Below are 71,940 nucleotides of genomic sequence, written 5' to 3'. Positions count from 1 at the left end.
CCCTGAAACCCCTAAGGTGGCTTTCTTGGTAGTGATTGCTTCCATGAAGAGTGTGGGTGAGCTCCATGCTCTTTCGGTAAGTTCTGAGTGCTACTGGATGGACCCCGGTGGGAGGAGTATATCTCTCCGCCCCAACCCTTCATTCTTCCTGAAGGCCCTCCCTCTGTGGTTGGTTTGATGTAGAGAATGTGTGTCGCAGCCATGAGGTCTATATATAGGGGCGGACCCCAGCTGTGGACACGGGAGTAAATCTGCAAATCCTCATCTCGGATGTATCCCTCGGCTGCGGAGTGATACCAATATATTGGAGTGATCCATATAGCTCACACAACCATGGTTAACCATTTTGTTGTAGGGTTCTTGGATAAACACCGAAAATAAGGTATGTGGTTAGTAAACACAGGTTTAGAAGATCTATGTTTTGTTATATGATATAATCTTCATCAGCTAACATCACTTGTTGTGAATGTTAAAGCATTTATGTAATCAAAACAAGTACAAAGGCTTCATAATTCATAAAGGTCAGGTTAATGGACTGATATCATCTCATAGAACAAAACTTGTAAAATCTCCTAAACTGTGTAAACCTAAAACCTTATTTTCAGTGTTTATCCCAAACCCCATTCTTTCCCCCCCTAGGAACAGTCATGTCTAGATGGGATACAGCTTTTCAAATGGACTTGTTTTTATTTTTTTTGTTGTTGTGCATTTTAGCTAAGCCCAACCCTTTTCCTAACCTTAGCCTAATTATCCTAACCTGCCACGTTAATTCCCCTAACCTGCTACGAAAAGCCAATTTTGAAAAAAGCTGTACCCTTCTAGACAAAACCCATAGGAATGACTGAACGAACCATAGGTAAATAATTTTCGTTTTTTAGGACTACAAGCTGGGGAGCTCTGTTAGGGGTTTGTGAATGGTGATAAATGTTTAAAGAATGGCACTTAACTGTCCATCAATGCCTAGGCATTGAAAATATTCTCAAGCGCTGACAGAATGCTCCCGGTTTCCACTAGATAACACAGTCAAACTTTGACATAAGAACTCATTCATGCAATATATGACTCTGTGGCTGTGTTAACTAGACCTACATCATTCTGGCCAATATGAGGCGAGAATCAGGTGTGACGTTACTTCCTGTTACAAAGTTTATGTTCCTGTAGGTTTATACTAACATAGATGTATTTATAATGACGAGATACTCGTTTCCGCCCTAACAATGAGTCGTTGTCCCAAAAGCGGGAAGGCAGGCGACATGGTCCAAAATAAGCATATAGAAACGCTAAGGGAAACGCTTCTATTGAACAGATTTAGGCGAGAGTGAACCCTCTCGTTTCGCCTCTTCCTCTCTTTGCTGCGGCCACCCAATGGCCACGACCCAGAATCAGAGAAGACAAAAATGCCCAACAAGACATTTAGCTATATGAATAGCAAAACCGCAGAGAGCCTAAACTGCTCAACTATTTAGCGTTTTCTTAATTCTATGGAAACGTATTTTGAGAGCGGAATTGCTACGGAAATCAAAATGCCTTGTCAAAATCAGCAGCTGAACAACAATGACAGACAAGAACACGCGGCAATGAGCAGCACCAAGCAGGTTCGGTTTGCTAGCTGCGGAAACAGCGTTCTGACAGAGTCCAATAGAGATGCAGAAGTAGCCGAAACTTGTGAAAATGTATTCAACAGTGAACTACAGAGGCAGATCGGATCGCAATTAAAACTGCTTCCTTTGAATGACCAAATACGAGAATTACAGACCATCATTAGAGACAAGTGAGTCATCATATTTTGTCAAAGATAGCAACCACATTATCTGACAGATAATGGACCTGTATTATCATGCACCAGATAACTGTCTAATGATGTGGAATTGAATGATGCATTGTAAACCAAGTGAATGGCCAATCGACGCCATGTTACTATTTATAACTGTCATATTACACTGCACTTATATGGTTACGGTAGCGTTATCTGGGATCTTTGTTACCCAGAACTGTAAATACACCTGGTTATTTCTATGAAGACCTAGGCAAAATGTCATTATAGTCTGCCCCATTAGCGTAAACGTGGCCAGAACTTCTTTGTCTAGCATGAGGTTTAATTTCAAATCTTGTTAGACCTACTGACAACAATAGACGATAGTGATAACAGAACATTGAATGAGTACACTAATCACAATTTGAGTTTCTGTTGTAAGGTGATACCACGAATAGGCCTACATTTTTGGGGGGTGAAAGTGGATCATGCATTGATTTCCTCTTATGTAACCCTTACTGTAAGCATACATGTTATTCTTGTTCTTTTACAGGTCTACTAGCAGGGGAGATTTTGTATTTTGTGCTGATAGATTGGTAAGAAACGGTCTTGGTTCAATTGACACTGTTGTTTTTACTCTAGGTTAAATACTAATATATTATGTTTTTAATTGAATGACTCATTTGTATAATGCACACTGTATTGTTTTGACCCACTCGGTTTGTCCACAGATCAGACTAGTGGTTGAAGAGGGACTCAATCAGCTGCCATACAGCGAGTGTACAGTGACCACTCCTACAGGTTAGACCTATTAGATGAAATTCGTCAGAAATGATAAAAATTGGGCGAATACTATGTATTACAGGATTACTGTTACATTTCTCACCAAGAACAGAACTGTCTATTTCAATTGCTCTCCCCTTCCCCCTCTTCTTCAGGGCATAAATATGATGGTGTCAAGTTTGAAAAAGGCAACTGCGGTGTCAGCATTATGAGAAGTGGTAAGGCACTGATCATATAGGATATTAAAGGAAGATTCATCTGAATTGGTCTCTGAATAGAATCCCTGGCTGGTGGACTTGCCTATACCTGACATACCTAGTGCTATCCACTCAACTGTTTGACCTATCAGTTTGACTGTTTGACTTGCTCACCATTACTACATCTTGTATGAGGTTTCCCTTGAATGAATTGAGTTTAATGCAACATCTATTAATTGCTGTGTGTGTAGGCGAGGCCATGGAGCAGGGCCTCAGAGACTGCTGCCGGTCCATCCGTATCGGTAAGATCCTAATCCAGAGTGACGAGGACACCCAGAAGGCCAAAGTCTACTATGCAAAGTTCCCCCCAGACATCAGCAGGAGGAAAGTCCTCCTCATGTACCCCATTCTCAGTGAGTATGGATATATGGTACTTGTGTACCCCATATTCTCAGTAAGTATGGCGAGAGTAGTACTCACATTCCCCATCCTTAATCAAAGTCCAGGGGGATTACACGCATGTAAACAACTAATGTCTTACATGTCTTTAGGCCAAGTATGTTGTAAAACCCTGCCGTGGAAAAGCACTAATAGAAAATCTCAATACAGTACTAACTCCTCTTGAGGACAAAGAGTTCAGGTGAAGTGTTGCCCTGCCCTGTGCCTGAAGAACTGTCTCTTTTTAATGAACCAGAAATGAAGACTTAATTGCTCCCGTTAGCAAGACAATAGTGTAATCATAGGCATCCTCTAAGATAATTGTGGGAAGGTGTCTTTTATTCGGCTCTGATAATGACCTTAGTAGTTAGCATGCTGCATATTTTTCATCATAATTTACCCCAAGAAAATAATTACAAGTTTATCTGCTTGGGGTAAACCATAAAGAGCTCACTGCAAGGCCATGAAAATGATAAATAGGACAAATGAAGCCACCGAGAGAAGTAATGTTAATCTTTTTGGCCTCTAACTAACATCCCTCTCTGAAAGGATGAAAAACTGCCTTGAGAAATCAAAATTACATTTTGTTCTTTTATAGAAAGTAGCAGCAGATGAGTCATAGTAATGATCACAGGGCTAATAAGGGCAGACTTTTCTTCAATACTTCTATAATGTTGCCTGTTTTGTCAAGTCACTGATATCTGTCCTGTGTTTATGTTATCTATACATCTATTCTGCCTTCAGGTACAGGTAACACAGTGATTGAGGCTGTGAGAGTTCTGACTGAACATGGTCTTCAGCCCAAACATATTATCCTCCTGAGTCTCTTCTCCACCCCTCACGGTACGCCTCACCTACAGTCCCTTGCTTAATATTGAAGTAGATTCTGTAATGTTCATACTACTTCAGCCTGTTTTCCATTCAGTTTTATTGAAAGCACTGCAAGTCTAATGGTTGTGTCATCTCACCAGGTGCCAAATCCATCATTCAAGAGTTCCCAGAAATCACCATATTGACCACCGAGGTGCACCCTGTGGCTCCCACACACTTTGGCCAGAGGTACTTTGGGACAGACTAGTCAGCCCTCTAGGGCCATTCAATGGGACACCATACTATGAGAACCAACCATTGAATGGTCCCTCTGTCCGTTTGTCCACTTATTTCAAAAGGAGTTGTTATCCTGCTGAAGATTCTTGCTTTGCTGTGTATGCCGCCTTAACCTGTGCTCCTCAGTCTGACAAACAATGCAAAGATTTTCCTGGAAACAACAAAAAAGCACATTCCATGTAGGTCTTTTAGGAACTAGTCTAGCGAGCTTGCATGTACTGCTGCCATTTTATTTATTCAGTAATGGTAGTTCATTCTAGGTTGTTTTTCCTAATTTGAAAGTCTAAATAATTTAAATATATATTTTCTCAATATATTCTATTCAAAGTATGTGAGCGGAGTTGAGCAGACGTAAATCCTGCTCGTCGCTTATGGAGCGGTGCTCCACGTCCTTTCCAACCACTCCGCTAAAAACCTCTCCGCACTCACAGGGGGAAAAATGCCGCTCCAAATTCTCTCCAGTCATTAAAATCACCATCTATTTTTTTACTACCTGGTCCTAGCATTTGGTTTTGAAGTATTGAAACCAAACCATATGATTTGAATGAAAAGTATTATAATAAACATGAAAAGGTGAATGTAAGAAGCGCTCATCATTTCAAATAGGCTACATGTCATATTAAACAACATATAAACACTCAACAGGTCAGGAGCCTAAGAAGGAACAAAAACATGTTATTTAGGCTATATTTCAGTTATTTCAAGGCTATAGCCTACAAAGAAATGCATTGTGCAGCATTTGCGAGTGCAACACAATAGGCTGATAGGGACAAAGCGCTCAGCATTTAAACAACGTTTAGTTGCATTCAATCATTAGTCTATAAATTGTGCTTTTAGGCTGTGACTTAGAATTAAATGAAAACATTATTAGGCTCAGTCTACAGTGCCTTTGAATTTATTTTTAGAAACATCAGTTTGTGGCTTCATGCTCATGTGATGATGCGTGGAGAGCAGGCCAGCAGCTGAGAATATCCTCTCTGAACTTGCAGAGCCACTGGGGATGCTAAACACCCTTTTGGCCACTCTGGGTAGTGATGCAGAGTTGTATATTTATTTTTCTATTGGTAGGCCTAAAGGTTTTTAGGCAAAGTAACCCAATCAAAACAGAACGCTCCTTGAATGTTGGAATATGCCAGGCTTATTGGGCCAAAATCAATTATGGCCTAGTGTGTGTGTGTGTATAGAGCTAGATATATGTAACATAACTTTTAGTTTATAAATACTTTGCTACAATGACACACTTAGTTCCTTTCTTTTAGCATGTGCACTTAATAAGTACACCATCGTGCTTTCAGGATATGTTTTCAGTTTCCACAATGATTCTTTAGTTGTGGACACTACATCACCACAATCCCTCTCTTGCTCTTGGTCATCATCTTTGTAAGTCACCTTGATTTTGCACCTGTGTGTTCTATCAGTTTCTTTATGAAAATATTTAGTGAGCTATAGCAGCACACAAGTAAACTACAAATGCATGCTACGCCAGCCATGTCCTTGAAGTGAGCGCTACTTGAGCGAAATTGGAGCGGGCGAGAAGGCCGACGTTCCAGCCTTTGGGAATCTCGCTCCGCGCTCCAGTCAAAAGGGCATGCTCTGCTCACATACTCTGATTCTATTGTCGTCTTTTTTTTTTTTTTTTTTTTTTGTCATTATTATTGCCACAAACAGATTTAATGTATCATAACACCGAAAAGAAACAAACCAATCAAGAGAAACTCTGGCCAGATCTGAAGTGCAATTTGATGGAATATGCAATTTGGACATTTCAGAGTGGAAAAGGCTGGGAAAAAAAGCTCAGAAATACATTGCCCTTATGACATCTATGTGTAGTTAAGGAATCATCAATCCTCCATCGTTAACACAATGGAAAGGTCAAATGCTTTATCTAAATGTTGAAAGTGCGTGGGCGAAAGAAACAAAACGGTGCAGTTTGAGGCCGTGATATGGGGGTGTAAAGTCGAGGTTTCTGTGTGTCTGTATGCTGTTTGTACGTTTTATATCATTCAAGAAAAAAATAAAGAATACACAGAAAACCCATATACAAAAATAAATGGTTAACTACATTGTGATAAATGATTCAGTCTATTGGATGTATTGACAAAGCATACCCCTTTTCTTTCAGAGTGAGTTTGAGGTTGGAATGTATCATCTTTGTATGGGAAGAGTCATCTTCACATATGCCTGCCTGGCCCAAATGCTGTTGAGACAAACAAGTTACTACTAGCTAATAACCACAAAGAAGTAAAGGTTTGGAACATATTCCTCATATCATGCAAACACTTAGAATAAAACATTATTGACAACGACAGAGAAGTCCCTCACCAGATTCTACCAATCCCACTTCATAGAATGTCTTTCTCCCCATGACTCACTGGCTCTGTTATTGACATCAGGGAGGTCTCTCAGAGGTGCTGAAATCATACAATAGATCAAATGTCAATACTCCAAACACAGACAGAAACAACACAATACCTCTGCAAACACATTTCAGTCCCCCAGTTCCTTGTTTTCTGAGAAATGATTATGCACTTTGTCAAGCACTCACCATGACAAACCTTATGGCCACTAGGTAGCACTACACCTGCACATGTTCTGGTGGCCTGGCATGATTTTCATGCACATTACATTGTGTTGAATGTCATTCTTAGGTCTAAGTGGCAAGGATAGAGAGCATGATTGTTTTTAATCATCAGTCGCCAGTTCATCATGCATTGTGACAATTTGACTTCTAAGGAGTCTATCTGTCTGGGATAAAATGAGAGGAAAATAACCACTTAATCAAATCTAAGAGTGTACTTTCCAAGAGCTCAGAGAGAAGGAGCCATCTCATCCACAGACCATTTAGCAAGGCTGCCTGTCATCATACTAACCAACCTATCCTATTTCAGGACTGCTATTACATGTAGATTACCAATAGGTACACCAGTGAACGAACGTGTGGTGTGTCTTTACAATGAGTGAGTGTGGTTGTTACTGGACTGCTGGTAGTCATACACTTAGGTTGATGAATTAGACATTAACAACAGACATGATGATTTCCCAAAACAAGGGATCAGATTCAATCAAGACAAAGGCCCATTAGAATAGCTTTAAATATTCACCAATGAGAGACTGCTTTTATAGCAAGTCATTTTTTGGTTCCGTGACCACCACCAAGGTATGTCGTCATTGTCAGCGCAACTAGTCTCTTAGGTTTCTACCAAGTACTGCATTAGCCATTAAATCAGGGAGAAAAGTATAACTTCCAGTTGCCATAGACACCTAGAAACTGTTTACCATATTATCCTTCCTATTGCCCCAAGGGCTCACTAAACGTAGAAGCCATTCACCCAATCACAGGCAGATGAACAGTAGCTGGTTATGTAATCCTCAGAGGTGAGGCACCACAGAGCTCTTCTCTGCTGGAAAGTGTTCGGCACCTCCCCAAGATGTCCATCTACATGAATTGCCTTGGATTGGTTGCAGTAACTGTGAAGTGTTTTATTCTATTCTAATGACTGGGACGGTTTCCCAAAAGCATCTTAAGGTTAAGTTCATTGTTAGAGCTACATGGTTCTAATGATGAACTTAGCCTTAAGATGCTTTTGGGAAACCGGGCCCAGAGTAGCACCTTGGATTCCCCTGGCCTGCTGGGCTCGACTTACCCAAGCTCTCCTCTTCAGATCCTGCCTCCCTCTCCCTCCACCCCCCATTAGCTAACAATGGATTGTGGGATTCATTGTTGCTCCTAGTGGGAAAATTGTGTCCATCACCCTGGCTGGGAAACAAACACAGAGGCCAGATTCAAGATGGAGGAAGGAACACAGCCTGGAATGATACTTACTAAACTGTAGGTATCAGAGGTCCTATTTCCTGCCACAAAGAATATTCAAATAAAATTGTCTTTGTTACATGCTTCGTAAACATCAGGTGTAGACTAACAGTGAAATGTTTACTTAAGGATAGTTCCAAAAAATAAAGAGTTAAAGGTAATAATAAAACATGCAGAGTTAAAGGTAATAATAATAAATAGATAGTGACGAGGAATAAATACACAGTGAATAATGAATAGCAATAACATGGCTATATACAGTATCAGTGCCGAGTTGATGTGCAGGGGTACGAGGTAATAACATGGCTATATACAGTATCAGTACCGAGTTGATGTGCAGGGGTACGAGGTAATAACATGGCTATATACAGTATCAGTGCCGAGTTGATGTGCAGGGGTACGAGGTAATAACATGGCTATATACAGTATCAGTGCCGAGTTGATGTGCAGGGGTACGAGGTAATAACATGGCTATATACAGTATCAGTGCCGAGTTGATGTGCAGGGGTACGAGGTAATAACATGGCTATATACAGTATCAGTACCGAGTTGATGTGCAGGGGTACGAGGTAATAACATGGCTATATACAGTATCAGTGCCGAGTTGATGTGCAGGGGTACGAGGTAATAACATGGCTATATACAGTATCAGTGCTGAGTTGATGTACAGGGGTACGAGGTAATAACATGGCTATATACAGGGAGTATCAGTGCCGAGTTGATGTGCAGGGGTACGAGGTAATAACATGGCTATATACAGTATCAGTGCCGAGTTGATGTGCAGGGGTACGAGGTAATAACATGGCTATATACAATATCAGTGCCGAGTTGATGTGCAGGGGTACGAGGTAATAACATGGCTATATACAGTATCAGTGCCGAGTTGATGTGCAGGGGTACGAGGTAATAACATGGCTATATACAGTATCAGTGCCGAGTTGATGTGCAGGGGTACGAGGTAATAACATGGCTATATACAGTATCAGTGCCGAGTTGATGTGCAGGGGTACGAGGTAATAACATGGCTATATACAGTATCAGTGCCGAGTTGATGTGCAGGGGTACGAGGTAATAACATGGCTATATACAGTATCAGTGCTGAGTTGATGTACAGGGGTACGAGGTAATAACATGGCTATATACAGGGAGTATCAGTGCCGAGTTGATGTGCAGGGGTACGAGGTAATAACATGGCTATATACAATATCAGTGCCGAGTTGATGTGCAGGGGTATGAGGTAATAACATGGCTATATACAGGGAGTATCAGTGCCGAGTTGATGTGCAGGGGTACGAGGTAATAACATGGCTATATACAGGGAGTATCAGTGCCGAGTTGATGTGCAGGGGTACGAGGTAATAACATGGCTATATACAGGGAGTATCAGTGCCGAGTTGATGTGCAGGGGTACGAGGTAATTGATATAGCTACAGTACGTACTGTACATATACGGGGCTCCCGAGTGGTGCAGTGGTCTAAGGCACTGCATCTCAGTGCTAGAGGTGTCACTACAGACCCTGGTTCGATTTCAGGCTATATCACAACCAGCCGTGATTATGAGTCCCATAGGGCAGCGCACAATTGGCCCAGCGTCGTCCGGTTTAGGGTTTGGCCGGGGTAGGCCGTCATTGGAAATAAGAATTTGTTCTTAACTGACTTGCCTAGTTAAATAAAAAATATATAGGTAGAGGTAAAGTGACTATGCAACAGGATAGATAAGACAGTAGCAGCAGCGTATGAGGTGAGTGTGTGGCGTCAGTATGCATTTCTGTGTGTGTGTTATGTGTTCGGGGTGCTGGGGTGTCAGTGTAAGTATGTGTAAGTGTGTGGGTAGACTCCAGTGGGTGTGTCCATTTGATTAACTATTTAGCAGTCTTGTTTAGCAGTTTATAGGCGTAGGGGTTGAAGCTGTTCACGGTCCTGTTGGTTCCAAACTTGGTGCATTGGTACCGCTTGCCGTGCAGTAGCAGAGAGAACAGTCTATGGCTTGAGAGTCCTTGACAATTTTTGGGGCCTTCCTCTGACACTGCCTAGTATAGAGGTCCTGGATGGTAGGGAGCTCGGCCCCTCTCGCCACCCTCTGCAGTGCCTTGCAGTTGTCGTACCAAGCAGTGGTGCAGCCAGTCAAGACGCTCTCATTGGTGCAGCTACAGAACTTTTAGGATCTGAGGACCCATGCCAAATGTTTTCAGCCTCCTGGGGGGGAAGAGGTGTTAATTCCTTAGTGATGTGGACATCGAGGATCTTGAAGCACTCGACCCGCTCCACTACAGCCCCATCAATGTGGATGGGGGTGTGCTCGCCCCTCTGTTTCCTGTTGTTCATGATCAGCTCCTTGGTCTTGCTGACATTGAGGGAGAGGTTGTTGTCCTGGTACTACAATGCCAAGTCTCGGGACCTTCTCCCTCCCTCGTCGTCGTGATCAAGCCATCCACTGTTGTGTCTTCAGCAAACTTGATAATGGTGTAGGAGTCGTGCGCGGGCTCACAGCTGTGGTTGAACTGGGAGTTCAGGAGGACACTAGGCACACACCCCTGAGGGGTCCCAAGTTGATAGTCAGGTTGGTGGACGTGTTGTTGTCTATCCTCACCGTCTGGGGGCGGTCCATCAGGAAATCTAGGATCTAGTTGCAGAAGGTGGTGTTCAGTCCCAGGGTCCTGAGCGTGGAGGGGACTGTGGTGTTGAATGTAGTCATTGAACAGCATTCTTACATACAGTAGCTGTAAATAAAAATCAGTACGATGCAAGAAAACTAACTGCATATCATGACTTTTGGCCCTAATAGCCAAGCACACCTTGAAAAGGTAAGAATGAACCAGGGCATCTTACCTTCTCCAAACACCTGGAGGAAGTTCTCCAAGAGCCCAATATTGAAGCCATTCCTGTCAGGAAAGAAAGGAGCAGAGTGGCTCTGAGGGAGGGGAAGAGAGCGGAAAGAGGACGATGAAGACAAACACACCGTTCCATAAAACAACACCCAAACCTCTGCATGTTGTAAACTGATAAGAACATGTAAAAAATCTATAGCATGCTTAAAACATCTTTGATTCAGCTAAATGTTTATATCACATATCAAGCTGCAGTGTAGTGTAGCTACAGTGTAGCTGTAAAGGCAGAACACTCTGGGTATTTATACTTACCCAATGTAGATTTGTTCCTGGCCACCAGTCAGCAGTGGTACCCAAACAGGAACAGAGTCGCCAAGAACATCAGAGCTACCAGCATGAGGAAGAGAACATGTAACTTAGCAGGCCCATTAGGGAGCCCCCTCAGAGAGAGAAACACAGAGGGAGAAAGAGAAGAGAAAAAAGAAAGAGCCATTGAGACGACAACACAGAGCCGTAGATGGATATTAATGCAACGGTTGCTCTGCCTTCAGACAAACATCCTCAAATCACTTGCCACCCAGTACTTAAAAATAAAATAGAGTAACACTGTTGCAGGTGAGGAACAGCAGAAAGAACTTGGAGAATCCTACGCAGTTGTTCAACCTGGGGATAAAACAGGAGTGAGAGAGGTGACAAACAGTGACATTACAATGAATGACTTCCTCTGCAGTTTGAGTTTCTAATAGCATTTTGGAATTACACTATATATACAGAAGTATGTGGACACCCCTACAAAATAGTGGATCCTGCTATTTCAGCCACACCTGACAGGTATATAAAATCGAGCACACATACATGCAATCTCCATAGACAAACATTGGCAGTAGAATGGAGAGCTCAGTGACTTTCAACAATGCACCTTCATAGGATGCCACCTTTCTAACAAGTCAGTTCGTCAAATTTCTGCCCTGCTAGAGCTGACCCGGTCAACTGTAAGTGCTGTTATTGTGAAGTGGAAACGACTAGGAGCAACAATGGCTCAGCCACAAAGTTGTAGGCCACACAAGCTCACGGAACGGGACCCCCAAGTCCTGAAGCGCATAGCGCGTAAAAATTGTCTGTACTCGGTTACAACACTCTACCAAGTTCCAAACTGCCACTAGAAGCAACATCAGCACAAGAACTGTTCGTCGGGAGCGTCATGAAATGGGTTTCCATGGCCGAGCAGCTGCACACAAGCCTAAGATCATCATATGCAATGCCAAGCATCGGCTGGAATGGTATAAAGCTCGCCACCATTGAACTCTGGAGCAGTGAAAACACGTTCTCTGGAGTGATGACTCACGCTTCACCATCAGTCTGATGGACGAATCTGGGTTTGGCGGATGCCAGGAGAATGCTACCTGCCCAAATACATAGTGCCAACTGTAAAATTTGGTGGAGGTAGAATAATGGTCTGGGACTGTTTTTCATAGTTTGGGCTAGGCCCTTTCGTTCCAGTAAAGGGAAATCTTAACGCTACAGCATACAATGACATTCTAGATGAGTAAAGAAAGTGTGTCTATGTATACGGGTGACTCACAATACAAGTCAGCTAGTACAGCGACTGAAATGACTGCAACCCTTATAGGACTGCAGTTAGTTTCAGAATGGGACTATTTAGAACTATTTAAAAAAAAACTAAAAGCATTGTATTTAGGACAAAATCATTCACTAAACCTGAATTAAATCTTGTAATGAATAATGTGGAAATTGAGCAAGTTGAGGTGACTAAACTGCTTGGAGTAACACTAGACTGTCAAATCAAATGTATTTATATAGCCCTTCGTACATCAGCTGATATATCAAAGTGCTGTAAAGAAACCCAGCCTAAAACCCCAAACAGCAAGTAATGCAGGTGTAGAAGCATTGTAATCGGTCATGGTCAAAACATATTGATACAACAGTAGCTAAGATGGGGAGAAGTCTGTCCATAATAAAGCGCTGCTCTACCTTCTTAACAGCACGATCAACAAGGCAGGTTCTACAGATTATCCAAGTTCTTTCTGCTGTTCCTCACCTGCAACAGCGTTACTCTATTTTATTTTTAAGTACTGGGTGGCGAGTGATTGGAGGATGTTTGTCTGAAGGCAGAGCAACCGTTTCATTAATATCCATCTACGGCTCTGTGTTGTCGATTTCGAGTCTCATAGCAAAGGGTCTGAATACTTATGTAAATATGGGTATTATGTGTAGATTGATGAGGAAAAAAAAATATTTAATAAATTTTAGAATAAGACTAACATAAAATGTGGAAAAAGTCAAGGGTCTGAATACTTTCCTGAATGCACTGTGTGTACCGCCCCCTGGTGGTGAACAGAATTGGTATTATGACATACTGGAGCCAGTACAAAGTATAAACATTTCATATATACACTGAACAAAAATATAAAACACAATATGTAAAGTGTTATTCCCATGTTTCCTGAGCTGAAATAAAATATCCCAGAAATGTTCCATACGCACAAAAAGCTTATTTCTCTCAAATTATGTGCACACATTTGTTTACATCCCTGTTATTGAGCATTTCTCCTTTGAAGGCAAGCCATCCACCTGACCTATCCAGACAAGCCATCCACCTTATCCAGGTGTGATATATCAAGAAGCAGATTAAACAGCATGATCCTTAATTACACAGATGCACCTTGTCCTGGGGACAATAAAAGGGCACTAAGATGTGCAGGTGTCACACAACAGAATGCCACAGATATTTCAAGTTTTGAGGGAGTCTGCAATTGGCATGATGACTGCAGGAATGTCCACCAGAGCTGTTGCCAGAGAATTTAATATTAATTTCTCTACCATATGCTGTTTTAGAGAATTTGGCAGTATGTCCAACCGGCCTCACAACCGCAGACCATGTGTAAAAATGCCAGCGCAGGACCTCCACATCCGGCTTCTGCACTTGCAGGATCGTTGAGAGACCAGCCATCCAGACAGCTGATGAAACTAAGGAGTATTTCTGTCTGTAATAAAGCCCTTTTGTGGCAAAAAACTAATTCTAATTGGCTGGGCCTGGCTCCCCAGTGTGTGGACCTGGCTCCCAAGGGGGTGGGCCTATGCCCTCCCAGGCCCACCCATGGCTGCACCCCTGCACAGTCATGTGAAATCCATAGACTAGGGCCTAATTCATTTATTTCAACTGTATGATTTCCTTATATGAACTGTAACTCCGTAAAATCGTTGAAATTGTTGCATGTTGCGTTTATATTTTTGTTCAGTATAAATACCTAGGTAGTAAATGTTACTGGGTTTGCTACTATAAAGAACTCAACTGACAATTCATATTTACCCAAAATGTTATTTATTGGTGTCTTTGGGATAACTTCCAACATAACATTTGAGTAAATACCTGGTCTTTTCTGTAAAATAAAGTGCTACCGAGTCCCTTTGCACTGTAAAGAATGTCCTTAATACAAAAACCAAACATTCCTATGTAGCCATTCAACAGTCAATGTGAAGAGATATGAATACAAGTTTATGGATTTGATCTAATGAAAAGGTATTGTTGCTAATGATACTATAACAAGACTGTCACATCTTTAATGCTCCCGAAAGCAAATTAAGTTCCAGGTTATACAGTCACATCACAAGATTTAAAACATGTCAGATGTCAATGAAGGTAAGGTGTGTTGATTGTTTCTGTAAAAAAACATTACGCAGGTCTGCCTGTTCAGAATCCTTGAGGTTATTTCAAGTCAGGTTCCTACTTCAAAATAGACCAGGAAGAGATATGTAATACATATTGCATCAACCACCCTGACTTTATGAAACTCCAGAAGACCAAGTCAAAACAACAATTTCTTATAACATACCTTTAAAACTAGTGTCCCTCTATAAAACATGGTAATACTCACTTGATCTTTTTTAAATGTATTTTTTTAAACACTCCGTTAAAGAATCCACACTAAACAACAAAGAGAAACAAGACTCCTCTGTATTCACAAATTACTCTCAAAAGAGTATCGCTTAAATATAAAACAGGCCAAACTAAAATATAAAAAAACAAAAGCGCAGGAAAAAAATGTATTCCTTTTTTCAAGGGATGGTTGGGGGTCTAGCATGTCAGGGGTAGGGAGTAGTCTCTGGCACCTGTACACTCAAACAGTGCTGGACAGTAAGTCCTTCAGTGAAATTCAAGGCTTGTCCTTTTCGGACTCTGCATCATCCTTCATTTTCTGTTCCTGCATACGGGTCCGAGTGGAGCCTGAAAAACAGAGACAACCTTGAGTTTCATGGCATACATACAGAACAACAGACAGTTAACAGAAAGACAGACTACAACACTTGAGGTAGATAAAAGCAAAGTCTATTGGATTACAATGTTTGAGGGATGGTAAAAGAAACGTAGAACTGATAATATACAAAACGAAGGATGATGAAAGCAGAATTCAGGTAAAGCCAGAAACAAACGTACCTATCTCTGCAAGTTTCTGTATCAGTCTCGACTCTTCACCAGGTTTGCTGTGAGGAGAGCAAGATGAGATCAGCAACTTATTTCAACCGTGCCTCACCTCTGCATGAACACAACATTCTGCAGCCTAGTATAACCAAAATGAAAGATGGCTATCTCCTACCTCTCATCAGATTCATCCTGTCCTTCTACATCAAAGCGCAACCTCTTCAGGGGCTTGGGGGCGGAGCTCATATCCAAACTCCTCTTCAAGGACCTATCACTGCTGTTCACCATCGCATTGATCTTCTGGAACTTATCAGAGGTCTGCAGAGGAAACAAGACAGAACATCATTTTAGTGCACTGGACACAATGCCCATTTCAGGAAAGAATATTTTCCACTATGTTGATGAAAATGATCACTTACTCCAAACGATTCACCGATCGATACCAGGATTCTGTGGAGAACAAAACACAGGGGGGAAGTTAAAAAAAATAATGATTCATAGAGATTTTTTATTTTATTTTTACATTTACTAGTTAATAACGCAAAAAATTTAACAGACATTACCATAACAAAATAGGAGAGAAATTCACAAAATTTGCTCACATCTTTGCCAGTTTGGAACTGAAACATCAAGATAATGAAATGTGCCTCAGCTATAAAATCGGTTCATCACTAAGCGCATACAAAACAAGGTGTCAGCCTGGTTCATGGGTGGGAGGGTACTGACCTGGTACGTGGGGTCATGACTGGAGACATGCGTGTTGGGCTCTTCATGGGAGAGATATAGACGTTGTTGCTGCCAGGCACTCTCAGGGGGGAGTTGGGGAACTTGTAGGGGCTGCGGGGGATGTGTGGGATGGGAGACAGTGTGGGGGGCTGGGGGAGAGAGACCGTAGGGAGTGTGTCAGTAGAGAATACTAGAACATTAAGAAGGCAAGCATTTTGAACCTGCGTGTGAGAGATCAGGACCATGTGAAGTATGTTGCGGTGCCACAAAGGAAAACGCTAACTGTCCGTCTCACCCTGGGAGAGGCGTACTGCAGGATGTTGGTCTTCAGTTTCTGCATGAACACCAGGTTGTAGAAGACAATGATGGAGTCATACTGGCCCTCCCGGATTAACACGTGCTTAAATGTCTGCAAGAAAGACGGGGAGATGAGATGTTCTGCATCTGTGGTAATCCTTCCTCTCATCTGACTTAATAAAGCCTGCCACACTAGCCATATGGAGCAAGTCCTTTTAAGTCCCTCATGTCTACACTACAGCTCCACAGCAGGAGTAGATAGTTCATACCCCTGTGTACTCACCTCTTGGTTGGTGTTGGGCATGTTCTTGTAAGCAGTGACGATGGTCTTGAAACGCAAGTCCACGTTCTTCACCTTGCATATGGCGTACATGGCCGACATCATCAACTGTTTGGGGATAAAAAAGCCACAGGTGTCAAAGTTGTACATGATCATGTATAGAGTGTTTTGATCGCACAAATTGCATCAGAGTACGTGTGTGAACACAGCACAGTACCTGGTCCAGGTGGCGGTCTCTCATCAGTTCATACTCATTCTGCAGTGTGTGCTGGAACAGAGTCCACATGATTGGCTCCAGCTCAGGGTGAGAGGTCAAAAGTTGTGTGTAAAGCATCTTCAGCCTCATGTAGGCCAGCCGGTACACTACAGGAAAAACACAGAACGAGTTAGAAACCGGGTTACAAAGACAGACAACCAGTCATACACAAACAACACCCCACCGACGACTGTAGACCAACTACCAGCTAGTGAAATCTTACATTTTTTGTAGAAGAGGCTGAGAGAGTTGGACTTTGGGTGCCTAGGGGTCTGATGGGGCGCCGGGGCAGAGGGCTGAGAGGAGGGTGGGGCTGTAGATTCAGGGGCTGGCAGGGTACGGCTACTGGGCCGCACAGGGGAAAGATACCTGCCAGAGAGGAATAACAATATTAGAAAAACAATAGTACAAGCTTCAAGCATAACAATGAGATGGATCAGTGACGCACAATTATTTCTTAAACCATGTTCTAAAAAAGGTTAAATGGTCAATGTCCTGGAGAGATCTTCACAGGTTTTCAACCTAACCTCTGACCAGTCTTTCCCAAAGCCTGGGGCTTTGATATCGGTTACTGTTGGTCAGTGTTCATGTGGCCAGACAAGCCCATTATCCCCCACCCTGTTCACTTCACCCATTCACAGACTTAACATTCCACAACTACTTAGTTTATGCTTTGTCAGGGTTCCGCAAAACAACTTTGATAAGATACATGTTGTTCCTAAATGCAAGTTACAAGAAGACATGGCTGAAAGTGTACCGTGCTTTTTTGTGAGCATTAAAATGCAAGAGCATACCAATCCATCTTATTAACCTCAAATTGGTGGTTATCAATCCATTGGGAAGAAGTACAACTTGCGTGCCTTCCCAAGCCTGAAAGGGATGCCATTTGAAAAACAAACAACATTTACTACTCAGATCTCTGGCACCCATCCATGCTTGACCAGATCTTACTCCAGCTTTGTAACAAAAACATTGTAACAAAACAACGGTCAATGAAAGGTTGTGAGTGTATGACCCAATTAAGGTTGGGCAATATTACGATAGCATCGTCTATTGATGATGCTTGACATAGATTGTCGATGATGACATTGAGAAGTGACAAATTGTACCAACTTCTGTATTCATGTAAGCAACTGATTGAACAAATCCTCACTTATCAGTATCTGCAATTTGGCAGTAAGCCCAGACCTTGTTTTGAGAACAAAAGCTATCAGTTTCAAGGTCTCAACATAGAGAGAAGAAGCTTTGTGAGGTATTGGTCGGTCACAAGAATGAAGCAAACGTTAACCAATTATGAACGATGAATAAGCTAAATCATGCAAATTTGACGTATACTGCAGATAAGGGAATGGGACTGCCCCATTCAATGGTGCATTACGTTTGTTGGAACCTCTCCAGCTTGCTGACAATTATTAATTTAAGATTGACTTAGAATGTCCCTGTGTAAGAATTTCCACAGCAGCTTTCTCACAATGAATCTAAGTTACATCTCAAAAAGTTGTTTGAAATATATATGTAATAATGACAATTACAACAATACTGAATGAACACTTATTTTAACTTAATATAATACATAAATAAAATCTATTTGTCTCAAATAAATAATGAAACACGCTCAATTTGGTTTAAATAATGCAAAAACAGTGTTGGAGAAGAAAGTAAAAGTGCAATGTGTGCCATGTAAAAAAGCTAACGTTTAAATTCCTTGCTCAGAACATATGAAAGCTGGTGGTTCCAGTTCTTCAATATTCCCAGTTAAGAACGGCGAGGATAGCTGTGCTACAAGCCCAGCTTCAGACGCAATCGCTAAGCAAGGGTAATTTCAGTGTAGGAAAGGATGAAACAGCGTCTGTGCCACCAGTAAGTGCAGATAGTAATGTTAGTATAAATCCCCTGGCACAGTCCCCGCAGCCGGACAACTTTCTCACTGTTTCTGGAAGGAAACGCTGTAGGAACGCTCAACCGGTGTCGCTCATTCAGCCGACAGAAACTTGCAACCGGTTTTCCCCATGAAGCAGCGGGTCGGAGTCAGAGGCCGATTCTTCTCTGGTCTCTACTCCTCCCGTTACGGGGTCTGAGACGCCGAAGCTTCCCACCATTAGCTCTGACAAATTGAAAACTCTAGTCATTGGCGACTCCATTACCCGCAGTATTAGACTTAAAACGAATCATCCAGCGATCATACACTGTTTACCGGGGGGCAGGGCTACCGACGTTAAGGCTAATCTGAAGATGGTGCTGGCTAAAGCTAAAACTGGCGAGTGTAGAGAGTATAGAGATATTGTTATCCACGTCGGCACCAACGATGTTAGGATGAAACAGTCAGAGATCACTAAGCGCAACATAGCTTCAGCGTGTAAATCAGCTAGAAAGATGTGTCGGCATCGAGTAATTGTCTCTGGCCCCCTCCCAGTTAGGGAGAGTGATGAGCTCTACAGCAGAATCTCACAACTCAATCGCTGGTTGAAAACTGTTTTCTGCCCCTCCCAAAAGATAGAATTTGTAGATAATTGGCCCTCTTTCTGGGACTCACCCACAAACAGGACCAAGCCTGACCTGCTGAGGAGTGACGGACTCCATCCTAGCTGGAGGGGTGCTCTCATTTTATCTACCAACATAGACAGGGCTCTAACTACTCTAGCTCCACAATGAAATAGGGTGCAGGCCAGGCAGCAGGCTGTTAGCCAGCCTGCCAGCATAGTGGAGTCTGCCACTAGCACAGTCAGTGTAGTCAGCTCAGCTATCACCATTGAGACCCGTGTCTGTGCCTCGACCTAGGTTGGGCAAAACTAAACATGGCGGTGTTCGCCTTAGCAATCTCACTAGGATAAAGACCACCTCCATTCCTGTCATTATTGAAAGAGATCATGGTACCGCACTTCTCAAAATAGGGCTACTTAATGTTAGATCCCTTACTTCAAAGGCAATTATAGTCAATGAACTAATCACTGATCATAATCTTGATGTGATTGGCCTGACTGAAACATGGCTTAAGCCTGATGATTTTACTGTGTTAAATGAGGCCTCACCTCCTGGCTACACTAGTGACCATATCCCACGTGCATCCCGCAAAGGCGGAGGTGTTGCTAACATTTACGATAGCAAATCTCAATTTACAAAACAAAACAAAAAAAAATGACGTTTTCGTCTTTTGAGCTTCTAGTCATGAAATCTATGCAGCCTACTCAATCACTTTTTATAGCTACTGTTTACAGGCCTCCTGGGCCATATACAGCGTTCCTCACTGAGTTCCCTTAATTCCTATCGGACCTTGTAGTCATAGTAGATAATATTCTAATCTTTGGTGACTTTAATATTCACATGGAAAAGTCCACAGACCCACTCCAAAAGGCTTTCGGAGCCATCATCGACTCAGTGGGTTTTGTCCAACATGTCTCTGGACCCACTCACTCTCACAGTCATACGCTGGACCTAGTTTTGTCCCATGGAATAAATGTTGTGGATCTTAATGTTTTTCCTCATAATCCTGGACTATCGGACCACCATTTTATTACATTTGCAATTGCAACAAATAATCTGCTCAGACACCAACCAAGGATCATCAAAAGTTGTGCTATAAATTCACAGACAACACAAAGACTCCTTGATGTCCTTCCAAGGACGCCAGAGGACAAAAATCAGTTAACCACCTAACTGAGGAACTCAATTTAACCTTGCGCAATACCCTAGATGCAGTTGCACCACTAAAAACCAAAAACATTTCTCATAAGAAACTAGCTCCCTGGTACACAGAAAATACACTAGCTCTGAAGCAAGCTTCCAGAAAATTGGAACGGAAATGGCGCCACACCAAACTGGAAGTCTTCCGACTAGCTTGGAAAGACAGTACTGTGCAGTACCGAAGAGCCCTTACTGCTGCTCGATCATCCTATTTTTCTAACTTAATTGAGGAAAATAAGAACAATCCGAAATTCCTTTTTGATACTGTCGCAAAGCTAACTAAAAAGCAGCATTCCCCAAGAGAGGATGGCTTTCACTTTAGCAGTGATAAATTCATGAACTTCTTTGAGGAAAAGATGATGATTATTAGAAAGCAAATTACGGACTCCTCCTTAAATCTGCGTATTCCTTCAAAGCTCAGTTGTCCTGAGTCTGCACAACTCTGCCAGGACCTAGGATCAAGAGAGACGCTCAAGTGTTTTAGTACTATATCTCTTGACACAATGATGAAAATAATCATGGCCTCTAAACCTTCATGCTGCATACTGGACCCTATTCCAACTAAACTACTGAAAGAGCTGCTTCCTGTGCTAGGCCCTCCTATGTTGAACATAATAAACGGCTCTCTATCCACCGGATGTGTACCAAACTCACTAAAAGTGGCAGTAATAAAGCCTCTCTTGAAAAAGCCAAACCTTGACCCAGAAAATATAAAAAACTAAATCGGCCTATATCAAATCTTCCATTCCTCTCAAAAATTGTAGAAAAAGCTGTTGTGCAACAACTCACTGCCTTCCTGAAGACAAACAATGTATACGAAATGCTTCAGTCTGGTTTTAGACCCCATCATAGCACTGAGACGGCACTTGTGAAGGTGGTAAATGACATTTTAATGGCATCGGACCGAGGCTCTGCATCTGTCCTCGTGCTCCTAGACCTTAGTGCTGCTTTTGATACCATCGATCACCACATTCTTTTGGAGAGATTGGAAACCCAAATTGGTCTACACGGACAAGTTCTGGCCTGGTTTAGATCTTATCTGTCGGAAAGATATCAGTTTGTCTCTGTGAATGGTTTGTCCTCTGACAAATCAACTGTAAATTTCGGTGTTCCTCAAGGTTCCGTTTTAGGACCACTATTGTTTTCACTATATATTTTACCTCTTGGGGATGTTATTCGAAAACATAATGTTAACTTTCACTGCTATGCGGATGACACACAGCTGTACATTTCAATGAAACATGGTGAAGCCCCAAAATCGCCCTTGCTTGAAGCATGTGTTTCAGACATAAGGAAGTGGATGGCTGCAAACTTTCTACTTTTAAACTCGGACAAAACAGAGATGCTTGTTCTAGGCCCCAAGAAACAAAGAGATCTTCTGTTGAATCTGACAATTAATCTTAATGGTTGTACAGTCGTCTCAAATAAAACTGTGAAGGACCTTGGCGTTACTCTGGACCCTGATCTCTCTTTTGAAGAACATATCAAGACCATTTCAAGGACAGCTTTTTTCCATCTACGTAACATTGCAAAAATCAGAAACTTTGTCCAAAAATGATGCAGAAAAATTAATCCATGCTTTTGTCACTTCTAGGTTAGACTACTGCAATGCTCTAATTTCCGGCTACCCGGATAAAGCACTAAATAAACTTCAGTTAGTGCTAAATACGGCTGCTAGAATCCTGACTAGAACCAAAAAAAATTGATCATATTACTCCAGTGCTAGCCTCTCTACACAGGCTTCCTGTCAAAGCAAGGGCTGATTTCAAGGTTTTACTGCTAACCTACAAAGCATTACATGGGCTTGCTCCTACCTATCTCTCTGATTTGGTCCTGCCGTACATACCTACACGTACGCTACGGTCACAAGACGCAGGCCTCCTAATTGTCCCTAGAATTTCTAAGCAAACAGCTGGAGGCAGGGCTTTCTCCTATAGAGCTCAATTTTTATGGAACGGTCTGCCTACCCATGTCAGAGACGCAAACTCGGTCTCAACCTTTAAGTCTTTACTGAAGACTCATCTCTTCAGTGGGTCATATGATTGAGTGTAGTCTGGCCCAGGAGTGGGAAGGTGAACGGAAAGGCTCTGGAGCAACGAACCGCCCTTGCTGTCTCTGCCTGGCCGGTTCCCCTCTTTCCACTGGGATTCTCTGCCTCTAACCCTATTACAGGGGCTGAGTCACTGGCTTACTGGGGCTCTCTCATGCCGTTCCTGGAGGGGGTGCGTCACCTGAGTGGGTTGATTCACTGATGTGGTCATCCTGTCTGGTTTGGGTTGCTGTTTGGGGTTTTAGGCTGGGTTTATGTACAGCACTTTGAGATATCAGCTGATGTACGAAGGGCTATATAAATAAATTTGATTTTAAGAAGTTTTAGGTTGTAGTTATTATAGGAATTATGACACATCGACTATCTCTCTATACCATTTGTATTTCATATACCTTTCACTATTGGATGTTTTAATAGGCACTTTAGTATTGCCAGCCTAATCTTGGGAGTTGAAAAATGGCACCGGAAGAAATGGCAGCAGTTTTACAGGAGCCCAACCAATTTTACTATTATGTGTTTTTTTCCGCGTTACTTGTAACTTATTTTGTACATAATGTTTCTGCAACTGTATCTTATGGCAGAAAAGAGCTTCTGGATATCAGGACAGCGATCACTCACCTCGGATTAGACAAAGAGCTTCTGGATATCAGGACAGGGATCACTCACCTCGGATTAGACAAAGAGCTTCTAGATATCAGGACAGGGATCACTCACCTCGGATTAGACAAAGAGCTTCTGGATATCAGGACAGGGATCACTCACCTCGGATTAGAGAAAGAGCTTCTAGATATCAGGACAGTGATCACTCACCTCGGATTAGACAAAGAGCTTCTGGATATCAGGACAGCGATCACTCACCTCGGATTAGACAAAGAGCTTCTGGATATCAGGACAGTGATCACTCACCTCGGATTAGACAAAGAGCTTCTGGATATCAAGACAGGGATCACTCACCTCGGATTAGACAAAGAGCTTCTGGATATCAGGACAGTCAGTGATCACTCACCTCGGATTAGACAAAGAGCTTCTGGATATCAGGACAGGGATCACTCACCTCGGATTAGAGTGTGTCTGTGCATATTTGTAAACAACAGCTGGTGCACGAAATCTAAGGAAGTCTCTAGATTCTGCTTGCCTGTAGAGTATATTGTGATAAATTGCAGGCCACACTACTTGCCTAGAGAGTTCTCAGCTATACTTTTCGTGGCTGTTTATTTACCACCACAAACAGATGCTGGCACTAAGACCGCACTCAGTCAGCTGTATAAGGAAATAAGCAAACAGGAAACCACTCACCCAGAGGCGGCACTCCTAATGGCCGGAGACTAATGCAGGGAAACCTAAATCAGTTCTACCAAATCTCTATCAACGTGTTAAATGTGCAACTTGGGAAAAAAATATATTAAAAAAATAATCACCTGTACTCCACACACAGAGACGCGTACAAAGCTCTCCCTCGCCCTCCATTTGGTAAATCCGACCACAACTCTATCCTCCTGATTCCGGCTTACAAGCCAAAATTAAAGCACGAAGCACCAGTGACTCGGTCTATAAACAAAGTGGTCAGATGAAGCAGATGCTAAACTACAGGACTGTTTTGCTATCACAGGCTGGAACATGTTCCGAGATTCTTCCGATAACATTGAGGAATACACCACATCAGTCACTGGCTTTATCAACAAGCGCATCGAGGACACTGTCCACATAGTGACTGTACGTACATACCCCAACCAGAAGCCATGGATTACAGGCAACATTCGCACTGAGCTAAAGGGCAGAGCCGACGCTTTCAAGGTGCGGGACTCTAACCCGGAAGCTTACAAGAAATCCAGCTATGCCCTGCGACAAACCATCAAACAGGCAAAGCATCAATACAGGGCTAGGATTGAATCATTCTACACCGGCTCCGACGCTCGTCGGATATGGCATAGCTTGCAAACTATTACAGACTACAAAGGGAGGCACAGCCGCGAGCTGCCCAGTGACACGAGCCTACCAGACGAGCTAAATCACTTCTATGCTCGCTTTGAGGCAAGCAACACTGAGGCATGTTCCGGGCGACTGTGTGATCCCGCTCTCCGTAGCCGATGTGAGTAAGACCTTTAAACAGGTCAACATACTCAAGGCTGTGGGGCCAGACGGTTCACCAGGACGTTTGCTCTGGGCATGTGCTGACCAACTGGCAGGTGTCTTCACTGACATTTCCAACATGTCCCTGATCGAGTCTGTAATACCAACATGTTTTAAGCAGACCACCATAGTCTCTGTGCCCAAGAACACAAAAGCAACATGCCTAAATGACTACAGATCCGTAGCACTCAGGTCCGTAGCCATGAAGTGCTTTGAAAGGCTGGTAATGGCTCACTTCAACACCATCATTCCAGAAACCCTAGACCAACTCCAATTTGCATACCGCCCAAACAGATCCATAGATGATGCAATCTCTATTGCACTCCACACTGCCCTTTCCCACTTGGACAAAAGGAACACCTATATGATAATGCTGTTCATTGACTACAGCTCAGCGTTCAACACCATAGTACCCTCAAAGCTCATCACTAAGCTAAGGAACCTCGGACTAAACACCTCCCTCTGCAACTGGATCCTGGACTTCCTGACGGGCCGCTCCCAGGTGGTGAGGGTAGGTAGCAACACATCTGCCACGCTGATCCTCAACACTGGAGATCCCCAGGGTTGCGTGCTCAGTCCTCTCCTGTACTCCCTGTTCACCCACGACTGCATGGCCAGGCACGACTCCAACACCATCATTAAGTTTGCAGACGACACAACAATGGTAGGCCTGATCACCGACGAGACAGCCTATAGGGAGACCTAGAGACCTGGCCGGGTGGTGCCAGAATAACAACCTATCCCTCAACGTAGCCAAGACTAAGGAGATGATTGTGGACTACAGGAAAAGGAGCACCGAGCATGCCCCCATTCTTATCGACGGGGCTGTAGTGGAGCAGGTTGAGAGCTTCAAGTTCCTTGGTGTCCACATCAACAACAAACTAGAATGGTCCAAACACGCCAAGACAGTCGTGAAGAGGGCACGACAAAGCCTATTCCCCCTCAGGAAACTAAAAAGATTTGGCATGGTTCCTGAGATCCTCAAAAGGTTCTACAGCTGCACCATAGAGAGCATCCTGACCGGTTGCATCACTGCCTGGTACGGCAACTGCTCGGCCTCCGACCGCAAGGCACTTCAGAGGGTAGTGCGCACGGCCCAGTACATCATTGGGGCAAAGCTGCCTGCCATCCAGGACCTCTACACCAGGCAGTGTCAGAGGAAGGCCCTAAAAATTGTCAGACACTCCAGCCACCCTAGTCATAGACTGTTCTCTCTGATACCACACGGCAAGCTGTACCGGAGTGCCAAGTCTAGGACAAAAAGGCTTCTCAACAGTTTTTACCCCCAAGCCATAAGACTCCTGAACAGGCAACCAAATGGTTACCTGGACTATTTGCATTGTGTGCCCCCCCCCCTCTTTTATGCTGCTGCTACCCTGTGTTTTATCATAAATGCATAGTCACTTTAACTATACATTCATGTACATACTACCTCAATTGGCCCGACCAACCAGTGCTCCCGCACATTGGCTAACCGGGCTATCTGCATTGTGTCCCACCACCCGCCAACCCCTCTTTTTACGCTACTGCTACTCTCTGTTCATCATATATGCATAGTCACTTTTTTCAAATGTCTTTTTACTGTTGTATTTCTTTAGTCAATTTTTTTTAGTCGAGAAGTACCGAAAATATATTTTATGGGACAAGAGACACCCATTTCATTCACACCCATTTCAGTGAACTAATCCATTGTGAGGCAGACTAATCTATTGCAGAGGCTGCGGGGATGGCACAGTCCAAGAAAGGGAGTGTGGCTGGACAATGCAGGTCTCCCTCCAGAATTCACTCTCTCCCACCAATTTGTGCACATTCATTGTTTCATAACTTCATTGTGTGAATTGTTTGCGTTTGTTTGCTTATTCCTAATCTACAATGTTTGTTTGGTTACGGTAATGCATTCAATACATTATTCCTTTTACCGTTCTCATTGTCAGAGGGAGTGGACACGTTTGCAGAGCGCACAACCTACGCTACACCTATGAGAAACAAGTTTTGGTTTATTTCATTATTTTTATGAGTTTTGTCAATTTATTCATTGTATTTTGTTTGGAGCCTCCAGTCAATGATGAGTAAGGACATGCACCTGATTATGCACAGAAGTAGGCCTATAGGCTGCCTGGTCTGCGCACAAATGTAGGCAAAAAAAATGTGTCCATTTGGGGATCTGAATGTATTTCTGATTGGCTTAATGCACAACCACTAATGAGCTGTGGAGCTTCTCAAAGTAATGTTTTCTTCACCTCAAACAGCAAGCAAAGTTGGTTTTTACAGCCATTGAGATTTTTTTTATTTCACCTTTATTTAACCAGGTAGGCCAGTTGAGAACAAGTTCTCATTTACAACTGCGACTTGGCCAAGATAAAGCAAAGCAGTGTGACACAAACAACAGAGTTGTTACACACATGGAATAAACAAACGTACAGTCAATAACACAGTAGAAAAAAATTGGTATACAGTGTGTGCAAATGAGGTAAGATTAGGGAGGTAAGGCAATAAATAGGCCGTAGTGGCAAAGTAATTACAATTTAGCAATTAAACACTGGAGTGATAGATGTGTAGTAGATTAATGTGCAAGTAGAGATACTGGGGTGCTAAAGAGCAAAAAAATAAATAACAATATCGTCATGAGGTAGTTGGATGGGCTATTTACAGATGGGCTATATACAGGTGCAATGATCTATGAGCTGCTCTGACAGCTGATGCTTAAAGTTAGTGAGGGAGATACGAGTCTCCAGCTTCAGTTATTTCTGTAATTCGTTCCAGTCATTGGCAACAGAGAACTGGAAGGAAAGGCGGGCCAAATGTTTTCATTTGTTGGCTTTATAGGCTATTTTTACATAATTGGAAATAGATAGATTAACCAAATGAAATTGATTGAGATACAAAGACGTTGTTATAAATTATATGACAATGTTCCACGAAAATGTTCATATGAAAACCATAACTGGCACACATATCGGTAGAAATGGTAAGATAAATTGGCATTCCACATGAGAAAGTTTACCGACTCCTTGTGTAGCCTATTACCGGCAACTTCAGGAGAGTAATGGCAGAATCTACAAAAGCCAGTAGGAGTGGGAGGAGAATGGTCAGGACAGCTTCAGTTCTCCCTGTTCTTGTTATCTTGATCTCTGGTTCCCTCGAGTCATGTGTCTTATTTCATCAAACAGTGAGCTTAAACCATCAGACAAGCTCAATGCATATATATAGTTGATTTTATACACATAGGGTGTAATATGTTTTAATTTACAGTAAAAAAGTTAATCTCAGATTTTTTTTATTATATATAAAAATAAAAAAAATGTGTGTGTATATATATATATATATATATATATATATATATATATATATATATATATATATTATTCAATTGTAGTGATTCACATGATTTCAGGATAAATCCAGCAGTTCCCTATGCTGGGTAGTGAAAGCAAACACTCAAAGCAAACACTCAACCATGAGCACCACGGAGCCTTCAAAAGAACTCCGGGACAAAATAGTGGAAAGGCAGATCAGGAGTTGGGTATAAAAATATTTCAAAAGGCCTTCAATTAAGAAGTGGAATGTGTATGACACCACCAAGACCCTGCCGTCTGTCAAAACTGGATGACCGAGCAAGTAAGAGACTGATCAGAGAGGCTACCAAGAGTCCAATGGCAACTTTGAAAGAGAGATAGGCTTTTACTGCCAAGACTGGTCAAAATGTGCATGTGATAATATCCCAAGCACTCCACCAAATCTGGCATGTATGGTAGGGTGGAAAGAAGGAAGCCATTACACAAGAAAGCCCACCTTGAATGCAGTTTGAATTATGCAAAACAACACAGACATCATCATATTTCACAATGGAGACTGTGAATAAGGTGCGTTAGTGTCAGATGAGGGTGGGGACTTACAGGTCCGCTGCAGTGTGGTTGTGCTGTAGGGGCTGGTTGAGGGTGGCAGGGGGCTCTGCCTGCTCCACTGGACCCTCCTCACGGGTCCGTTTCAGCAGCTCAAACAGTGGCGAGTCCTAGGGAGAAACACACGGAACAGCATTCATTAGACAGGCACTACAGCATTTCACACATGCACCGAAGCAGTACAAACACAACAGCAAGTAATACCAATTTCATGGAACTTGTTCCTAAAGCTCATAATGTCATAATCAACACAATGTACATTACACTATGTGCCTAAAAGTTATTACATTATACCTCCATTATTGGCATTGTATTACATTATCAGAATTTAATACATTATAGATGCAAAAGTTATTACATTATCAGCAACTATTACAATCGCATTTTATAACATTAGTTGCTACAGGGTTAACATCCCGTCCTCATGCCACTGGTGATATTGGGTTTGACCTTTGGAACATGGACACTCCCTAAGCCTCTATGTATTAGATGTTATCAGACACACGTAATATTCAATTCAACTATATTCATACAAAAGGGTGGGTGTGTTTATGAAAGCAGGCCTATATGGTTATCTACGCTAAGACTTCACCAGGAACTGCACATTCAACACTTTCAGTTGTTCCCCGTGCAATATGCAACATAAAAGGCAGACAAACTTCCTGTGGCTGTTTGTCAAGCTGCATTTTGGGCCAAGATCAAAGGTATGACATTTATTGAACACTCACATGCACGCCCACACTTGCACACAAATAGACGCATACAGCACGGCTCTGTATCGGAGTCAGTGAAAGCCGCACCTAGTCGCCTGCCTCATCACGTTAGTCTGCAGGCTCAGGCTTGCCATCACTGAAACCTTCCCCTTCCTGTCATTCTGAGGCAGCTGCTTCGGTGACGCCACCGACTCCAAAACAGCTCAAGAAAGTACACTGGGCTCTGGGGCTGACATGAGAGTATGACTTAACTGATTCCTTTCAGGGGTAGGATAGCTCTTAGATATCAAACAAAATAAAGACAAAATAATACACTACATTTCATTGCTTGATATAAATTTGATATTTTCATGAGATCCTGACAGCATGCTAAGGGCACAGAAAACAAGCTAACACATATCTAGAGTTACTTCAGCCTGGGGATATAAGGGGTTAAAGATGACATTTTCAACACAAACATCAAGAGAGAAAGTGAGCGAGAAAGACTGTAGGTCTTTCAGCTAAAGCTGTGGGCCGGGCTTGGAGGCGTGGTGGCCTACTCCTCCCAGTGTGTGAGCAAACAGTCGGTTAAGCTTCAGTCTAAAGGTAGAGCTTCAGAACAGAACACTGACTCCACTGAACTTAAGGCTGCATCACCGGTGGACAGGCAGGCTGCAGCAGAGCCGAGTGTAGGGTCAGTAGGAACACCATGCCCCCAAGGGCTGCAGCAGGAAGAGACTGGAAGAGGGCTGCCAGAGGCAAAGCAGGAGGCCGGGAGAGAGGGAGGGACCCAGAGGGGCAGCAGAAAGCCTCTCAGCTCACAGACCCGAGGAGAGGCACATGACTCCCCCCTCTTTCACTGGAGCAAGGAACACCACTGACTCTGGAGTGAGAGAAGAAACTCTCCAGACTCAGAAAAGACAACCTCAAGGCTGTTCACAAGAAGACCACAGGACATAAAAACAGACCTGGGATCTTACAATTACTTTAACTAGATACATCTTACTCCTGCCAATGGATTAACTGAGAGGACTGTTATCTTTTTGGATACTAGCACAGGTATTGACAGAGTTGCTTGCTGTTCTTTTTAAAACGCTGGGCTTTCTGAAAAAGCAAGTTGACGGTGGTATTTGGATCAGAGCACATTATTATGCTTAAAAACCATTGGATAGAATGAAAATTATGGTGTACTTTTATGCTGGGGGATGAGGCTAAATCTTAACTGGAAATTACATAGATAACATCAACGGATGTGTACCCCTGAAAATAAGGAAACTTATTTTGTACTCTATTCTTTGGAATTATCTTGTACAAGTGATTGCTGCTTTCCACAGAAACGTTCCCATTTTTGTATTGACACTCCCATCCTCCAAACCCTACACCACTCCTCCCGAAAGATGTATAACAGCACTCTGGAGACTGATGGCATCAGTTCTCTGGGCTTGAGCCAAAACAACACGAGCTGCATTAAGAGTGACGGCTTCAAGTACACTATGTACACTTCAGTCTTCAGCCTGGTCTTCATAGTCGGGTTGCTCTTCAACATGGTCGCAGTCTACATCTTTGCCTGCACGCTGAAGCTGCGTAACGAGACCACCACCTACATGATGAACCTGGTGGTGTCCGACCTGCTCTTCGTCCTCACCCTGCCCTTCAGGATCTTCTACTTCATCAACAGAGACTGGCCGTTCGGCAGGGTGCTCTGCCAGCTCTCAGTCTCCCTCTTCTACACCAACATGTACGGCAGCATCCTCTTCCTCACCTGCATCACCGTGGACCGCTTCCTGGCCATCGTCTACCCATTCCGATCACAGGCGCTGCGGACAAAACGGAACGCCAAGCTGGCCTGCTGTGCCGTGTGGGTGTTGGTGCTGTCTGGCAGCCTGCCGACGGGCTTCCTCCTGGACACCACCTCGCTCAGAAACGAAAACTCCAACTCCTCCGTCAACTACTGCTTCGAGAACTTCTCCAACAAGCAGTGGCAGTCCAGTCTGTCCAAGGTGGTGGTGTTTATTGAGACAGTGGGATTCCTGATTCCGTTGTTACTCAACGTCTTCTGCTCGGTCTCGGTCCTCCAAACACTGCGTCAGCCCCAGGCCATCAGCCGTGGTGGCCAGCTCAACAAGACGAAGATTCTGAGGATGATCGTGGTTCATCTCCTCATTTTCTGCTTCTGCTTCATCCCTTATAATGTCAATCTGGTGTTCTATGCCCTGGTCCGCACCAAGCTGCTGGAAGGCTGCGCTGTGGAGTCAGTGGTGAGGACCATCTACCCTATCGCCCTCTGCATTGCGGTCACCAACTGCTGTTTTGACCCAGTCATCTACTACTTTACATCTGAGACCATCCAGAACTCCATCAAACGGAAGTCGATGGCAGTTCGCAACAATAAGATGTCCGTGGGGCTTCAGACAGACACGCTGAAGAGCCACAGCACCATGCAGAACAACCTGACGACTCTGAGAGAAAAAGTATTTCACAATGAATCCACTGTGTGATGTCACCACCTTGATGAGGCATCAATATTTCAGGTGACTCAATTGTTGGTGCAACACACCCAGATGATCTAAACGCAAAAGATGGGAGATCGGTGGTCTGGAGTGGATTCTATAAGAACCATAGCATCACAGGAAGCAAGTGCAGTTGCATTAAGGGTACCCACTAAGTCCACTGACTCAGCTCTGAGTGTTGTCGTGTTAAGGGCAATTCCACGGTATCAGTGACACTAACTAGGTTTCCATTCAATTGGCGAAAGATTTATGCAAATATTCTAAACATCTGCACAAATAAAATGTGAATTCACCCACCAGTGGTGCGTTTCCGCCAAACAAACTGGTGGATAGATAGATATTTATCTCTCTCTGTGTAATGCCATACTGCACACAAAATGTCATTTCTCTTCATTTTCATGTACCGAATAAAAATCTAAAAGTTCAAAGTGTTTCCATCGCATTTTCAACTCCACCGATGGCTGTCAAAAACTGTTGTGTTAAATAGCACGTGTGTCTACTCTGGTCTGGGCACTTGTGCTCCAGCCAACAGCTGACAGAAACAGTGCGGTTAGGCTGTGCGGGTAGGCTAGTCTTGTGAGATTATTCTGGATAAGAGAGAGAATATTTTTTGTAAAAACGGCAGTCAAGCAACGGTCATCATGTCAACAGAATAAGAGGCGCGATATTTACTGGAAAGAAGCTCAGGGTGCACTTTCACCACACTGAAGTTAATCATTTATTTCATCTGTAGCCTAATAAAACTTCATGGTTTCCCGAGTCGTAGTGGGAGGACCACACATTATCGCGACGCCAAGTTTACTTCGACATGATGGTTAATTATATCAACATTTGCGCATGAAGGCATTTCCACTGCCATTTCTCATATAATTCGTTTTACAGACAGACAAAGGATCACCACATCGAATGAACAAATTAAAATTGTTACCAAAAAGTTACCAAAATTCGTATCTACACGGTTCTTCAAGTAAATGTGTTTTGTAAAATGTTCAGTGGTAATTGTTAAAAGTAGTCCTTGTGCATAGTTGTATGGTTTGTTTAACTTGGCAATCGTTGGTTTTTGTTTGACAAAGATTTAAAGTGAAAAATTTGAGTCTCAATATCCCTCTGTTACCATGGAATTGCCCTTAAGGATTGCATCAATAGCGGTGTTGGCTGTCAGGATTTTCCTACATGATACAGGTCTGGGGGGGAACCCTGGACTGTGGTGCTACAGATTTACAAAACAAAGTGTGAACATTTACCCACAACACACTTTGTGACTTGTCAAACAGTGACTCAGGTGTCTAAATGTGGCTCTATTGAAATACTTTATACCAGGCAGTGGTCAGTATTTTCCCTGCAACAATAAGTACAGAATATTGTATAATAAACTAAAATAATGAAATAGCACTTTATAGAGCAACACATTTTACTTGCACCCCCCGTCCCCGCAACAGTGATTGTGACACCAATTTAAAAAATAATAATAATGAAAGCAAACAAGTTCTCATCTATTTTGTTGAGTCACCAGAAGTGAACAGTCGGTGGTAAATATGTATGACATTACCCAGGTTTACCTTTGCACGCCATATATTGATTTGTGGGTAATAAAACTGAGTGAGATATTTAGGGCATTTTACAAAGACATGTGGTTATCAGTCCTTCAGATTTATGACGCCACCTCACTAGCTTAGCGATAACGTTCTCCCTTGCTCATATTAATCATACAACTGAACGACTAAATAGCTAGTGCACACAGAAACCACCTCAAACCATTGCCAAGCATGACAAAGAACGTCTGGCTAGCTAATGACAACTGAGTTAAGAAGGATTTGTTTGCTGTTGATACAGTTCATCATGCATGTGTTAAATCATTGTTTAATTAAGTTGAGTGTCACACCATAACTAAATCTCGCCTTCGAGACCATAAAATTGAGTTCAGGGGGTGAAACAAAAAACAAACAGAGTAAGAAAGTAGATTTAAGTCTGATCTAATGGGTTGCTGGGTGGTTATTTTAGAACAAAAAAAATTGAACTAATATATATTTGAGAAAACCAAAGAGAATAAGGCTGTGAACACATTCTGGCCCTGTTCAGCAACATAGAATAGCTAGACTCCCACAGCCACGGGCTGCTACCTGAAGAAACATTTACTTCGACAGCATCAGCCATGAGGGAAATGTGAGACGCATCTGGCCTCTGTTATACAGCCAGAGGACAAGAGGTATGTGAAACCTGTGACACTGACTAACTTTGCCAGTGGTGGGTGGCCAAAATGTACCAAAGTCAACCAAAGTGAATACAACATTGATTCAACACTCAATGATTATGGAAAAGAAAAACAGCTCAATGCTGTATTTTAGGGCATCAACATCTTATTCATACACTGAACAAAAATATAAAAACAATTTTACTGAATTACAGTTCATATAAGGAAATCAAATCAATAAGACCCTAATCTGTGGATTTCGCATGACTGGGCAGGCGCACAGCCATGGGTGGGCATAGGCCCACCCACTTGGGAGCCAGGGACACCCACTGGGGAGCCAGGCCCAGCCAATCAGAATTAGTTTTTCACAACAAAGGGGCTTTATCACCGACAGAAATACTGGGTGGCTGGTCTCTAGACGATCCCACAGGTGAAGCCAGATGTGGAGGTCCCGGGCTGGCATGGTTTCATGTAGTCTGCGGTTGTGAGGCCGGTTGGACTTACTTCCATATTCCCTAAAACGAAGTTGGAGGCTTCTTATGGTAGAGCAATTAAGATTAAATTCTCTGGCAACAGCTCTGGTGGACATTCCTGCAATCAGCAAGCCAATTGCATTCTTCCTCAACTTGAAACATCTGTGGCATTGTGTTGTGTGACAAAACTGCACATTTTAGAGTGAAATTTTATTCTCCCCAGCACAAGATGCACCTGTGTAATGATCATGCCTTTTAATCAGCTTCTTGATATGCCACAACTGTCAGGTGGACGGATGATCTTGGCAAAGGAGAAATGCTCACTAACAGGGATGTAAATAAATTTGTGCACAAAATTTGAGAGAAATAAGCTTTTTGTGTGTATGGAACATTTCTGGGATATTTTATTTCAGCTCATGAACCATGGGACCAACACCTTACATGTTGCGATTATATATTTGTTCAGTATAGATTGGGTTTTAACTGGGTAGTTCTGTTCAATAATCTTTTACCAAACCCATATCAGGGTTTCTTATGAACACTTTGTAAGGGGGGGGGGGGTCTTAGTGAAACGCAAACTCCATATAGGGCATTCGGAAAGTATTCAGACCCCTTCACTTTTCCCACATTTTGTTCCATTTCAGCCTTATTCTAAAATGTACCCTCACATCTACACACAGTCAATAGTCAACAATGACAAAGCAAAAACAGTTTTAGAACTTTTTGCAAAAAACTCAAATATCACATTTACATAAGTATTCAGACCCTTTACTCAGTACTTTGTTGAAGCATCTTTGACAGCGATTACAGCCTCGAGTCTCCTTGGGTATGACGCTACAAGCTTGGCACACCTGTATTTGGGGAGTTTCTCCCATTCTTCTCTGCAGACCCTCTCAAGCTCTGTCAGGTTGGATGGGGAGCGTCACTGCACAGCTATTTTCAGGTCTCTCCAGAGATGTTCGATCGGATTCAAGTCCGTGCTCTGGCTGGGCCACTCAAGGACATTCAGAGACCTGTCCCGAAGCCACTCCTGCATTGTTTTGGCTGTGTGCTTAGTGTCATCGTCCTGTTGGAAGGTGAACCTTCGCCCCAGTCGGAGGTCCTGAGCACTCAGGAGCAGGTTGTCATCAAGGACCTCTGTACTTTGCGTCGTTCATCTTTCCCTCAATCCTCACTAGTTTCCCAGTCCCTGCCTCTGAAAAATATTCCCACAGCATGATGCTGCCACCACCATGCTTTACCTTAGGGATGGTGCCAGGTTTCTTCCAGATGTGACGCTTGGCATTCAGGCCAAAGAGCTGAATCTTAGTTTCATCAGACCAGAGAATCTTGTTTCTCATGGTCTGAGAGTCCTTTAGGTGCCTTTTTTCAATCTCCAAGCTGGCTGTCATGGAAGCCACTCATTGAAAGTCACGTCTGGGCACTTTACCATTAAGGCCTAATCAGTGGAGTGCTGCAGAGATGGTTGTCCTTCTGAAAGGTTCTCCCATCTCCACAGAGGAACTCTGGAACTCAAGAGTGACCATCGGGTTCTTGGTCAACTCCCTAACAAAGACCCTTCTCACCCGATTGCTCAGTTTGGCCGGGCGGCCTGCTCTACGAAGAGTCTTGGTGATTCCAAACTTCTTCCATTTTAGAATGATGGAGGCCACTGTTTTCTTGGGGACCTTCAATGCTGGAAAAGAGCGTTGGTACCCTTCCTCAGATTTGTGCAGCGACACAATCCTGTCTCGGAGCTCTATGGACAATTCCTTCGACCTCATGGCTTGGTTTTTGCTCTGACATGCACGGTCAACTGTGGGACCTTATATAGACAGGTGTGTGCCTTTCCAAATCATGTCCAATCAATTGAATTTACCACAGGTGGACTCCAATCAAGTTGAAGAAACATCAAGAATGATCAATGAAAACACCTGAGCTCAATTTCGAGTCTCATAGCAAAGGGTCTGAATACTTATGCAATAAAGTTTTTTCTGTAAAAAAAAAAAGAAACTTTTGGCTTTGTCATTATGGGGTATTGTGTGTAGAGTTAAGAGGATTTTTTTTCTCTCCATTTAATCAATTTTAGAATAAGGCTGTTTTTTAATTTTTTTTTATTTATTTCACCTTTATTTAACCAGGTAGGCTAGTTGAGAACAAGTTCTCATTTGCAACTGCGACCTGGCCAAGATAAGGCATAGCAGTGTGAACAGACAACACAGAGTTACACATGGAGTAAACAATTAACAAGTCAATAACACAGTAGAAAAAAGGGGAGTCTATATATACATTGTGTGCAAAAGGCATGAGAAGGTAGGCAAATAATTACAATTATGCAGATTAACACTGGAGTGATAAATGATCAGATGGTTATGTACAGGTAGAGATATTGGTGTGCAAAAGAGCAGAAAAATAAATAAATAAAAACAGTATGGGGATGAGGTAGGTGAAAATGGGTGGGCTATTTACCAATAGACTATGTACAGCTGCAGCGATCGGTTAGCTGCTCAGATAGCAGATGTTTGAAGTTGGTGAGGGAGATAAAAGTCTCCAACTTCAGCGATTTTTGCAATTCGTTCCAGTCACAGGCAGCAGAGAACTGGAACGAAAGGCGGCCAAATGAGGTGTTGGCTTTAGGGATGATCAGTGAGATACACCTGCTGGAGCGCGTGCTACGGATGGGTGTTGCCATCGTAACCAGTGAACTGAGATAAGGCAGTGCTTTACCTAGCATGGACTTGTAGATGACCTGGAGCCAGTGGGTCTGGCGACGAATATGTAGCGAGGGCCAGCCGACTAGAGCATACAAGTCGCAGTGGTGGGTGGTATAAGGTGCTTTAGTGACAAAACGGATGGCACTGTGATAAACTGCATCCAGTTTGCTGAGTAGAGTGTTGGAAGCGATTTTGTAGATGACATCGCCGAAGTCGAGGATCGGTAGGATAGTCAGTTTTACTAGGGTAAGTTTGGCGGCGTGAGTGAAGGAGGCTTTGTTGCGGAATAGAAAGCCGACTCTTGATTTGATTTTCGATTGGAGATGTTTGATATGGGTCTGGAAGGAGAGTTTAGAGTCTAGCCAGACACCTAGGTACTTATAGATGTCCACATATTCAAGGTCTGAACCATCCAGGGTGGTGATGCTGGTCAGGCGTGCGGGTGCAGGCAGCGAACGGTTGAAAAGCATGCATTTGGTTTTACTGGCGTTTAAGAGCAGTTGGAGGCCACGGAAGGAGTGCTGTATGGCATTGAAGCTCGTTTGGAGGTTAGATAGCACAGTGTCCAAGGACGGGCCGGAAGTATATAGAATGGTGTCGTCTGCGTAGAGGTGGATCAGGGAATCGCCCGCAGCATGAGAAACATCATTGATATATACAGAGAAAAGAGTCAGCCCGAGAATTGAACCCTGTGGCACCCCCATAGAGACTGCCAGAGGACCGGACAGCATGCCCTCCGATTTGACACACTGAACTCTGTCTGCAAAGTAATTGGTGAACCAGGCAAGGCAGTCATCCGAAAAACCGAGGCTACTGAGTCTGCCGATAAGAATACGGTGATTGACAGAGTCGAAAGCCTTGGCAAGGTCTATGAAGACGGCTGCACAGTAACGTAACAAAATGTGCAAAAAAGTGAAGGGGTCTGAATACTTTCCGAATGCATTGTACATTTGAGCAATCTATGGCTTTAACTCAGTGTGTTGTAGTACTTGAGATCGGTCTTGGTCGAGACCACATTGAGTGTCTCGGTGTCAGATACATTTGAACCCGGTCTTGACTCTGTCCTGGACAGTGAGGAAACGTAACTTCTTCCAGAGACCAGCAGAGTTAAAAAAGAAAAATGATCCGCTTCCATGCAGTAAGAGCATAAACCCGCTTCCAAATAGATACACTCCTTTCTTGAAACAATACCTATTATAGACATGTTTGCACAGTGGTGAACCTATTGGACCTCCAGTGTGTGACAAGTTTGTGATGCTTAAAAAGGACAGCAACGGTAATACCAGCCACTCATGTGAGAGTGCACTTTCTGTAAAACACAAAGGGCCAGTGGTGTATTGGAGGCTATAAGCAGGTATAGACACTTTATGGGCATTGCATATACTTACTTAATCCCCACTGATACACATCAAAGTAGTGTAGTGGAGGTATATGACTTACCAATTTTGTAGTACATTAGTGAAATCATGCACAAAGTAACCTACACATGAAATATATTCACGTGTGCCGCACACGGCCTCGTTTCTGCAGAATATCATCTGCAGGCAGCAAGAGCGCTCAACTGGTTTTGGCATGGAGCAGCTCACAGAAGAATGACATTGGTAGCAGGTGGGGTAGTTATGAAAGACATTTCAACGTACAATATTTACCAGTAATTGCTAACTAAGGCAACAGTGGGTATGCAAACCAGGTATTGAAAAAGTTTAGTCCTAAATCTTGGTTAGTAGGCTATTTGTGATGTCCAATTCAGTCATCATGCCTGGTTTGCATCAGAAGCGTAGGCATGGGTGGGCACAGGGCAACCCACTGGGGAGCCAGGCCCACCCGACCAGATTGGGCAAAAATAATATAAATTCTTCCCAGACCTCCAAAATGTTCTCCTGGTGTAGTTTAAGCATTGTGGACTTTAAAAAATGTTCTATGTTGAAAAATATAGCATATTTCACACAGGGTGCTTTCCTTCACTGGGGAGGCTGTTTGGGAAATTGTGGGCATAATGTTAGTACCCATTTCTCCAGGCACCACCACACCACTGCATAGCACAAATGGAAAGACAGCAGGCACACACAGCATGATGTTCAGGATAAGCAGTCCATTCACTCTGCCACTAGGTCCCAATCACAAGAATACAAACACAACCATTAGGCTACGCATTTCCTAATCTAAATGTACCTTGTCAGCTCGGGGATATGAACTTGCAACCTTTCGGTAACTAGTCCAACGCTCTAACCACTAGGCTACCCTGCCGCCCCGATAATGAATGTACAGTATGTATTTGGGAATTAAGGTGTCCATACATGAGCGTAAACTGATATGAAACGGTTACCGTAGCCTCTCCATTTCAAAATGGACCAAGACCACAGCAAAATCAAACCAAGCATAATTTCACTATAGGACAGAGGCTGGACACCAATACGCCACTGACCATCAGTCTAACGGAATAAGAGAATTTGGATCACAATTTTTCTGAAACATAAGGTCATGTGCTCCTTTCCTCAATATCTGTTCAAAGATGACTCTTTACACACAATTCCTGTAGCATCCCAAAAAATTGGAAGTGTCATTCAAGATTGTTTTCCTGCATGGGATTTATAATAACTACAATATACAAATATAAATAACATCTCTGAGGAAACTATTGAGATGTTGCACAGCTAAGAATATTAGGTTGTAGTCTATAGAGGCTGTAGTCTGTAGAGGTTGTAGTCTGTAGAGGTTGTAGTCTGTAGAGGATTGTGTAAGAGTTCCTTTTCCAAGGAACTAGGAAGGAGAGACACTTGGGATAAGGGTTGTTCTCCAGGTTAACATGGAGTAACCACATCAGCATTTGTAAATATTTTCTCTGCCTGGAGCATGTGCTTCAGGATCTCTGACCGACACACAATACAATTGAATGGGTGAAGTTTCATGTAAGTTCAAGTAAAACATTGACATTTTTGTTACTTCCTACATATACATTTCGTGACATCTATCCACTTAAACATCTATTTTTCTTATACATTATAAAACAAAATGCACTCCAACATTAAACTCACCAATAATGTAATACCTTACAAAATAAATGAAAACAATACTAATGTGTGGAAATGAATGAGTGCAGTCTGCACTAGAGTAATGGTGCTTGATCTGCAGTATGGACCCTAGGCTGCACTAACGTAATGGTGCTTGATCTGCAGTATGGACTCTAGACTGCACTAGCGTAATGGTGCTTGATCTGCAGTATGGACTCTAGACTGCACTAGAATAATGGTGCTTGATCTGCAGTATGGACTCTAGGCTGCACTAGAGTAATGGTGCTTGATCTGCAGTATGGACTCTAGGCTGCACTAGAGTAATGGTGCTTGATCTGCAGTATGGACTCTAGGCTGCAGTAGAGTAATGGTGCTTGACCTGCAGTATGGACTCTAGGCTGCACTAGAGTAATGGTGCTTGATCTGCAGTATGGCCTCTAGGCTGCACTAGAGTAATGGTGCTTGATCTGCAGTATGGACTCTAGGCTGCACTAGAGTAATGGAGCTTGATCTGCAGTATGGACTCTAGGCTGCACTAGAGTAATGGTGCTTGATCTGCAGTATGGACTCTAGGCTGCACTAACGTAATGGTGCTTGATCTGCAGTATGGACTCTAGGCTGCACTAGAGTAATGGTGCTTGATCTGCAGTATGGACTCTAGGCTGCACTAGAGTAATGGTGCTTGATCTGCAGTATGGACTCTAGGCTGCACTAGAGTAATGGTGCTTGATCTGCAGTATGGACTCTAGGCTGCACTAGAGTAATGGTGCTTGATCTGCAGTATGGACTCTAGGCTGCACTAGAGTAATGGTGCTTGATCTGCAGTAGAGGCTGTTCGCCTCTGCTCCACTGACTGAAAAAAAACATTTAAAAAAAAAAAACGTAATTCCCTCTATATTACTACACTGCTCAAAAAAATAAAGGGAACACTTAAAACAACACAATGTAACTCCAAGTCAATCACACTTCTGTGAAATCAAACTGTCCACTTAGGAAGCAACACTGATTGACAATACATTTCACATGCTGTTGTGCAAATGGAATAGACAACAGGTGGAAATTATAGGCAATTATCAAGACACCCCCAATAAAGGAGTGGTTCTGCAGGTGATAACCACAGACCACTTCTCAGTTCCTATGCTTCCTGGCTGATGTTTTGGTCACTTTTGAATGCTGGCGGTGATTTCACTCTAGTGGTAGCATGAGACGGAGTCTACAACCCACACAAGTGGCTCAGGTAGTGCAGCTCATCCAGGATGGCACATCAATGCGAGCTGTGGCAAGAAGGTTTGCTGTGTCTCCAGAGCATGGAGGCGCTACCAGGAGAAAGGCCAGTACATCAGGAGACGTGGAGGAGGCCGTAGGAGGGCAACAACCCAGCAGCAGGACCGCTACCTCTGCCTTTGTGCAAGGAGGAGCACTGCCAAAGCCCTGCAAAATGACCTCCAGCAGGCCACAAATGTGCATGTGTCTGCTCAAACGGTCAGAAACAGACTCCATAAGGGTGGTATGAGGGCCTGACGTCCACAGGTGGGGGTTGTGCTTACAGCCCAACACCGTACAGGACGTTTGGCATTTGCCAGAGAACACCAAGATTGGCAAATTCGCCACTGGCGCCCTGTGCTCTTCACAGATGAAAGCAGGTTCACACTGAGCACGTGACAGAGTCTGGAGACGCCATGGAGAACGTTCTGCTGCCTGCAACATCCTCCAGCATGACCGGTTTGGCGGTGGGTCAGTCATGGTGTGGGGTGGCATTTCTTTGGGGGGCCGCACGGCCCTCCATGTGCTCGCCAGAGGTAGCCTGACTGCCATTAGGTACCGAGATGAGATCCTCAGACCCCTTGTGAGACCATATGCTGGTGCGGTTGGCCCTGGGTTCCTCCTAATGCAAGATAATGCTAGACCTCATGTGGCTGGAGTGTGTCAGCAGTTCCTGCAAGAGGAAGGCATTGATGCTATGGACTGGCCCGCCCGTTCCCCAGACCTGAATCCAATTGAGCACATCTGGGACATCATGTCTCGCTCCATCCACCAACACCACGTTGCACCACAGACTGTCCAGGAGTTGGCGGATGCTTTAGCCCAGGTCTGGGAGGAGATCCCTCAGGAGACCATCCGCCACCTCATCAGGAGCGTTGTAGGGAGGTCATACAGGCACGTGGAGGCCACACACACTACTGAGCCTCATTTTGACTTGTTTTAAGGACATTACATCAAAGTTGGATCAGCCTGTAGTGTGGTTTTCCACTTTAATTTTGAGTGTGACTCCAAATCCAGACCTCCATGGGTTGATAAATTTGATTTCCATTGATCATTTTTGTGTGATTTTGTTGTCAGCCCATTCAACTATGTAAAGAAAAAAGTATTTAATAAGAATATTTCATTCATTCAGATCTAGGATGTGTTATTTTAGTGTTCCCTTTATTTTTTTGAGCAGTGTATATTCAATGAGGACATTGTGCAATATTTAGATTCTAACTAATGTCTGAGTCTTTAAAGGAAATTAAGTTAATGTATATATATAATTTGATATACAGAAGAATATACATACCTGTCTTATGATTTATATTATCTTGTTTAGTACAGGAGGAATTTGACTGCCATCTTCTTTCCCAGTAAATCACTGAGACACCAAAGTCCTAGCTGATCCCTTTACAATACAGATGATTATCATGGAAATTAAAATGCAAATCAACCACTAAAAGGAATGATTCTTTTCTACAGGACATTGAAGTTAATTACACACCTTACAGGCACAGTGTGTTTTATTAGGGAGAACAGTTACTGGGATGGAAATTACCCTGATATAGCCCATGTGTGTGCGCTTGTGAGCTGTAGACTTTTTACGTCCCATCCGGCACATTCAACACACCACAGCTGTGCCAGCAGACCGCTCTCAAGATCACCACTCTCAAGATCACCACTCTCAAGATCACCACTCTCAAGATCACTGATGTGCAAATATTGAAATAGCATAAAGTACCAGAAATAAAAGATGAAAGTCTATCTAATTAAATATATAGTATACCTGTTCTGTATGGTATTCTGCCCTATTTTCCTTCATATTCCCTTCATTTTCTCCCCAGACATGAGGGAGACAAAGCAATGAGCCGCAACTGGAAAGACCAAAGCTATCCATGGATTTGACGAACCAGACAGACGTGGTGGACCTTTTTCCTGGTCTGCATGGCTGTAGACCGTTATGTTGCCATAGTGCATCCTCTGATGACACCACCTTGCAGGCTGTGTGCAGCGGCTGCTGAGCGGAGGGATCTGGTGCGGCCCACCACCACCAGCCCTGTCTTCTAGACCCGTCGTCCCAAAGCCAGCGCTCCTTTATCCTCATGGCTCTGTGTCTGGTGCAGGGTGTCAGCCTCGACACTGCTCCCGCTCGCAGCACCGCAGCCGCCAGTGCACCCTCACCCTCATCTACTGGGTGCTGGGGGTCTTCCTGCTCTGCTTTGTCCCCTACCACCTCAACCTGCTGGGCCACACCCTGACCCACGTGGGCCTGCTGCCCAGCTGTGGCCTGGCTCGTACCACCAATGCTCTGCACCCAGTAGTGTTGTCCCTGGCCAGCTCCAACCGCTGTCTCAACCCACTCATCTACTACTTCTCCTGCAGCCTGGTGCATAGGGAGCCTAACAGCAGCACAGGCAGCTGCCAATGATGACCAATGCTGGGGCTGCCCCCAGAGAGACTGTCGATTCTATTACAGTACGATCTATAATCTATACATGCAGAAACAAGTCCCCCTGACATCAATCAAACCAAGCACTGCTCTGGTAGCACTGGCTTGGAGGTGTTAAACTGCTGATATAAAGTGAATGCAACCTGTCCTTGAGTGCTGCAGTTGTGTCATAATGTAACTACGTGGTGATAAGACTTGCTGTGTGACCTACCTCCCTCCAGGCGATGGTCTCCATGATGAGGTGTTCGCAGCGCTCCAGGTGCTTGACGATGTCTTTGCTCAGGCTGGGCTCAGCCTTGATGAAGCTTTCGATGACCTTGTAGAAGTCAAACGCTGTCAGCTGGAACACGTCCAGGATCCATGGGAAGCACAGGTCCGTCTCCACGGGAACGCCACCGTTGCTGTAGCCACCATTCTTGAAGGTGCTCCCTGATTGGAGGACAACAGAGGCAGTGAAATCATGACTCATAGCTCATCAGTGTTATATTGATTATGATCCTGTTTAGAAATGTTATTAAAAGGGAAGTAGTTACAACTAATGACAGACTGCATTGTAACATATATGCATGTTGCTAATTCTATTAAATACTATTAGAGAGTCCTATGAGAAGTGAGCATATGGAAACTAAAGGGCGGTAGAATAATCTATACGGTCATCCAGACAACTGCATCCATTAGCAGTGAGTGAATGTGGCTTCTGAAGAAACTCACCACCATAGGTTGCCATGACGACCTCCAAAGCACAGGCCAGGAGCGAGGTGTGGAATGTGGAGTCATTGAGTAGTTTACTGGAATGGAAATCACATGATTTAGGTCAGGGAAATGGGCAGTACACTGCGGTATAAATTCTGCAGGTATATTATTCAAATGTTTGCTTGTTGAGGGTAATTAAAGAGCAAATCCTTTTAATTCTGGTGAGAGGAGCACATTTTGTTCTCTTGCATACCTGAAATTCTGCACCGACAGCCTTTTTTCTTCCTATTTGGGGAAAAATAGATTTTTCAGAATATGTCAGACATTTCAGAAAATATAAAGGTAGAACCGAAATAGGAATAAGACCAGGTCATTTACCGATTTCAGCATGGACTCCATGACTCTGTAATACAACCGGATGCCAAGGGTGAACCTCTGATGAAAAGAAGGAAAAGACATGAATGAGTTTAGGACTACACAGTATCATATAGTGTTGTCTGCCTGCACTGTATCATGGGGTGAGTTTAAGACTACGCAGTATCATATAGTGTTGTCTGCCTGCACTGTATCATGGGGTTAGTTTAAGACTACAGTGTCCTATAGTGTGATCTGCCTGCTCTGTATCACGGGTGAGTTTAGAACTACACAGTATCATATAGTGTTGTCTGCCTGCACTGTATCATGGGGTGAGTTTAGGACTACACAGTATCATATAGTGTTGTCTGCCTGCACTGTATCATGGGGTTAGTTTAAGACTACGCAGTATCATATAGTGTTGTCTGCCTGCACTGTATCATGGGGTGAGTTTAAGACTACGCAGTATCATATAGTGTTGTCTGCCTGCACTGTATCATGGGGTGAGTTTAAGACTACAGTGTCCTATAGTGTGATCTGCCTGCTCTGTATCACGGGGTGAGTTTAGGACTAGTGTCCTATAGTGTGATCTGCCTGCTCTGTATCATGGGGTGAGTTTAGGACTACACAGTATCATATAGTGTTGTCTGCCTGCACTGTATCATGGGGTGAGTTTAGGACTACACAGTATCATATAGTGTTGTCTGCCTGCACTGTATCACGGGGTGAGTTTAGGACTAGTGTCCTATAGTGTGATCTGCCTGCTCTGTATCATGGGGTGAGTTTAGGACTACACAGTATCATATAGTGTTGTCTGCCTGCACTGTATAATGGAGTGAGTTTAGGACTACAGTGTCCTATAGTGTTGTCTGCATGCACTGTATAATGGGGTGAGTTTAGGACTACAGTGTCCTATAGTGTTGTCTGCATGCACTGTATAATGGGGTGAGTTTAGGACTACAGTGTCCTATAGTGTTGTCTGCATGCACTGTATCATGGGGTGAGTTTAGGACTACAGTGTCCTATAGTGTTGTCTGCCTGCACTGTATCATGGGGTGAGTTTAGGACTACAGTGTCCTATAGTGTTGTCTGCCTGCACTGTATCATGGGGTGTGGTGTATCAACCAAACATTATACACCAGTTTCACAAGGTGGCATGATAAGTATTTCTGTCAGGTCTAAAAGTGGAAAAACCCCTCTGTATGAACAGTTTATACCACCCCCCTTGTCTCAAGTAGTGCAATTCCTCTGTATAGTGTGCTGTATTTAAGCCAGGTGGTACCTGTTTGCCCAGCCCCACACAGCGTGGTCCCACAGCCTGACCAAACCTCTGGCTGAACAGCAGACCCAGACTCTCCACACGCTGCAACACCTCCTCTGTTGGGTCCACTGTGCAGTTCTGTCACAAGATGGGAAGGAGGAGAGTGTTAAAAGGGCAGGAACATGCCCCCAAAATGACTTGAGCTATATGATTCAATGGTAAGGCAGGTGCGGTTAACCTTTAAACACAGGCGTGGTGAAAAATACCTTGAAATACACTGCCAGGTTGGAAGAGGGCTGGTCGCCAGAGGTGATGAGATCAACCCTCAACTGTGCGATGGAGTTCATGGCAGCTCTGCAAAGACATGGGGTGAAACACACATGATTAATATAATGTTAGGACTCTACGAGACAGAAACGGTTTAATCAACTGGCATTAGAATGGGCACACGCATGCATCCACGTGCGCATGTTAATTTTGTCGATCCACAGACGCGATCAGGACACTGGTTGAAATATAAAAACAAACTCTGAACCAACTATATTGCTAGCTAAGTTGTCCTGGAATGTAAATATTGTGTTATTAAGATCTTTGGATCGTTGTAGAATTATGACCCATTTTGAGTCCTCTACTTCGACAATGAATCCACAGATAAAAGGGGAAACGTAGTTAGTTTCTAGTAATCTCGCCTCCATCAGTCTTCTTCTGTGGACTTTATATGGCGGTTGGCAACCAACTTGAAGGTGCATTACCACCACCAACTGGACTGGAGTGTGGACCTCAGTTCATTTTCCAATCACCCACAAGTTCTATTTTAGAGTCTGGCTACGCAGACGCTCGTTGACGTGTGCGAGAAGTTTAGATGAAATGATTAACTTGTACATTTATTTTGCAACGTGACCAACATGTGACTTGTATACCTTTCTAGGGACACAAGATTTAACACTAATTTTAGAAAACCTGAAGTTAGCAAGAGTGTGAAATATCTACACAGGACTAAAATCCGAAGCCATGAACTGAGTCATTTGTGTGTGATTTTCAACCCCTGACCCTTCAGAGTGATTGACAGCAGTGTTGGTTTTTTCACCAGCATCCTTTCAGTTACAACGATCTAACCACTAGGCTACCTGCCGCACAAATGAAAACACGCGAGAGCCACGTCAAAACATCAAAGCAGATCTCTCCTTGTGGTATTCAGGGTCACGTGAACTGACACATATAGATTTACAGACTCAACGCACACCCATACAGGTAATCCCATTTATAAAGAGAAGAGGTGGAAGTAATTAAGAACCCATTTCATATCGCCAGGGTTTTTCTATCAATAGTTTCTGCTTAATACACATGACTTTGAGAAGGCAAAACTACCTATCAAATATCATAGGTAGGTAAGCCTCGTTTGAGCCAGAACAACCCATAGGGCAGGAGCTCCTTGTTCTGTAGTGTGAAGCAGTTGATGTGCAAGTACACCCCAGTGGACAGGACTCTCAAACATCATCGGAGTAGGTATCTGTTGGTCCAGGTGAACACGCTGTTCTAGCCAGTGGAGGTCAGAGGGGGCTCACCTGACAGGCGTCTGTGGGGGGATGAGAACAACATCTTCTGGCATGTTCTTCCTTGGTGTCCTTTCCACGGGCATTCTGAGAGGTGAGGGGACATTATACACTATAAAGTACTAGGTATAGCGAGACTTTCTTTGTCAGAGAAAATACTTCAAAAATTATGTAAACATCATTACTTGTGGTTCTACTTACGGTTCTACTTTGGGAGTGAGAAGGGTCTCGTCATTATCCAAGAACAGCCTACTGTCAAAGTCTCTACTCTTGAAGTAGAGTTCCTCATACTGCTTGCTGAGGTCAGTCGCCTGAAACGTCAACAGGAGGTCAAGACAGGCTCTGACAGGAATTCATTAACATCATGGGTATTCCAGGTAAATTTCACAATTACACAGAAACTGCAGCAGTTTAGTATAAAGGTGTGGCTTTGTGTTGGGGGGGTGGAAAAGACCTCTACCATGACGATTTAGGCAGACTGCCACCATGAATCATAATACCCATGACTGGAGACCATTTGTTATCGAGTCGTTACGACAAACCAACATCACACGTGAAATGTAGCTACTGTCCTGGCAGAGATCGGATAAACAGCACATTAAACCGCCGCCTTTCTCAATCCTTGTGACTGTTTCCTGGCTAGTGGGGAAATAGTCCTGAATTAAAACAAATCGTTGTCAATTCAAAGTCAATATTAAAACCTATTTCTTCTCCATACCTGCCCCTGTAATTTACTGTCCTGAGATAGCACATCTAATGAAAATCCAGCTGCCAAACATTGCAGTACAAACACATCCTGACAGAACAGCTTTCAGACACGCACACTGCCTGAAAAACACTGGTCTGTTTTGCGATGGCTGTCATATAGTTATGAAATATGGTGGGTCTGCTAGAGATATTACTACTAGCAACTTGCCACTGATTATTGAACAGACACCATTGTTAGTTAACTTATTTTCTATATAACCTGGGTCATAGCAATAAGCTCCAGCATTTAATGTAGTGTGTGGTTCCTACCTGAGGAAGGTCCCGAGTCCCAGAGAGGCTCATGGAGTCCAGGAAAGCAGAGAAACTGGTCTGGTACACGCTCTTCACCTTGAACACAAGTACAACAGACAACCAATGAAACCAATGAGATGACACGCAAACAAACACAGCCCTGTAAATGAACAGGCTGAACCACAAACATTAAGCCATTTTATACACTGTGTACAGAAAGTATTCAGACCCTTTCACTTTCTCTACATTTTGTTAAATTACAGCCTTATTCTAAAATTGATTAAATTGTCGTCCCCCCCCCCCCCCCATCAACACACAATACCCCATAAAGACAATGTTCCCAAATATAAAAAAAACAGAAATATCACATTTACATGAGTATTCAGACCCTTTACACAGTACTTTGTTGAAGTACCTGTGGCAGAGATTACAGCCTCGAGTCTTCTTGGGTATGACACTACAAGCTTGGCACACCTGTATTTGGAGAGTTTCTCCCATTCTTCTCTGCAGATCCTCTCAAGCGTTGTCAGGGTGGATGGGGAGCGTCGCTGCACAGCTATTTTCAGGTCTCTCCAGAGATGTTCGATCGGATTCAAGTCCGTGCTCTGGCTGGGCCACTCAAGGACATTCAGAGACCTGTCCCGAAGCCATTCCTGCGTTGTCTTGGCTGTATGCTTAGGGTCGTTGTCCTGTTGGGAGATGAACCTTCACCACAGTCTGAGGTCCTGAGCACTCTGGAGCAGGTTTTCGTCAAGGATCTCTGTTTTTTTGCTCCATTCATCTTTCCCTAGATCCTGACTAGTCTCCCAGTCCCTGATGCTTAAAAACATCCCCACATCATGATGCTGCCACCACCATGCTTCACCGTAGGGATGGTGTTAAGTTTCATCTAGACGTGACGCATGGCATTCAGGGCAAAGAGTTCAATCTTGGTTTTCATCAGACCAGAGAATTGTGTTCCTCATGGTCTGAGAGTCCACTTTCCAAGTGGGCTGTCATATGCCTTTTACTGAGGAGTGGTTTCCGCCTGGCCACTACCATAAAGGCCTGATTGGTGGAGTGCTGCAGAGATGGAAGAACCTTCCAGAAAGACAACTATCTCCACAAAGGAACTCTGTCAGAGTGACCATCGGGGTTCTTGGTCACCTCCCTTACCAAGGCCCTTCTCTCCCGATTGCTCAGTTTGGCCGGGTGGCCAGCTCCATGAATAGTCTTGGGGGTTCCAAACTCCTTCAATTTAAGAACGGAGGAGGCCACTGTGTTCTTCGGGAACTTCAATGCTGCAGAAATATTTTGGTATCCTTCCCAAGACCTGTGCCTCGACACAATCCTGTCTCGGAGCTCTATGGACAACTCCGTCGACCTCGCGGCTTGGTTTTTGATCTGACATCCATTGTCAACTGTGGGACCTTATATAGACCAGTGTGTGCCTTTCCAAACCATGTCCAATCAATTGTATTTACCACAGGTGGACTCTAATCAAGTTGTAGAAACAAGCCTCCCGGGTGGCGCAGTGGTTAAGGGCACTGTACTGCAGCGCCAGCTGTGCCACCAGAGACTCTGGGTTTGCACCCAGGTTCTGTCGTAACCGGTCGCGACCAGGAGATCCGTGGGGCGACGCACAATTGCCCTAGCGTCGTCCGGGTTAGGGAGGGTTTGGCTGGTAGGGATGTCCTTGTCTCATCGTGCACCAGCGACTCCTGTGGCAGGCCGGGCGCAGTGCGTGCTAACCAAGGTTGCCAGGTGCACGGTGTTTCCTCCGACACATTGGTGCGGCTGGCTTCCGGGTTGGATGCGCGCTGTGTTAAGAAGCAGTGCGACTTGGTTGGGTTGTGTATCGGAGGACGCATGACTTTCAACCTTCGTCTCTCCCGAGCCCGTACGGGAATTGTAGTGATGAGACAAGATAGTAGCTACTAACAATTGGATACTACGAAATTGGGGAGAAAAAGGGGTGTAGTAAAAAAAAAAGTTGTAGAAACATCTCAAGGATGAGCAATGGAAACATGGAATACTCATGTAAATAAGGTATTTCAGTTTTGTTATTAATTTACAAGATTTCTAAAAAGCTGTTTTGTCTGTAGATTGGATTACATAATTTTTCCTCATTTTAGAATAAGTCTAACGTAACAAAATGTATAAAAAGTGAAGGGGTCTGAATACATTCCAAAAGCACTGTATTCTTCACATAGCTCATTCTAATACATCTACTACTGTACATATCATTCTTCGTATATCTTTCTGCTGTATATAAGCATGGATTACTGATACAGTTTTGTTTGGGTTAACTAAATTCACCCTGACATTCGTGATTTCGTGGTTCTATTTTTGATTATTATTATTTTCTTACTTGTCTGACTGCATAAATAAATGACAGATCGCTTGCATGTCGTTATCCCAAATTTGATGATTTTAAAGAGACCGTGCACAATTTTCAACATTCACCTCAATAGGAAAATAGTGTTTTTACACAATTTAGAAACCTAATATTCCACATGTGACTGTCATTTCGATGACAGGTATTCATATCAACATTTTAGCTTTTATTTAAAGAAAAAAAAAGTATTTGATGTTACATATTAGTGTACCACTTATATTGGGCCTCAATGAATTATATCTCAAGCAATGTAAAAAATATTTTAAGTTGGGAGCACCAGTACTACCAATGATTTTTTATTTAGAACACTAAAGGGGTAGTGAATTTTGACGACTGGGCGACTGGGATCTAAAGCTACAACAAGCTTGACAAGCCATAAGTGTAAAGGAGTGAAAACGTTGTGTGAACCTCTTCCACGCTGCAGTCGTTCTCTTTGCAGAGGGTCTCCAGGAGCTGCACATCCACCTCTGGCGGGGCTTGACGGGGTTTGGCTTTGCTCTGATTGCGACGGGAGGTTCTTGTTGGGGGGCTTTGGGCTGTGCTGATGACCGATTCTGAGGGCAGGGGTAAAAGGTTAGATTTTATAACCATTCATCTACAGAACGTATCAGACCTGTGGTAATAGAACACACTGAACGTATGTGTTATGTTAAAAAGGTAACTTTCCCGTTTTTAGTTGAGTAATGAGAGTGATAATATATTCATAGGGGCAGTTGACCAATGCAAATGGAAGAGCATGTCTATCCCAGGGCCCGAGGCTTGCAGTAGTAGAGGGAAAGGAGTCTGTCTTACGGTAAAGTGGTTGCAGAAGGCTGGGCGGGCAACGCCTGATGAAGAACTCCAGAACACACACCATCAGATGGAAGGATATGACCAGGTCATCCTCCATCTGCAGAGCCCTTCCTGCAGACAGACACAACGCACATCAGGAGCAGTATCATAATACCGGCCAGTCTTAACAGCGTCATGGGAGAAACAGACCGATGGCCAGAAACCTGCTGTTTATCTCGCCAGAACTCTTGAGTAGACATGGAGAGGGAAAACATAACGAGTGGAAGATGGAAACCATCTCAGAGCCCTACATCTACAAACGTGTATGTTGTTCTTCGCCTTGGAAAAAAACATTTACAACGTTAGTGATCAACAAGTGCTGACCCACCCTTAGCCAAAAGGAACATTGTCCAGCAGCTCCGCAGTATTTCTTTCCCCCTGGAACAGAGAGCATTATTGACATTACACAACATGTTGGGAGCAAACTCCCCATTATCAACATTGACCCTCATTTACTATTGGATAACCAGGACTGAGTGAAGACACGGTTTAAAAGATAGCAATGATCAGCATTGTGGCAGGGATTATCATTCAAATGAGTGGTATTCCTGTACTTTTTATTCACTTACTTTGCTTCTGAGTCTTCTGCATAGATTTTGCTGCATGTCCTGAAGCAAGATAAGTGGTGATAAATATTGCATTTCAAAACCGTTTTGTGAACATAATTACATTACTAAACAGCTCAAGTTCAGGTTGTGTACTCTGAAGTTTGCATTTTTGTGAAAATCTAAAGTTGGATAACAATAAAAGCTGTCAAAAGGGTCCAGAGAAACTACACTGCCATCTAGAGGCACAGCACAGTTAGATATCAAAACTAGGCATTAGGAAACATGACGTTACGATATTCCCACGCACTTCTCAAACCTCTGGTAGAGTGCCCGTGACACGTCATACTTCTTCTCCAGGCGTGTCACTGCGGAGTTCACCTTGGTGCTGATGGTGTCCAGGTTCACATCCATCTTCTTCAGCAGGCCCAGGAACTGCTTCACGCTGCACACAAGAGGACACACGAAACTGCTAGAACTGCATCTAATTGTAAACAAGAATTGGAATGTGTTCACTTGGCCGAACACCAGTTATGTTTGCGTTAAGGCCTGAACTTTCAACAGAGACTTCGGCTGATATATGCATTCCTCATTATAACAGAGGCAGGCACATGCACAGATAGGGCTCTACTGGAGCAGAGCACATGCCCTTTTGCCCTTCCAGTCTCTAAAGTTACCTTTTGGGTGGTAGTACAATCCCCCCCCCAAAAGAAAATGTGTTGTTGGTGTCGTAACCCACTGCCCGCAAGTCATTGTGATGCCGTCAAGTTCGCCGTCCCCCACCTTGTCCGTTGGTTTGTCCTGTACGGAGCTCGCACGAACGGTTATACCCGGTTACCAGCCTGTCTCCCGGTATCCAAACATGCATGGCTTGAGAGATGCAGTCACCAGGCAAGTCCCTGTAGTTAGCTAGCTAGTTTAAATTTCCACAGTACTGCCACAGCAGCATAACATTGAATTAACGCTTGATATACTTAATTTAGCCTACATCATCAATATCCATCCAGTTTGTCTAATGCACACAGCATAAAGAGGCAGAAAAACAGAAGAGCGGCTGCATCAACGACTCCCCGACCAAACTCCACGGTTCGTGGGAAACGAGCAGGAATAGGCTATTGTAGGCTAAAGTTCAAGCTGTCTTTCAATGGCGCAACTGCTGTCGGCATCGAAAGATTATCCAATTTGAATAAAAGTTCTGAGGTAATGACAACAGCAGCGAAGCCTTCGGGCAATACAGATTTACATTATTGATATAGCTACAAAGTGCATTGATGTGAATCACACTGCTGTTCTCTCATTTAGCTATTTGCCCCTTACAGATTGTAGTTATGGATGGCTGTTCACAAATGTATGTGTACTTTAACCCAATAATAGTTGAATTGAAGAAGTTTAAGCTGCCTATCAATCCTTGTTTTTGCGACCAGGACAGCCAGTGAAAAATGCACTCTTGTACCACCTGCATAGTGCGGATCCCAGCCAATAGAATAAAAGTTTGAGGAAGTTTTATTTTTATTCTCAATACTGTCAAGAACCGGCTTAATTTAAGAAGACCATGAGTGGGGCTTTTATTTATTACCTAATTCATGTAACAACAAAAAAAGTCCATAGGCCTAACAGACATATGCTCAAACTCACACGTTGATTATTTAAATATCACCAACAAAAACATAATCAATAGACCTATAGCAAATGCGGCATATGGCATACATATTTCACATGCAAATATCACTTTTTGGTAGTGCTCAAAGCATACCATTCCGAAATCAGCATTTATTTTCCAACTCAAAGCAATGAGTCCAATCAGTTGTTCATGACAACAAAATCAAGAACAGAGCACGCTAACAAGTCCTTAGTTTTTGGGTTATGCTCAGGTAAAACAGTTCGGCTAATCTATATTTCCATGTCCTATTATTGAAGATCAAGGGGTATTAAATGAATTGTAATGACAGTAAATGTGACAGATGTTGGGTAATAATGTAAAGACAGCCTAACTGTATTATTATCTGTTGTAGAAAGAAATGGGTTAGAAGAAGCCTACATAACCAACCCATAAATTAAAATGGAACATCCAATGATGGCCATCTATGTAAACTTTAATATTGATTTATCCTGCAATATATGTTCAATTGGTAATATTAATTTTTGTCTTCTTCTAATGCCTCTTAAGGGGAAAGTCATCTGAAAGTAATTAGATTGTTACTGAGTTTGAGTAACCCAAGTTGTTACTGATTACAATTTTGGACAGGTAACTAGTAAATTTAACGGATTACATTTAGAAAGTAATCACCCCAACCCGGCCAGTGAGTAAGCGACTCAAAAGAGTGTTGCCAGGGGAAAACATCAACTGATCTGGGAACTGGTACTGACAAAGGCCCTACTGGAACGCCTGAATCTAGTACTTACTTCAGATCCACTGCCTTCAGGATTTGAGTAAAGGTAAAACTTGCAACTTCCAAGTCTATCACAGCCACAAACAGACAAGCAGCCCAAAGCCTTTTTTGAGTGTCCTGTGTCGAGAGAGAGAGAGAAGAAAAACAATGTATCGTCAGTCTGTGTGAATAGCCTTGAATATAGTTTATTTCAGAGACAGAGAGTTATGGTTCAGTTGTTTATTCACTATAAGCTTTCCATCATCAGAGCAGACAGAAAGGGTATCAGTAGGTAAAACACATTGTATAGTCTACTAGTAACTTGGAGACAATGGGTGAATACATACAAGCACTTTGTCCACTGAGGCCTGAACTGCCTTCCATATTGTCCAAGCACGATCACACACAGCATCTATCACCTGGAGACTCTGACACAGAGTCATAAAGTCCGCATCCTTCTCTTGGTGCCTGATGATTCAAAAAAAGAAAAAAAAAGTCAGACACATTTAGATCAACCATACTTAGTTTGGACATGGTGCACTCAGAATAGTAACAAATTCACTTTTGACAGTCATGATTTTGTGAGGGGGGCAATAAGTACATGTAGTTGTTGATGTAGAATTAGTGTGTTTTGTCATTGTCTTGCCATATCCATTTTTGTACTTATGAATGATATATACCCATTGATTCTTAAATAATATAACGCATCAGAACCCCAAATATAAGCTTGTTTTACTCCAATGTTTATAAATAACGTAAATGTAAACAAACGATATCGCCTCAAAACATGCTTAAAACTATACTATTGATATCATGGATGTTCAGTCCTTGCATCCATAGATGTTTATGAATATGATAGCAGATATATTTTCTGGCGCATCCCTCATCTTTTTACCAAAACAGAGGCAAGGGGTTCCCCTTTGTTATGGTTTCAACTACGTACTCTAGCTTTAACACCATCAACACTCAATGGTAGGCCTTGTAGTTCAGACCCAAATGTTGCGGTGTCCATTCTTACTAACGTTGAACACGATTTCTGAAGTGGGAAATAATATTTATGAACCGTGATCAGGGGCTCTATGGAAGTTGTGTTCCCATTAGTGAAAGTGATGACTGTCGTGAGATGGCTATAGTAGCTAAGTTAGTCATTTGGCAAGATGCTTAGTTAGCTAGTAGCTAGCTACTGAAACAAATTTGTTTTAGAATCTAGCTATCTAGCCACCTAAAATAGCCAAATAGCTGGAAAATAACAGCTTGATGTTACTAAACTTAAAAAGTAAACTTGTAACAAATAAGACAATGGGCATGTCACATATTCCCAAATAATAATTAGCTAGCTACTGATTGATAACTAGTTAGCATGTTTTCCCAGCTGTTCGTCTTGACTTGTTTTCGTAGGGGGGGGGGGTGTTGTTGGTAACGTTACGTTAGCTAGCTAGCTATCAAATAGTTAGCAAACGATCGTTTTACGGAAAGAAAATAACGTTACATTGTAGTCAGTAACATAACCGGGTACGTTCTATGTTAACAATTATCTTGTTAAATACGATGGATGGACGGGCTGCTTACTTTTCAATTGATAAATCTGGATTCTCCTTGTCCGGGGAGGCGTTTTTTATGCTGGGCTTCATTTCCTTGTTCTGTGCTGCTCCAGAGTTGCGTTTTTTGGGAGGCATCTTTGTGGGTTATCAGATTATTAAAGCTAAATTATCAAATGGATCTGTTTTCTATTGTATGGCCTTTTTAATAGTTTACTTCGTTTATATCCCAATTTGGTCCCGTACAAACCCCGGTGTTACTTGTCAGCTTCCTGAAATCCTACTACGGATTCAGGTCTTCGATTCTCAGAAGAAAGAAACCGCGGGAAAATGTCGCATACGTGACATCCGCCAGACGTCATCTCCGCGCCAATGTGACATTCGTCTTTGGCGCCATCTGTGTGTAGGTCCAAATGTAAAACCACCAGAGCAATTTATACATTGTGCCATGTATTGGGGCAAAATAAATGTCTTAGTAAAAACTACACAAAAAAATAATGTTCAAGAAACCCCAAACATGTGCTGCTCCAATGTTGTGTTGCTGCCATGCTCTTTATGTAGTGTTGTGGTGTCTCTCGTCATGATGTGTGTTCTGTCCTATATTTTAAATGTTTTACCCCAGCCCCCTCCCTGCAGGAGGCCTTTTGGTAGGCAATCTTTGTAAATAAGAATTTGTTCTTATCTGACTTGCCTAGTTAAATAAAGGTTCAAATAAAATAAATCTCTGTAGTCAAAGTTTCACCTAGCTATACAGTCAATAAAGAACTGCCCTCTGTACACCCACCACCAGCACTAAAACATGACAAAACAGATGTACAGTAGCCTAATATTAAAATGATATATGTTTTATTTCTTTGCACAGCTAGTCCTCTGGTGAGCAACAGATCAGAATAGAGATGAGATTAAGACCACACACAGTGATTCTCGTCCTATAGCACGTCTCTTTGTTAGCGGACACTGAAACAGCCCTGCACCGCTACATTTGTCCTCTCATGAAGAAAAACATGGGGTGTAATCATTAGACCAAAACATTTGGCAACAGAAACAATTTATTTCAAATGAAAAATGTAGCCTAACAGTTAATAGCATTGGGCCAGTAACTGAAAGGTCACTGGTTTGAATCCCTGAGCTGACAAGGTAAAAAAATCTGTTGATGTGCCCTTGAGCAAGGCTGTAAATCGCTCAGGATAAGAGTGTAGACTAAAATGTTTTGCAGTAAAAACGAGTTTCTATTGGAGCAATTCCGGTAGGTCCCTCCCCGTTTCATTCTGTTAAGTTCTTAGTGAATATACCCATGGTCTCTGTGTATGCATGCTGCAGCCATGGCCTTTAGACTATATACACACTAACACAATTGCAAATAGACAATGCAAAATGTATTTTTAAAGCATAAATAAAACCACCAATTCACATTGTCCTGAAGGACAATCCGATACATTTTCTAAGTAGTCTTTGTTTTAAAAATGATCTTTAAAGTGTCAGTATAGCAAATGGCAAAATGGTATCCTTCTGGCTGGCAGGGTATGATGCCTGGACAGTGACATCCTTACTTTGTCTCTTCATACAAAGTTCTGCAGGTGATGATATACTCTTCAGCTCCACCAGTGAGGAAGGGTCATGCCTCTGTCCCATTTTCCCAGGCTATAGCTGTGAAATCCACCTCGGTAAGGTTGACAGTGTCTCTGTCTGTCAGGTTTACCGTGAACGGTGCCTCCATCCTCTCCGGCTCTACTCGTTCCTCTCCTCCTCCACTGTTGTTCAAGTTGTTCCCCCTCCAGGAATTTAGAGGTCGAATGGATTTCTTAAAACGCTGAATGGAGAGAGAAAGATTAATAAAGAGATTTTTAAACTGAATGGCATGTGACTGTTTATTTTCATTACTGATGTAACCCTTAAATTATTTGCACACTGGCATCCTTTTAACCTATCAAGTGTTTAATGTGTTCTTAGTGTGGCTTCAGTATTCAAGTCATTTCAATACAGATTTATTTGTCACCATAGGACAATTCGTATAGCCATGTAACATGGCTTGTGTAATGACAGACAAGGGGAAAATGGGGCGGACGTTACTGACGTTTTTCAGTGTCCCCGACTCCTTGCTGATGGCCACGATGGCCCAAATGGGGATCTGCAGACAGCAGGTGGCGCCCATGCACACGCCCAGTGCCTTGCCCCAGCGAGGATACACATAGGCACCATACTGCAGCGGGGTGTTGTACATCTCAATGAAGATATAGGTCAGAATGATCTGGATGCACAGGAACACAGAAACAGAGGGGCATGTGAAACAAAGGCAACTACACTAAGAAAGTTTAACAGCAACCATGGAATCAAAGCAGTGATCAAAAACTCACAGTAGCTTTGGAGAGATAGACCAACACCCAGACAGACGCAGCAGAGTGCGGCTGAGCATGCACAGACTCTTAAACAGACGTCTGTATGATAATCCAGGCAGAGCCTCTATGGTATGATCCATTCTCTCTTTCTGGCTCAGGACACTTGGTTAGTTCACTCATTTATGTTTCTATTCAACAGCTACTACATATGTTTTTTTTATTCAAATACACATATCAGACAGACTGTGCATACATGAGGGGTGATTGAAAATAAACCCATAGAGAACACAGCCGGGGGAAAAGGGGATAGAATGTCAGTCTCTTTAAATTATTCACCACTGTCAGGGTGCAACAAAGGGTGGATTTTAGACAGAGGGATGCTTTTTCAGAGACATAATGTAAAGGTAGAGGGTCTGACTCACCAGTAGGAGAAATGGGGTGCAGAATACCCAGCATGCTTTGAAGTAGAGCAGCACTTTGCTGCACCAGGGAGGACAGCGACAGATCATGTCAATGATGTCCTGGCAAAACTGGTTCACTCCTGTGAATGTTACGGTATGCAGACACACATGCATGCTGATTAGTCAGAGTATCTGAAGACACTATTGACATACAGTAAGTGTGTGGCATGTCTGAATAGTGGTTAGTATGTTTAGTTAGTATGTGGAATGTAGCATGCAGGGTATGGAGCTGGAGTTGCATGGTGTACCATAGAAGAAGGAGATGCCAATGCACATGAAGAGGGTGATGATGATGAGGCCGAAGCTAGTGGCGAAGGAGTCGATGAGGGTGAACCAATAAATCCCTCCCTATGGAGAGACAGACATCAGTACACACACACACACACACACAAATACTTCAATACAAACTCACATCAGTGATCAACAGCAGTCCCATTAGATAGAAGCCGAAACACAGCAGTCCCAGGAACAGAGACTTCTGCTTCATGTTAGCTCTGAGCTGTGGGAACTCATCCAGCACGGCCGTGGTGATGCCCTCCATGTTACCAAACTACAGAGTGAAAACAGGGCCAGAAGACAGGGAGCAGGATGTTAGATGTATATGTTTTGTTAGTTCAAAGAGATAGGGGTTCAATACAGAACAAGGCTGTGGTTTACCAGAGTGTCGACCCCCAGCATGAAAAGCATGAGGAAGAAGAGGATGGACCAGAACACTGATCCTGGCAGTAAAGCAAGGGCTTCTGGGTACGCCACAAACGCCAAACCAGGACCTGGAGCCAGAACAATAATGAGCTTATTTTTGCCATAAAAATAGCTTTTTAATGCCATGATAATAACTGGGTATATTGTTATAACCATGTCATAACCGTAACAGAAATGTGATTCTACATCTGCATTGCTTGCTGTTTTAGGCTGGGTTTCTGTATAGCACTTTATGACATCGGCTGATGTAAAAACGGCTTTATAAATACATTTGATTGATTGCTTGTTAATACAAGTGGAGTGACTGGCTCATCGAGAGCTACCTGTATCTGCCACCTCGCCAACAGGCACTCCCTTCCTCCAGGCCATGTGACCCAGGATTGAGAATATGGCGAAGCCCGCAAAGAAGCTGGTGCTGCAGTTCCCTATGGTGATGACCAGACAGTCCCTGAAAGCAACACAATGTTTGATATACTCAATTTCCCAGCATGCCTGTAGCCTCAGAGAGAACAGTAGTAGAGTAGAGTACAACTGACCTGATGACATTGTTGTCAAACTTATTGTAGGAGGCCATGGAGAGCAGCCCCCCAACACCAATCCCCAACGAGTAGAAGACCTGTGAGGCAGCATCGTTCCATACCTACAAGGTGAACGGTGACAGTTAAGACATGCTGTCTACTTTGTTGGCCAGCACCAAGAGCCTTGACACTCATCATTACAGGTAGACAAATACACACAAAAAACAAACTAACTTGACTTTACTCTAGAGATTCTACCAGCCTGTCTCCACTAGGGGGATGTAGTTTACCTGTGCACTGGCCAGCCGGCCCCAGTCAGGGGTGAGGTAGAAGGCCACACCCTGAAGTGACCCCTCCAGTGTAGCACCCCTGATGATCAAAACGATCAGCACGAAGTATGGGAACGTCGCAGTCACATAAACCACCTACAAAGTTAAAGTAACAGCTCTTAAGTACATAGCAACACCAAGCGCAAGGATGTTTGTTTTGAGGGCATGTTTGCGTAACATGAGTATGTCTGTGTTTAAAGGTGTGTGTGTATTCTGATGACGTGTGTGTTATATCACCTTGCCAGAGCTGCGGATGCCCTTGAGCATGCAGAAGAAGATGATGACCCAGGCAGCTAGGAGGCAGAGAGCCAGGGGCCACCTGACAGGACCAGGGTCATGGAGGCCCTTACTGTTCACCACACCCAGAACACGCTCACTGGAACACAACACACAGAGCAAACACACACAGAGTATTCAGACCTCTAGCCAGAACTAGTTGGATAGACCCAGCTAACAGAGACATTTTTAACAGGAGATTGATGTTACATCATATAGTAAAGTCAGCTCATCTCCTTAACGACATGAACACATACAGCACAGTGTACACACAGCACAGACTTTTTGAAGGAGAACATTTCAGGCATTTCATGGTCGTCAATATTTCAATACAGTTGAGGGCCAGCATGACGCTAATTCCCCCACGATAAACCAATCCTAATCTGAATTCAATCATGCAAAAGACATTCAATCATTTTTTGCGAAAAACACTCTACAGTGATGGAAGAGCCCTTACTTCCAGAAGACCTCTGAGGGGCTGAGGGCTCTGCCAGAGGAGCTGTTCAGTGTGGCGTTCCCACAGAGGTAAGCATTGGCTGGGGCATCACAGGACCAGGGCAGGGGGCTCTGGAAAGAGCTGCCCAGGTAGTAGAAGGTCCAGGCTATGATCACGTTGTAGTAGAGGCACACCAGCATAGACACACAAAGCATCCCAATGCCAATGCCTATAAAGAGACACACAGGCAGATTGATGTGTGTAGTCCAGATGAGGGAGCTTTCGATGTTGGCGAACATAAGATTGAGGCTAATCAGTGTTGGTGGACAATTACGGAGTGTTGAGAGGACAATGGAGGCATGGGGGTCGTGGAGGTTTACCTTTGAGGAGGGGACAGCACTTCCACACTGTGATTGGTCCAGCAGCTCCATACTGGCCTAGACTTAGCTCCATGAGAAAGAGGGGGACACCGGTGAAGAAGAGCATGATGAAGTAGGGGATGAGGAACACACCTGCGGACAGAGGAGGCCACAAGTCAAACAGGAAATGGGATGATACAAGAGGCGACATCCCTCATTAATTTGATTGTTATAACACTGAGCTGCTAGTTACACGGAAACATGGCATGTACGGGTATGTCCTACAAATAGCACTATGGCTATATAATCACTTACTACATCTGGAAAGCTGCCAGCCAGCAGAGGGTTTTTCTATCCCTCAACTATTGAAGTCTCAGCAAGTGCTAGCTTCACACGGGGAGCTGAAGTTTGTTTACTATAGTTTTGAATGAACCATTCAGTAGACTGTCTTAAGGTGTGTTTTTCTGTGCACAGGTGTGTGTTGGCTTTCTAGCACCACTGGCTGCCTGTGATTGCGTGGCTTTGGTTTCCACTCTCAGATGAACTCTCCAGCACAATCCACAGAGAGGAGAGGTCAGTGCAGACCGGAAGGCCAAGGTAACATAATACACATCAATTTCAATACAATAATACAGCTTCATTCATACTTAGAGTCTGAGGGGCAGTGTGAAGTGTATGAGGGCTAAAAGCCAGCTTGGCTGTGGGTTACTCACCTCCTCCATTGCGGTAGCAGAGGTAGGGAAACCTCCACACATTCCCCAGTCCCACACAGTAGCCGATACAGGAGAGCAGAAACTCATACTTCCCACCCCACTGCTCTCTTGGGAGAATAAGTGGGTCTGGTGGGGGTGCAGGGGACGGGGGGCGGGACTCAAACTGTGGCTGGGATGAGGGATTGGTGACATCATGAGCTAAATTAAACCCATTCAGCTGTGCTGGACTCTAGAACAGATAGAACACATTCAAAACTGTCAGACAGATCCTCTATCAGAATAACCTATAACGATGTCATGCCTTAATGTTGAAAAGTTGGATTCCATGTCACAAGTAAAGTACCCCCCCTCTATTTTAACTTGTATGAGACACTGGGACTGCACATTGTTTAAGGTGAACACAGTCAGTGACAATGGTAGGCATAGCTATAGAGTCCAGGTTTACAGATATGGGTGTGGTTCACACATCAGGAAATATGACATTGTCATGCAGTCTTTGTAAACCATTGCGTGTGACCTCTAGAGCTGTGTCACTGTTGTGCCTTCCAGTGCAACTGATGCAAGCACTCATTCTGCTTCCTCCCCTGCAAGGCAAAGAATTTAACTCACAACAAAATAGGAACTATTGCCTCTATTTATGCGTGTGTGTTGTCAGTGGACCAGTCGGCTAAACAGACAGAAAATAGAAGAACTAAGGACACCAAGAGGATGGAGGTCAGGTGAAAATGGCAGTTCAGTTTTGAGAACTGCCATTCATTTGATTTAGGCCACTACCATCCGCCTGCCTCATCATCATGACACATTGTAAGTCATAAAAGGAGTAGAAAGAGTAGCCTACAGGTAGTTGTTACACAATGGGCTACAATAGGTTATGCAAAACAAACAATAAAATGAGATCAATGTGATGGATTGATGATAAGTCTGTATCAACTGAAATGTTGATTGTCTTAACTTTGATTATGTCTCTGAAATAAACATTGAGAGGTTTACCCAAGGTAGTTGTATATTGGATATTTGAACCAAGCATGCCATCACTCTGAAGATGGTATATTCTGAACGCACCATGACAATGACAATTATATATAGAATTGTCATTGTCATGGCGCACTTTGTGTAAGAGCTATTGAAGATTGAATCCCCTACCCTTCAAAAACAAAATCAGAATTTCCAAAAACCAAAAGCCATGGATTTTTAATCCATCCTCCCCCCGATTCAGAATATATCATTTTCATAGTCATGGCACGTTTTGTGTAAGAGCTATTACAGATTTTTTTTTAAAGCTGTGGGTTTTGTCCATCCTTCCCTGATTCAGAATATACCATCTTCATAGTTATGGCATGCTTGGTTCAAATATCCAGTATAAAACTACCTTGGGTATAAACCTCTCAATGTTTTTTTTACTGACAAGTCTGGTGTTTCTATGTCAAACAGTTGTGTTATATTTAGTGATGCAATATTACTTTTTATATACAATGCAACTCAAAATTGAACACATTTAACATATTTTTTTAGGCCCATAACCATGTGTGAGGTGTATACTTTTGTTTCAAAGTAGATTTGTTTAAGACTACTAAGAATCACTGTGTGGCCCTGGTTTAGCCCACTGCAGTAAAATGTTAAATAGCAGGTTGGTGAGATGGAGGAGGCAGGTGATCAAAATTAAAATGTTTAAAAACAAAAGCTGTAGATTTTTGTAGATCCTCCACCGATGCAGAATATATCCTTTTCATAGTCACGGCATGCTTTGTGTTAGTGTTATTAAAGATTGAAAGCCTCCCCCCAAAAATAAAATGTCATTTGAACAAAAATAGCTGTGAATCTTTGTCCATCCTGTTCCGATTCAGAATATATCATTTTCATTATCATGGAACGTGTTGTGTAAGAGATATTAAAGATTAAAAGCCCCACATTTCAACAACAATAAGAGCTGTGAATTTTTATCCATCCACTCCTGATTCAGGATACATCATCTTCATTGTCATGGTATGCTTGGTTCAATAGCTATCGGGTAGAGAAAACCGAATATCCAGTACAAAACTAATTTTACTGAGGTAGAAAATGGTGACCTATAGGCTAGTAGGGTGTTCACTTTCCACTACATCGGATGTCAGAGGAATGAGGACATACGGGTTAGATTACTTTATAGAACTACAAATACAAATAACGATGGTTCCATTCGTTTTCCATAAATTCCAAAACAATCCAATATTCACAAAGAGGTGAAATTAGACCTTTTAACGACGTTTAAAAAGTTTATGTTAACTAACAACAGGTTGTTTCCTTGCTTACCCCTTGTTGATGTGTTGATTTTTTCTCTGTAATGTTCCCAGGTGCCGTTTTTGTCTGCTCGCTCGGCATTTTCCCGGGGAGAGATTCACTTGGTTTCTTTGGATGTTCGATACATTGTTCAGATTAAAGTTAATGGTAATATATTCGTGCTTTGACGGAAATGTTCGTCAGTGATGATTGAAATCGGCACTTTTGGTAATGACCGGGAAATTACAGTAGAGCGCAGGTGCAGTCACTGAGGGGATTCGATTAAAATGGCCCGGGCGCCCGTTATCGTGTTTTACACCGGGTGAAGCTTGATTGCATTCGTGAGCCCGTTCAAAGCCCACAGCGAAATTGGCCCAAAACAAAAGTGACATAATTAAGCACGTGGAGTAACGAGTAGGATTCTGTATTTTCAGATGTAAAAGTGATTGCTTTTGATAAAAACGATTTATCCGCCTTTCCAGTTAAAATTTGTTTGACAATTCAAACATATATTTTATGGAAAAGAGATGTATGTTTCTGGATGATGCACCATGCTGCCTTGTTGACAACATGATGGAGCTGCGCAGATTACTGTTCATTTGAGAAGGTCGCTCCTGTCTCACTGCTTTTGCCCGGAAACGTCATCGGCCATAGACGGGTGCACCGCAGCTCAGCATAATCGAATCTGCCCATTGAACAAAAGGGGGAAACACACCCTCTTCTTAAAACACCTTTACTGAGCCACACCCTTTCTACAACTGCACCCCTTCACTAAATGTTTTGCCTACTGTATCTGTCTGTCTCAATCTATTTTCATCAGGTTATTGAGCAGCTACAGCACGTCTAATCAAACCCTGCTTCTTCAAAGACGGTATTTTTTCTATTCTGAGAAAGCGTTGCTCAGAGCACCAGTAGAGGAAACCAACTGCAACAGCAGGAAATTGCAGCCGTTGCTTTTTCTATGAAATGAGAAACCACATATTAAGCTCCCCTGTTTTGTTGCATGGCCAAGAAGATGGAATTGTGTATGTAACATGTAATAAGATATCTCTAAAAAAAAAAATCAAACAGCAGACCGTATGAACAAATTGGCTAAACGAGGAAAAAATAGGTAATGCCTTAATTTGTATGGCATCTTGGCTTGCGATGGTCCATGGCCATATATTTAAATCAAGTCAAGCTTCATTTATACAGCACATTTCAGACACTGAATGCAACGCAATGTGCTTTACAGGGGGGAAAAAAACAAAAAAAATATGAAAATAAAAGCTAAAATATTTACTACAAAACAAACATAACATAAAAAACAAAATAATGACAAATTGAACAACTAAAAAACACCCTAAGGAAAAGCAAAGCCAAAAATAGATGTTTTAAGATCACTTTTGATTATGTCCACAGTTTCGGCTCCCCTCAGGTTCTCTGGCAGGCTATTCCAGAGGTTGGGGGCATAGTAACTAAAGGCTGCCTCTCCATGCCTCTTGGTCCTAGACTTTGGGATGGTTAAAAGGCCAGTGCCAGAAGACCTTTGGAACCTACTGGGTACATATCTTAAAAGCACGTCTGACATGTATTGGGGTGCACAATCGTGGATTGATATAAAAACCAATAGAAAAATCTTACAATTAATTCTCAAACTCACAGACAGCTAGTGCAGAAACCTTAAAATCGGTCTAATGTGTGCTCTCCGTATGGTCTTGGGACCAGTGCTGCAGCATTCTGTATGTTTTGCAGTTGACCAATGGCTTTCTTGGGTAGACCAGACAGGAGAGCATTACAGTAGTCAAACCTGCTTGTAATGAAAACATGGATGAGTCTCTCTGTATCAGCCTGAGAGAGAAAGGGCCTCGCCTTGGCAATGTTCCTCAGGTGGTAAAAAGCCATTTTGGTCACATTCCTAATGTGTGATTCGAAATTGAGTTCAGAATCTAAAATAGCACCTAGGTTTTTTATCTGGTGTTTTATCTATGTTGCCTGTGAATTAAAATGTGCGGCTAGATTCTCTCTCTGTGCTTTGGCTCCAACAATAAGTACCTCGGTCTTGTCTTGATTTAGCTGTAGGAAGTTGTGAGCCATCCAAGTATTTAAATCACTAATACAGTCTAAAATGTATCCGTGGAGCTAAAATCCTCTGGTGACACAGAAATGTGAAGTTGTGTATCGTCTGCATGACAGTGAAAATCAATGCTTTGCTTTCTGATATCATCACTAACATCAAAAAGATTGTGACACCTGGAAAACCCTTGTTACAGAAACCTTTACAGGAAAGTCCCAGTCACTTCACACCAAGGTAAGTGACATTGGCAGAGATGCAGCCTTTATGAACCATGCAGCCAAACCCGCCAGCTACCAGTCTGTAACCTCTGTTGGGGACAGCCAGCAGAGAGGAAGAAGAAAAGCCCAAGAATGACTTTTGAGCCTGAGTTCATGACCAGATAGGGATCACGTAGTCCAAATAACCCAGGGCCCGTATCCACAAAGCGTCTCAGATTATGAGTGCTGATCCTGCATCATTTTGGACTTTTAGATCATAATGAATAATATAACATGGACAGATCCTAGATCAGCACGCCTACTCTGTGGAGGATATGCTTATGATGGTTAAATTATTATATGTGACTGACCACCTTGATTCAGTCTTATGTAGCAACATTTTACATTTATTTTTTTACATTGGATAAAAGCAGAGACACAGAGCTACAAAATGGTAACATACACTGCATTTGAGGAACAATGGGAAAGTAATTATCCTTTGAAAGTTGATAAACCTGAAACCCCACTTTTGAGAAAATGGTCCTTGAATGTTTTGGTACACCTACTGGAGAGCTCTTCTTTGTCTACACCCATTCAGCATTGTTCACACCCTCTTAAGCCAGCCCCACCCAACAAGGATTCACATGTGAGGTAATGTGCTAAACAGTGAGTGAGTGTAGTAAAGATTAAGACTATAAGTGGTAAAAGTAGTAGCCTACAGTAAGGACAAATTCCAGGTAAACTGAAAGTGTCCAGACAAAAATATGTTATAAATATTAGATGACATAGTAGCAATATCAAAAATAGTGTCAATATAAAAAAACAACAAGTGTCAATACCAGTAGAGAAATAATTACATAATATACAGTATGTACAAGAACAATATCAATAACCATATCAGTGATACTGGTGATAGATCAGGTAGTAATATGCATACAATAAGGGGTAAAGTGGCTGAGCAGCAGGATAAAATAATAAATAGTACCAGCAACATATGGCGTGTGTGTAAGGAGAGAGTGATTTGAGTAGAGGCACTGCAGATAGTGCTGATGACTGGTTCGTGCGAACCACATATGAACAAATTAATCTATATTCAGAGAGCCTGTTTTTGTCCTGCCCTTGACTTTGTTGCAGGGCATGTGATGTCCATAGCTTTTTTGTCGCAAAACCCCCTGATCTTCTCAAAAATATACGTTTGTTTAGCTGTGTCCAGTCCAGGTGGTGCTTGTACAGGCAGACCATCTATGGGAGGAAGGATGTCAGCAGCTGAAACCTGGTCCTGACTGAGTCCGAATGCTCTTTGGTGACAACAACACCAGGCTCCAGAGCATCGAAGTTATAAAACAGGAAATAACAACAACAAAAAAATTGAGAAAACATTACAACCTTGCATAACATCAATTCACCTCCCAAGTTTAAATAATAAGAAGAATCTCATACAATCAGTGGTGGTTTTAGCAGGTAAATCTTGGTGGGGGAAAAACCTTACCACTGCTACACCTGGCTATCAGCAGAGCCTTGTCTGTCAGAAAAACAGTTCAATCAACCTAATTTACTGCCTTTTAAAAAACCATGATAGCTGATGTGGCTGACTTGCTTAAATAAATGTGCTTTCTACTGACAATTTAGATGTACACATTATGGTATGAGGGGACAACAAGCAGATAAGAGGCCATCTGTAATTTCAATTAAGACATTAATGAGCGAGCTAGGATGAACGTAGTCAATATGACTATTTGTTCAGCACTTTTGAAATGTACAGCGACAGAATTCAGAACATGGGCCATTCTTACAGTGGGCCATTCAGAACTGCCAGATAAATATAGGGGGCATATAAGCAGACAATGAAATCTCTTATAACATTTGTTGATTACATTTCTCTAAAACAGGTTAGAGGCTACATGTGCACCACCAAGTCAGAACAGTAGGCAAAATTAAGAGGGGAAAATTAAGGTGAGGCACATGGGCTACTAACAACTAACTACACAACATACACTTAGTATTACTTTCTTAGCTACACTATACATATCTCGCTGGCATATAACAGACTTTATGCAGAAGCATACAAGACATTTTTGGACTCACCTTGTTGTACTGTGCTCACTTGAATAAGAAGGTTGCGCGGAAGTCCTTCGTGGGCAAATTTTGTCATCAAACTTTGTCATCAAAGCCTAGCTTTCTCTGGATTTATGGTGCTTTCAAGACAATTGGGAACTCTGAAATAAACCAGGTTGAATTATGATGACGTTAGTGATCTTCATGTCGTAGCTCTAGAAAGAGACCAGAGTTCTGGATTTACACTTCAGAGTTGGATGACTGTTGAAAACGTATTTTCCCGGTCGGAGCTCGTTTTTCCGATGTAAACAGTTGTTTTAAGCAAAGCCCAAATCATGCTGGATTGACAGCATGGCCAATGTTGAATGTTTATCATTTTATGCTTGGAAAAGAGACCTTTAATCCAAGATTTAGGACCATACAGCCACCTCACTGAATAGCAGGCCAGTGATGGCATTGCAATGCTTGCAGTTAGCCACTGATTTCATCCAAACTACTTATTGTTGAATTTGCGATTTCCAACCTGCTGTGTAATGTTTATGTCCAATGGCCGATGAGAACGGATATTTTTTTATCTATTCTTTCTCTTCATTACTTCTCTTCATATGACAAGGATTAAAAATGATTTGCCAGTAGATTATCAGCTTGATTCATGATGATGACTGCTAGCTAAGATTCTGAAAGTATGATGTTAACATGTCCAATTGATTTATTTTACCTTTATTTAACTAGGAAAGTCAGTTAAGAACACATTCTTATTTTCAATGATGGTGGGTTAACTGCCTGTTCAGGGGCAGAACAACAGATTTGTACCTTGTCAGCTCAGGGATATGAACTTACAACCTTTTGATTACTAGTCCAACACTCTAACCACTAGGCTACCCTGTCGCCCCAATCAAAGCTACTGTAGATATGACGTGATTTGATGTCATTTTATCTGTGGCCAATGACATAGAGCCTTCTTGGATGGGCACTTCTAATGTAAATCTATGACAGCAACCAAGGGGCTTGAATTTTCTAGCTCTACCCTTAGACTTGGCGGTGACATAGTGTCCCCATGAGTGACAGAACACTGAGCCAATCACGGCACAACAAGAGAACATTACCAACACCTACGCACTGTATTTTCCGCTGGCTACCCCACCACCACAGAAAGCACTGAGCTAGGCTGAAACACCTGCATTTTGGAGTTGCCTTACACAGAACCCAAACCGGCTGCGCGCGTGCGCCATCGTGCATAAATTCATTTTGTCCCCCCCCACACCAAACGCGATCACAACACGCAGGTAAAAATATCAAAACAAACTCTGAACCAATTACATTAATTTAGCTAGCTAGCTTGCACTTGCTAGCTAATTTGTCCTATTTAGCTAGCTTGCTGTTGCTAGCTAATTTGTCCTGGGATATAAACATTGAGTTGCTATTTTACCTGAAATGCACAATGTCCTCTACTCCTACAATTAATCCACACATAAAACGGTCAACCGAATCGTTTATAGTCATCTCTCCTCCTTCTAGGCTTTTTCTTCTCTTGACTTTATATTGTGATTGGCAACTTTCATAAATTAGGTGCATTACCGCCACTGACCTTGTTTGGCTTTCAGTCACCCACGTGGGTATAACCAATGAGGAGATGGCACATGGGTCCTGCTTCTATAAACCAATGCGTAGATGGGAGAGGCAGGACTTGCAGCGCGATCTGTGTCACAAATAGAACTGACTTCTATTTTAGCCCTTGGCAACGCAGACGCTTGTTGGCGTGCGCAAGCAGTGTGGGTACAATAATTGAATAATTTAGATTTCTAAATTTACTCACGACGCGAGTGGTGTAGTCAGCCTGTTACTCAAGAAATAAAAAAATACACCATGTTTGTATGTGGCTTTATTAACTCAATGATTTTTTTTTTTTTTTACATTGTTTGCAAACTGATATGTGACATGTATTAATTCCAAAATAACATGCAAAACAGACAAGCCCCACCCCCCCAAAAAAATTGCTCTAAAAATGTGGGGCTCCAAAGCCCCACCTGCACTGAATGACGAGTTGCCACTGCATACAATCCATATTCACCTGAAGTGCTGGAACTGCTTGATCTGTGGTCACTCCTGTCACAGTGCTGTCCATCACAACACCAGCAATCTTGGACCAAGTGTTCACTCTGGTCTTTCTGAAGCGTTGCTTGATGAGGCCGAAGCACCTTTCGGGGGCAAACTTGGTGTGGCCTGTGATCAGGAAGAGCACAAACTTGTTCTTGTTTTGGCCACTGCAGTTATCACAATTCAGGTCCACATGTGTTTCCCAACTCCGTAGTTGGTGAAGAAATGGTGCATGTAGTTGATGACTGTGCTGCTGCCTTTGCTGGATGACACGCCTTTATCAATCAAGTAGTTGACTTGTTGTGATATTCCTTCACAGCTGACACCCTTGTCAGTCTGTCTTTGCACAACTCAGTGAAAGGCATTTGCCTGCTTCCCATATATACACTGCGCAAAAAATAAAGGGAACACTAAAATAACACATCCTAGATCTGATTGAATGAAATATTCTTATTAAATACTTTTTTCTTTACATAGTTGAATGTGCTGACAACAAAATCACGCAAAAATTATCAATGGAAATCAAATTTATCAACCCATCGAGGTCTGGATTTGGAGTCACACTCAAAATTAAAGTGGAAAACCACACTACAGGCTGAACCAACTTTGATGTAATGTCCTTAAAACAAGTCAAAATGAGGCTCAGTAGTGTGTGTGGCCTCCACGTGCCTGTATGACCTCCCTA

The 71,940-nt window shown here is 42.9% G+C and overlaps 4 protein-coding genes across 5 annotated transcripts; 2 read left to right on the top strand and 2 right to left on the bottom strand.

Annotated features, from left to right (window-relative positions):
* Positions 1-1,150: 1,150 nt before the first annotated feature.
* LOC110533744 (uracil phosphoribosyltransferase homolog) lies at positions 1,151-6,341 on the top strand. The gene is made up of 7 exons (XM_021618235.2): positions 1,151-1,771; positions 2,307-2,349; positions 2,485-2,554; positions 2,692-2,754; positions 2,985-3,146; positions 3,916-4,014; positions 4,143-6,341. Exons 1-7 carry the CDS (start codon positions 1,482-1,484, stop codon positions 4,247-4,249), a joined length of 834 nt encoding a protein of 277 aa, XP_021473910.1. The 5' UTR covers positions 1,151-1,481; the 3' UTR covers positions 4,250-6,341.
* An 8,252-nt stretch (positions 6,342-14,593) lies between these two features.
* rb1 (retinoblastoma 1) lies at positions 14,594-56,744 on the bottom strand. The gene is given in 27 exon segments (NM_001124256.1): positions 14,594-15,163; positions 15,374-15,420; positions 15,534-15,676; positions 15,778-15,808; positions 16,085-16,233; positions 16,380-16,493; positions 16,665-16,769; positions 16,879-17,024; positions 17,141-17,286; positions 28,675-28,790; positions 44,156-44,373; positions 44,656-44,732; positions 44,891-44,922; positions 45,016-45,072; positions 46,274-46,390; positions 46,519-46,606; positions 47,818-47,892; positions 48,007-48,116; positions 48,823-48,900; positions 51,590-51,735; positions 51,974-52,084; positions 52,341-52,390; positions 52,582-52,620; positions 52,868-53,002; positions 54,961-55,064; positions 55,274-55,394; positions 56,496-56,744. Coding segments are annotated over 27 exon segments (2,733 nt in total). The 5' UTR covers positions 56,603-56,744; the 3' UTR covers positions 14,594-15,092.
* LOC110533743 (lysophosphatidic acid receptor 6) lies at positions 29,922-34,776 on the top strand. The gene has a single exon (XM_021618234.2). It carries the CDS (start codon positions 30,623-30,625, stop codon positions 31,868-31,870), a length of 1,248 nt encoding a protein of 415 aa, XP_021473909.1. The 5' UTR covers positions 29,922-30,622; the 3' UTR covers positions 31,871-34,776.
* Positions 56,745-57,293: 549 nt separating the features above from the next.
* slc6a7 (solute carrier family 6 member 7) lies at positions 57,294-65,712 on the bottom strand. 2 transcript variants are annotated; one of them, XM_021618233.2, is made up of 14 exons: positions 64,884-65,698; positions 62,595-62,823; positions 61,903-62,034; positions 61,544-61,751; positions 61,048-61,186; positions 60,772-60,906; positions 60,500-60,603; positions 60,287-60,411; positions 59,919-60,031; positions 59,674-59,811; positions 59,510-59,609; positions 59,223-59,341; positions 58,539-58,712; positions 57,294-58,274 (listed from the first exon to the last, which is right to left on the bottom strand). In XM_021618233.2, the coding sequence occupies exons 1-14, from the start codon at positions 64,950-64,952 to the stop codon at positions 58,080-58,082; spliced, it is 1,980 nt and encodes a 659-aa protein (XP_021473908.1). In that variant the 5' UTR covers positions 64,953-65,698; the 3' UTR covers positions 57,294-58,079. The 2 variants fall into 2 exon arrangements, with proteins under 2 accessions (XP_021473908.1, XP_036846039.1); XM_036990144.1 differs by lacking the exon at positions 57,294-58,274 and adding an exon at positions 58,819-58,949 and having other exon boundaries at positions 58,576-58,712; positions 64,884-65,712.
* Positions 65,713-71,940: the final 6,228 nt, after the last annotated feature.

Source organism: Oncorhynchus mykiss, chromosome 10 (assembly GCF_013265735.2).
Source record: "Oncorhynchus mykiss isolate Arlee chromosome 10, USDA_OmykA_1.1, whole genome shotgun sequence".
Taxonomy (NCBI): domain Eukaryota; kingdom Metazoa; phylum Chordata; class Actinopteri; order Salmoniformes; family Salmonidae; genus Oncorhynchus; species Oncorhynchus mykiss.
This window is presented reverse-complemented; position numbering and strand designations above follow the sequence as displayed.

Bases quoted from the DNA above. Each gene is read 5' to 3' on its own strand.
- LOC110533744 (XM_021618235.2), top strand. From the start codon at position 1,482: ATGGAAACGTATTTTGAGAGCGGAATTGCTACGGAAATCAAAATGCCT. The intron at 1,772-2,306 runs GTGAGTCATCAT...GTTCTTTTACAG, and splicing joins CAGACCATCATTAGAGACAA to GTCTACTAGCAGGGGAGATT. The intron at 2,350-2,484 runs GTAAGAAACGGT...GTTTGTCCACAG, and splicing joins TATTTTGTGCTGATAGATTG to ATCAGACTAGTGGTTGAAGA.
- LOC110533743 (XM_021618234.2), top strand. From the start codon at position 30,623: ATGTGTACCCCTGAAAATAAGGAAACTTATTTTGTACTCTATTCTTTG.
- slc6a7 (XM_021618233.2), bottom strand. From the start codon at position 64,952: ATGCCGAGCGAGCAGACAAAAACGGCACCTGGGAACATTACAGAGAAA. The intron at 60,032-60,286 runs GTAGCTCTCGAT...TTCTGGCTCCAG, and splicing joins TGGCGAGGTGGCAGATACAG to GTCCTGGTTTGGCGTTTGTG. The intron at 59,342-59,509 runs GTACACCATGCA...TAACATTCACAG, and splicing joins TGGCATCTCCTTCTTCTATG to GAGTGAACCAGTTTTGCCAG.